The sequence below is a fragment of the Coregonus lavaretus genome (genome assembly GCF_964263955.1).
Source record: "Coregonus lavaretus genome assembly, chromosome: 15".
Taxonomy (NCBI): Eukaryota; Metazoa; Chordata; class Actinopteri; order Salmoniformes; family Salmonidae; genus Coregonus; species Coregonus lavaretus.
In genome coordinates, this window is record NC_140002.1 from 20,234,330 (window position 1) to 20,306,418 (window position 72,089).

Consider the following 72,089-nt stretch of genomic DNA (forward strand, 5'->3'; position numbering starts at 1 on the left):
TGGAGAGGGCAGGGCCCGTAGGGCTTCAGCCAGGGTCCAGGGTGCTGAGGTCACAAGAGGAGAAAGGCAAGTCTGGCCAGGCACAGGACCAGAGACTTTCCCTGGGCTCTGTAATACCAGAAACAACAAACAAACTGTCAGGACAGTGCTATGTTATACACAATCTCTAGATATACTGTATAACTAATCTATAAATACATTAGATACATGACTACACTCAATAAGTAAGAGTAACTTACAAAGCGCTGGACTTCATACTTCTTTTTTTCAAGCTTGAGGAGCCTGTTCTTGGCTATGCTGGTCTTCATTTCTGCCATGCTCTCTACCATTTCGGCCATCTCTCCAGTGCATTTCTTGAAAGCCACTTTCAACCTTTCCAAGTCATTCAGCCAACTGTCCAGGTCTACTGCCTCAAGATCTCATTTTGCTGCAGTTTCTCTTCATCACTTGGATCAGTGCCCTCAACTCCTCGCCCCTCCTCCCATTGTCTTCCCTATTCACATCTTCATCCCTCAGTCTTTCATCCTTCCTCCTCCCCATCCACTTCTCAATCCAGGCTCTGAAGCATCCCTCATTCTTCTTCTGCCTCTCTTGGTTGATGTCCAGACCGTCATTGACCGTCTTCAGGCCTTCCTCCAGGTCAAGCTCTATGGAGGCCAGGTTTTCTTTAATTCTCCTCAGGCTCTCCTCATTGGTGTTGGTCCACTGTGTCTTCTTGTCCAGCTGCTGCCTGCAGGGCCGGACAGAAGGGACCACCTCCATCTGGCGTGACACCTTCTTCAGGGCACTCACAGAGGCAGGGAGAGGGATGTTGGGTTTGGCCACAATAATATGTACAGACATCGGGTCAAACAATTGAGATGTGACACACACTAGTGATGCGCGGGTTGACTCATAACCAGAAGTCCTGCGGTTATATCCACAGGGCGGGGGATTTAGGGTCATGAAATATTGTTGAATAAACAGAAAACAATACATTAAAAAATCCATAAATGTATAATTATTGTGCAAGTTATATCTATAGGCTATTTGGCATTAGTGTGTAAGCCTAAACTTTAGGGCATAACTTGACGCGCGCCAGATAGACTACACACCAATCACCAAACGCTTTAATTCAATAAGAGAAAAGCTACGAAATGGAAAGTTGAAAATAAAGAAGGGACGGCCAGAAAAGTAATGTTTGGAAAATATTTGGTGAAGTGTTAAAAGAGGATGATGGCAGTGCCTATGTTATGTTTGATGATTGTGAGGCACTATAGAAATTCGACAGTCACAAGAGGGGGATTCAAATAGGCCTATGGCACGTCAAGGGAACAAACAGCCTACTGTTCAGATGGGTTAGATGGAAACTGAAATCTGGACACTGACTGTAGATCTTTAACCTCTCACAGTCTTAATATTAACTCCTGCAGAATTAAGCATTTCTTGCAGTAAAATGATAGGCTACACCAAATGTAGGCTTTATTTTGACTCGGGAACAGCAGTGGAGAAATATGATTTCTTTCAGCATCTTGAGGGAATGCAAATGCGCAGCTAGGGACTGCTTTATCAGCATCATAAAAGCTGATAATATTTCAACCACATAAAATGTGCATCCAAGCCAAACTGAAATCTTATCAGAAACATGTCTGGTCGTTTTCAACCCGTCAAACTGATGTCATTTGGAAATTTTGCACAGAAAATGTTTCCCTTTTGATCTTAAGTTATTGCATTTTCTTCTTGATCCCTAAAAGTTTTTGGTTTATTTAGTCTTCTATCTAATTATAGACAAGTTGACTAACAAATAGCCTACCAAAATGTTGGAAATTATAAGCAGAAACATATCCAAACTAGGCACAAAAAAATCCTGCACCCCCTGCTAAGAAATCGTTCTGACGGTGTTCTATATTTGCGGGTTAGGGTCAGGTGCGGGCCTCAGATTTTCACTTTATCACATATAGTCGGGCGGTTGCGGATGGGTTATTAGCAATTGCGGGTGGGTTCGGTTGAACAAACAGCTGACCCGCGCACCACTAACACACACACACACACACACACACACACACACACACACACACACACGTAAGAGCCTACCAGTCGAGGGTCCTTCAGTGAAGCCCCTTTTCTCAGTGGTTCCTTTGAAGGCCCTGGACTGTCCTCAGCAGAGGCATCATTGCCATTATCACACTGTGTGTCAGAGAGCTAGTTGGTCATAGTCCATTCTCCACATTCAGTCAAAGAGTTACTCAAATACATGCTGCAGAACATACCAGAAAGTCTGACTCATCGAAGGAGTGGAGAGAAAGATCGTCGTCCTCTACTATATCCCTCACTTTAAGCCTTGTCACCTTTCCATCCTCCTCATCCTTCACTTTCAGCAGTGGTGTCCTCCTTTCATGATCCTCATCATCAGACTGGGTATCAGAGTCAACTAGTCAGAGACTATTCTCCTTACAGTGATGTCACTCAACAAAGACATGGTGTACAACTGTCTTACCTCAGATTCACAGTCAGTGAAGGAGTAGATAGAGATGTCATCAGAGTTGGAGGATGAGATCACCCCATCATCATTTCTATCCATCAGCCGAGTCACCCTTCCAGACTGAGGAGACAGACAAAGGCATGTACTTAGGGCAGCCATAGAATACACTGGCATTGACTGTCAAGAAAATGTTGAATATTTAGGCAATCCAACATAGTTGTACAAGTAGTGAGTAATTTATGGGTAATTGAAAATGCAAGTGTATTGAAATGCAATAAATGCAACTCCCATAACATTAGGGATGGGGCTAAAGACTTTCCATACTGTAGGATTCTTTAGCATTTCTCTGTTCAAATATTTTTTTATTGAACACACACAAGAATGGTGTATAGGTATGAAAGACATGTGTACAGTTCTTATCTAAACATAAGAGAACAGACATGAACAACAAGACCCAGAGTTCTGGACACAAAACAAATATTACAAAACACGACATACAGAACAGGGACAGGTAGAAAGAAAAAGGGTATATGTAACCCCCCCCACTTATCCCCCCCTATTCCACCCTATTCCCCTCCCGACTGCTCGAGTGTCAGGGCCAGCACACGCTGCCCAAAGGTAGATTACAATATGACAATTGAGAGTGCGTTAAAAAGTACAAATTCACAGCACCGACTGGTCCAGGTAAGAGAGGAAAGGCTGCCAGATTTGATCAAATGTTGATAATTTATTGTTCAGAATATATCTAATTCTTTCTAAGTGTACAGTTTTTGCCACTTCGCTGAGCCATAATTTGGTAGAGGGCGCTTCCCTCCTTTTCCAAAACAACAAGATTAATTTTTTTGCCGAAATGAGACTGTAAGAGATGAGTTGTTTTTGGGAGTTGGTTAATCCGTTTAGGGAATCGGACACTCCCAGGATTATCAGAAGCGGGTCTGGGTCTATTGAAGTCTCCAGAACTTCAGAGAGGACCCCAAATATTCCACACCAATAACCATACAGACTAGAGCATAGGGCAAAGCAGTGGAGTAGTGTACCCTGCTCAGCCTGACATTTATCACACATAGGGGATGTATCAGGAAATATCCTATGCAGTTTAGTTTTGGAGTAGTGTAATCTGTGTAATACCTTAAATTGTATGAGACGATGTCTGGAGTTAATGGAGCAGGTGTGGATATACTCCAAGCTATCCTCCCAGTCTGCCACCGAAATATCAGTCCCTAGTTCTTCCTCCCATTTTGCCTTAATGGCATCTGTAGAGGGTGCGCTAACAGATTGAAAAGCGTCATATAGACGAGATATCAGTTTGTCTGAGGTGGGGCATATTTTTATGCATCCGTCAAACATGGAAGGTTTAGCATTCTCAAATGTTGGGAGGTGTTTTCTAACATAGTCTCTAATTTGTAGGTATCTGAAAAAGTTACTTCTGGGAAGGTTATAAGTTTCCCTCAGCGCTTCAAAGGAAGCAAAGGTCCCTCCTATATATAAATCCCCTATGGTACTTATCCCCAACTCTCCCCATCGCTCAAAGGTGTTATCAAGGTTAGAGGGGGCAAAGGAGGGATTCCTGGCAACAGGGAGCATGAATGATATTGGTCTAAGCTCAAAGTGGACTTTAATTTGCTTCCAGATTCGGACTGTGCTATGTATAATAGGATTGTTATGGTAAAGTGACATCTCCAGATTAACAGGTGACAAAATCACGGCACCAATAGAGAAGGGGTGACACTCCTCCCGCTCCATGCTAAGCCAGCTGGATGGCGGGGTTGCGTCATCCAGCAAAAACGTAACAGCGCGGAGGTTAGCGGCCCAATAGTAAAATATAAAATTTGGGAGAGACAATCCTCCTTCCATCTTGGATTTACATAGGTGTTTTATACCTATCCTGTGTGTTTTATAATCCCAGATGAAAGGATTAATAATAGAGTCCAGTTATTTATGAAATGATTTAGGTATGAATACTGGGATGTTCTGGTATAGGTAGAGCAGTTGTGGGAGGAAGACCATTTTAATGGCATTAATTCTTCCGAGCAGAGAAATTGGGAGAGTTCTCCAAAACTGTTTGTTTGCCTTGAGATTTTGCATCAGAGAAGGGAAATTCTCTTTAAATAGTAAGGAGTATTGTTTGGTAACTACAATTCCAAGGTAGATACATTTTTCTGAAGATAACTTAACTGGAAGATGTTCTAGCCAGGAGGTGTTTTGCAACCGTATGGGCATTAATTCCCTCTTGTTCCAATTTATTCTATATCCCGAGAAGGTACCAAACAAATTAATCACCTCAAGAATAGCTGGAATACTAGCGTGGGGTTCTGTTACATAGAGGAGAATATCATCTGCGTATAGGGAAATCTTATTTAGAGTATCTTTAGTATTATAGCCGTGTATTGCTGAATGAGATCTGATCGCTTGAGCGAGAGGTTCAATAATTAGGGCGAAGAGCATAGGCGACAGCGCACAACCCTGCCTTGTCCCTCTGTGGAGGTTAAATCGGGGCGACATTGATTGGTTAGTGAGTATTCTCGCACAGGGGTTCCTATATAAAAGCTGGATCCAATTTATGAACCCATCTCCAATATTAAATTTCTGTAGGACCTTGAATAGATAGGGCCACTCAACTTGGTCAAAGGCCTTTTCGGCGTCAAGAGATATAACGGCAAGGTCCACGTTAGGTAACCTCTGAGAATACATAATGTGAAGAGGCGCCTGAGATTGAAGAATGAGTTTCTATTAGGGATAAAGCCGGTCTGGTCCGAATGGACCAATTTGCCAATTAAAGTGCTAAGCCTGTTAGCCAGAGTTTTTGCTAAAATCTTTTGGTCTGTATTAAGGAGGGATATTGGTCTGTATGACCCTACCTCTTCCGGATCTTTACCCTTCTTATGTATAACTGTAATAAACGCCTCATCCAAAGTAGATGGGAGAGCTCCATCCTCATTGGCCCGAACCAACATTTTGTGCAGGTAGGGAGATAGCATGTTGCTGAATGTTTTATAGAATTCACCAGGGTATCCATCTGGGCCCGGGGTCTTGCCACTCTTTAGAGATTTAATTGTTTCTCTAATTTCTTCAAGAGATATTTCCTTATTCAGGAAGTTAGAGTCTTCCTGGTTCAGGGCAGGAAGATTACAGTCCTCCAAAAAGTTATGCATAATTAAGGGATTAGGATCCGCTTTAGATGTATATAGAGTCTCATAAAACTGACGGAATCTGTCATTGATGTCTTTGGGGGAGGAGAGTAATTCCCCAGATGCAGATTTAACTTTGTGAATCATTCGGTCACTCACGTTTTTTCGAAGTTGTCTGGCGAGTAATTTGTGTGGTTTGTCACCAAACTCAAAATATTTTTGCTTGGCATAGAGAAAAGATTTAGCAATTTTAGCCGAGAGGATCTGATTGTATTAAAATTTTAAAGACATAATTTGTTTATGTTTCTCCATAGATGGATGTCTAGCATTCTCCCTATCCAGTAAGTGAATTTGTCCCTCCAGTTCTACCAATTTTTTTCTGTTTTGCCTACTGGCAGTCTGAAAGGAGATGATACAGCCTCTCAAATAAGCCTTCAGCGTTTCCCACAATAATGCTGGGGAAGTCTCTGTGTTGTCGTTGGTATCAAATAAAAATGTAATTTGGTCTTTAAGATGTTCACAGAATGTTGGTTCTGTGAGGAGTTGAGGATTCAACCTCCAGACCCTCTCGTTTGGTACGATGTCACCCAATCTCAGGGAGAAGATGAGTGGACTGTGGTCAGAGATTATAATATCATGATATCTCACATTACAGGTATAGGGGAGTAGTTTAGCATCAACCAAAAAGTAGTCAATTCGAGTATATACATTGTGAACATGAGAGTAAAAGGAGTATTCCCTACCCGTAGGATTAGAGATCCTCCATATATCAAATAAGTTAGAATTTTTTATGTAGGTATTCAAGAATTCGCTTGAATAGGAGGTAGGGGTTCGCCGGGTAGAGGATCTATCCAAATATTGGTCTAGTACACAGTTAAGGTCCCCTCCAATGACCAGATTAGTATGGGAGATATCTGGAATCAGGGCAAGGACTCTTTTGAAAAAAGAGGGGTTATCAATGTTTGGCCCATAGATATTTAGTAGAGTTACAGAAGTAGAATGGATCTCTCCTATTACGATCACATAACGACCCTCTTTATCCACAATAGTGGTTTTATGTAGAAAGGGAATTCCTTTCCGTACCAGAATCGCTGTGCCTCTCGTTTTGGCAGAGAAGTTAGAGTGATACACTTGTCCCACCCACTTACATTTAAGTCTGTTATGAGATTTGTTTTTCAGATGGGTTTCTTGCAAAAATATAATATCAGACGAAAGTGCTTTCAAGTGGGCTAGGACCCTGCCTCTCTTAATTGGTTCGTTTAAACCCTTGACATTCCAGGAAGTGAATGTAAGTCCCGCCCTCCTCTCATTTGTAGTTCCTATGGTGGCCTGCATAACATGTAACTCACTAAAAAGGTAAGAAAGCGCACCAAACCATCACGATCAGCATATGTAGCACCTACACCCGAGCAGTATCCAACCCACCCCTCCCCCCCCGCAAGCACCTTTACTCTCCACCCTGTTCCCCTACTTTCCCCAACCTTTACCCCCCCCCATCAACCCACATTTAACAGGCATACACACATAGGACAGAAATAAATATGAAAATAAAAATAACAAACACATTGTCTGGCCGATGCCAAAAAAGCACGGCGCGCCCTCGAACAAGAGGTAAAACACAAATAAAATCCCAACTATGCGCTCACCTCTCGCTATCCTAGAACTTCTACTAACATATGAACTGAGGAGGCTCCCGCACTTAAAGTGTTCAATTAGCATCTAATAAACCTAAACAGAATAAGTTGCAACTTAAACATATTGCGCACTTAAGGTTAATCTTGGGTCAATCCCTGAGATAAGCAAGATGTATCATCACAAGATTCTATTGCTAAGCAATACCGGTCTAAACATAAACCATCAGTAACCGACATAGACAGCAGGACAGTTACATATTGTGGGTTAGGAGAAGGGAACAAGGATTTTGATAAATTGAACGTACCCCCCAATCAAAAAAATAACAAAGTAAATAAAAATGTAAAAAAATTAAAAAATGTAAAAATAATAATAATAATACATTATTTTCAAATAATTTAAAAAAATAGTGATTTATATATACATATGTGCACACATACACATCCACACACACACACACACACATACATACATGTGCATACCTACATACATACACACACACACATACGTATATATATATATATATATACGCACACACATATACACACGTATACACGCACACATACATACACACACCCCAAAAAATATATACATATAAAATAAATATTCTTAAATATATACAGATACATACACACGCATACACATATACATCCATACACACACATCTACATACACAAACATGCATACCCCAGAATAATAATCTATACAAATTTAAAATATACACATACATAATACTAAAATGCTAAGAGAAAATAATAATAAAGTACAAATAATTATTATTATATGTACGCACAGGAATAATGTAAGAATTGAAAAATAAATAACGAAACAAAACAAAAATGGGGGAATATAAGTATATCCATCCGAAAGTGTCAATGATCCGACCTGGAAGGCCTCCCAAACAGGCATCGCTCTAAACCCAGTCGGAATGAAAGTGAAATTAACGTTAAGTGAGAGCTCTGACCGCCCTCCATTGGTCAGCTCATCGTATTACATGTTCGGTAGCCCTTGCTGAGACCGTTTAATACGGTTTCACCCGTTATGGTATGGTATGGTATGGATTCGAGTCCGTGAGCAGACCTTAACACACAATGACAAGGCACTCTAACCTGTACGGGGGATTGGTGTATATTCCCGGACAAACTTCTCTGCGTCCAGAACCGAGGAGAGCCAGATCTTCTCCCCGGAAGGCGGGGTAATTCTTAGTCTTGCAGGGAAGAGCAAGGCTGGGTGAAGATGGAGTTTGTAGAGTTTGGTCATGACATCTCTGTAGCCAGCGCGGTGCTTTGCCACATCGGGCGCATAGTCCTCATAGACACGAAAGGGGTGCCCTTTATGTAACAGGTTGCCCCTCATTCGAGCCTCGCGCAGGATAAGATCCTTGGTCTTGAAACTGTGACAACAGATGATTACTGGGCGAGGACGCTGGCCCGGTCCAGGCACTGGGACAAGGGCGCGATGTGCACGGTCCACTAGGGGATCCGACGCCAAAACATCCGGTCCCATTGCATCCTTCAGTAGCTTGGCGAAGAAGTCGGTGGGGCGAGAGCCCGCCTCCACCCCTTCTGCCAGACCCACAACGCAAAGGTTATGCCGCCTGGATCTGCCCTCCAGGTCGACCACTTTCACAGAAAGCCTCTGCACATTATCCTGCAATGACGTGCATAGCATCTCTAACTCGTCGATCCTACCAGCGTTGAATTTAGAAGCTTTCTCAAGGTCCACAATACTCTGGCCCTGCGAAGCGACCGTTCGAATGGTGCTCTCGATTTTAGTGTCCAGTTCAGCAATAGTAGCCTTAAGATCCTCCGCTATAGCAACACGTAGTTCTCCCAAAGCCCGGGTAAGTTCTGTAAGTGTCACGTTGTTACTTGTGCCTTCCGCCATGTTTGTCTCGTTGTTTGGTGGGGTGTAGACCTCTGATGTGGATTTATTGTCCTTTGGTCGCTTATTACTAGGCATTTTCACATAGAAAGTTACAATATTGTATTAGTAAGAAAAGTTTGTTGTAACAAGTGCAATAAAGTAAGTTAGGTTAGATTATTTCGCAAAAAAGTTGCGGGAGCCTCTCACACACAGCCGTTCACTCCAACATGCTAGCTCCGCCCCATTCTTTAGCATTTCTAATGAATGATTGTCAATTCAACCAAGCCAACCAAAATGGCCATATGAATCAACTATGGAGGACTAAAAGTGCCACAATTAAATAAATAAATACACCATTAAATAATTACTTAAATGTGTCATTAATTAATTAAAATTAGAATTAAATACATAAATGTGTAATTAAATGTATCATTAATTAATTCAAATACCGATTCATTTTATGTAAAATACATATATAATAATTTCACTATTTACATTTACATTTCATGATCCTGCATTGCAGTGATTCATGAATTACTTAAAACTGTCAAACTGACCCATCAAAAGTTGGTAGGCGGAACCTAACGCCTGATTGGTTACCCTCTGCATCAAGCCAAGACAAATCAATTCCGGATAATGGATTGATGCAGAGCTACTGAACACATTCCAATACACTGGGTGGCGCTATTCACCTCTACGTTGGTTTAGTTACACGGTTAAACAGAACTTTCATTGCAACGGCTAAAAATCAAGAGAAGACTCGGTCCTGCTAGCCCCAATGTTGAGACGCTGTGTGAGGTGCAGGACAAAATGTCTAAAAGTTGCCCGGAGCTGCTGAGAGAAGCAGCGAATTTGATTGAGGAAGCTCTGAGCAGAAGTCCAACGGCTCCCGCGGCACCGGTGACTCCGGCAGCTCAGTCACAGCAGATACCGGCCGCTCAATCACGTACACCTGTCCAAGGTAAGCTAAGTAATTTCATGTTAGCCAGGTGTGCTACTATTTAATGATTCGGGACACACGTGTAGGTTAAATTAGATCGACTCGAACATGTATTTGCATGCGGTATTATGATGCTTCGTGCGTGACACGTTTATTGTTAATGGGGGGGGAAGCATAAACCTAGCTAGTTCGCTAATCGGCTAAATGGTGTTAGCTGGCTTGAGCATCCCAAGATAGAAGTAGAGGCTGTTTTAGCTGACTGGTGACCATTGAGCTGTTACGTTTTTCTGTGTTGCAGCGGAGGTAGCAAGGCTCTTTGCGCCATATAACATTGGAGGCAGAAGGAATATGACGAGACGACCAGCACAAGTCCAAGTTAGCCGAAGAAGCTACACACACACACTGTCTGTTGTTTGGCTGACCACAATGCGGATAAAATTCCAAGCGTACTGTTTAAAGCTGAACTTCTTACTTCAGGACTTGGAGAGCAAAAAGTAACATTTTCAGGTCAGTGCGAAACTAGGCATTTACCAAAAGTAAAAAAAGTTTGTACTGTCTGTGGCTTGTTGAAATTATTTGCATTTCTTTTTATAGTGACTCAAACTTAATTGGTGTTCATAGTGTCAATAATAGTTATCACAGGCTTATTTGCTTAATTTAAGGTGAGGTGAGTTATGATTTTGTTTTGTTTTTTTCTCCAGGGAATGACCACGATCCCATGGTTATAACAAATAAACTGATGGAAGTGTTTCCGAAGCTCCAACAAGGGGGAGGCTTTGAATTTCTAAAACTTGTAGGATCTACTCGCAGTCGAAATCTTGCGTTGCTTCAGTGTCCCAGCACTGGATACACCCTTGCCTATCTGAAAGATCCATCGACGATGATTGGACAGGCTACAATCTACATACGTCCACTTCAACAGGATCTACCCTTAGATTGTGTACATACATTTACAGAGACTTAGTTTAATACATAATCAAAACAAAGAGCAGGTACCAGGTACTTTTTTTCGTAATGGAAAACCAAAAAAGGCGAGGCGAGTAGGTACCATGTAATGGAAAAGCACCATTAGATTTTGAAGAAGTGTAATATCGTTACATGGTAAGTTTAGTCTTTTCCTGGTTTCAAAGGCTGCATTACAGTAAAGTGATGTCATTTTCTGAACTTACCAGACTGTTCTAGCTGTTCTATTATTTGCCTTTTACCACTTAGTCATTATATCCACAATATGATAGTTATTTATCCGAAATCTAAATGTGGAAGATATTTTGTGAATGCACCAATTGTCAACCTTACAATATCGTTGCAATATCGACATCAAGGTGTTAGGTCAAAAATGTGATATTTGATTTTCTCCATATTGCCCAGCCCTAATGTCAATGCATACACAGTTCAGATGAATTGACACAAGTTCAGTGTCTTTGAAAACATTAAAACACTGTGCAGTAGTTGACTTTTTTTTCTTCCATTTACTAAAATCAAACTGTTCTGCACCTTCAGTGCTAACAGTACAGCATTCATGTTAGTCATTCTGTGGACCATAATGAGACAGGAAGCTTCAAAGAAACAGCTTTTTTTCCTTTCTTTTAAAAGGAAAGTAAACTTTCAGTTTTTCCTTGCTTGTTCTAACACAACAAATAAAAACATGGGTTGGACATCAGTCTAAGATTCTTGATAACACTTCCACAGTCTCTACATATAGTCTAAGTGCAACAGAAACTCCTGGAGCTGGCAAAATTGCAACCTCTTCATCTGAGAGCTCACGGGCCAGCTGAACCTCGGGGACTGACACAGTGCCTCGATGAAGGCAGTGAGGTCCGTTCCAATCGATCCCATATTCTTCAGGAACCTGAATGGATGACAAGCATAATCAGTCTTGTACTTAAAACTAGTTTGACATGTCCTTACACAAGATTGTTATTTTTGGTCACCAAGGCAGTGAGAAATGAAATGTTACTTATTCAGTTTTTTAAAATAATACAGCTTTGCATAGTATGCACTGTAGAAACTACAGCTCACAGGTTGATCTTTAAAAGCTCGGGAGATTTTAAAGAGACAATAATCTATAGTAAATGTTTCATTTAAAGTATCACATTTATCACCATTTTTTTCTCCCATAATTCCTTTGGGGAAACAATTTTAAGAAAGTGTTTAAAGTTCATTGTTAACCTCAGTAGGATCCTCCTCAGGGCCTTGCTCTCTGTAACTTCTCCAGAGTTGCTGTGGTGACTGATTCCTTTCAGTTCTAAGACCGTGGAAGTTCCAAGCATCTCGAAAAGAGTCGAGGCTTTGCTGAACCAGTGGAAGGAAAATCCGGTGCAGAGCGAAAAGATGGACTTCATTGTCTGGATTCAGTGTCTCCTGATCTTCCAATGAAGTAAAGATCTGATAGAAGAGGTCCAGGGCATGTTCATAAACATCTCTCCACATCCTCTCTATTCTGTGTTTAGGATAAAATTGAGAAATTGTTAATTTATGACATATGCTAAAGTACATTCAACTAGTATGTTAGTTGTGTGAGCCTAGTTGCCAAACATATTTCTTTACTGCTGATTGTGGACACTTCTGCCTGTGATGTGTGAATTCCTGTCGGTACCTCTGCTTCTGATCATGAATTCTGCTACATCTGCATTCTCCCCCCCTTTGTCAGACCGTACCCTTGATGGCAGCCCATACTGCTCAACAGCGGCGATAAAGCTCTGTAAGACCGTATGAGCTCTATTATTGCCGGCCACAGTCAGGTAGACCACTAAACGACTGAATCCATCCACCCCACCGTGGACAACAAATCTCCACCTGTTGCAAACACATGAAAAAATATAACTTTATAACAATTGTAATGAAACATATAGAAAGATGCATTGTTTATCTGCTAATATCACTGACCTGATAAGCTTATGGTGGCCATCTATATGCCACAAAGAGTTTGGGCCAGGAACAAAATACTGCCGTCGCCTTAATACACGCAGCCTCAGACGTCTCATGTAGACTCCCTCTGCATTGACTCTGCGTAAAGACTCTTGCAGTCTTGAGACTGAGGGGAGGAATTTAAAATGAATAACCACACACTCACTGGCTACTTATTTTGAGGATATAGTGGTGTCATAATAAAATAAATAATGTGTGTAAAACAGTCAACTATTACAGAACCACCACAGCTTCAAAAATGTACTTTACTGTCAGATATTGTACATATACATACATATATATATATATATACATACACATATATATATATATATATATATATATATATATGTGTATGTATATATATATATATGTATGTATATATATATATATATATATATATATATATATATATATATACATACACATATATATACACATATATAAAAATTATATATACATATACATATATATATATATATACACACATACATACATACATACATATACATACATATATACATACATACATAATAATAATAATAATAACATATATATATTTATATATATATACATACATATACATACATATATACATACATACATATATTTATATATATATATATATTTATATATATATATATATACATACACACATATATATACATATATATACACATATACATATATATACACATATATACACACATAGATAGATAGATAGATAGATAGATAGATAGATAGATAGATAGATAGATAGATAGATAGATAGATAGATAGATAGATAGATAGATAGATAGATAGATACCACATGCTCGAACAGAGATGACCTGAGATTTTTTGCCTCCTATGATATTTTGCTTTTCTATGATTATATTATACCCTTTACAGCAGGGGCACATCCGGACAGCTGAGAATATTACTGTCAGATATTGTTCCACCTCTATTAAACAGGAGGCTAAAAATCACAGGACATGTCTATCCTGATGATACAAGTCAGCCGTCCTGAAATGTGTGTTTCTCTTCACATTTCTTCTATACATTCTACATCTCAGAGGCGATGTCTTTCCATAAGCGGGCTTCCTTCACCTTTCAAAGGGGCAGAGCTCCAAATTAAAAATACATTTAAATAATGCCCATATTATTATCTACTCACTTGGAACATGCACACCTCTTGCATTCAGGTGACCACGCATTAGCTTGTAGCCGGTGTTTGGATGACTTCTGTGAATTTCACTTACAATACGGTCTAACTCCTCATCATTCACAGCTGAATAGAGATCTGTCTTTCTGTACAAACAAGAAAAACACAACATCAAGTAATGTTACCTTAAACGTCATATTCTTTCCGAGTGTATGAGAGCAGCAATTCATAAACAGAAAACTCATGAATTTAGTGTAAATACCTTAAACTGTATTGTTGCATGCGCCTCCTGATGGTCCTCTTTGACACACCGAACATCGCTGCAATTTGAACTGCGGGAACTCCACAAAGAAGTTGATGCTCCAGAACTGCACTCGGTATGTCAAACGCCAAACGCCCCGGTCCCTGTGTGTGTTGGGCCTGAAGTGCCCTGGTACCAGAGAAGCGGTGGACAACTTCTTCTAGATTTGCAATCACTCTGTGGTCGATATCTTCGTCGGAAAGTGCGGAAATGACTCCAACAACTTCAATAAGTTCCTCTGCTTTACTAGCTACATGCTCTGGGTCAGCAGGTCCTGCTTCTACATCCTCTGCTAAGTTTAAAATGTCTCTAACCAACTCCCTGGAAAGTTCACGGAGATCCTCCATTGTCTCTATCCAGGTTGGCCTACTCTACTTCAGACCAAAGCAATGGATCAGACTAGATTCGCGTTAGCCCCGCCCACTGACTTTGATGGGTCAGTTTGACAGTTTTAAGTAATTCATGAATCACTGCAATGCAGGATCATGAAATGTAAATGTAAATAGTGAAATTATTATATATGTATTTTACATAAAATGAATCGGTATTTGAATTAATTAATGATACATTTAATTACACATTTATGTATTTAATTCTAATTTTAATTAATTAATGACACATTTAAGTAATTATTTAATGGTGTATTTATTTATTTAATTGTGGCACTTTTAGTCCTCCATAATCAACAGATTGATCTATCTGTTCTGTCTCTATGGGAACAGCAGAGATGTCTGACCTGGCTAAGAGGCTCTGGATTGATGTCCCATCCATCCCCAGATGTCTGTTCCTGCCCACAGCTCACAATGATTGGCTGTGAACAGTAAAGAAAAAATGTAACACTCTTTTGCTCATTTTGGCCTTGGAAATAACTTGGAAATAAATGATGTAGCTATCAATAAATAATTTAAGTAGCTACTGTTATGTGGTTGATTTGAATGTGACATACAGGCCTTTTGTGGATCTGAGGGGTCTGCACTGAAGTAGACTGTCAAGACAATATTCCATTTCAAATGTGGTTAGATAAGGAGGGATATCTGCACTTGCTTTTATTGTGATAACTGCAGTTTGTACATGCAGCATAACTAATGTTTATGTGTTATTGTTTTCAGGTCAGATTTGACTTACAGGCCTTGGCCTTCTGCGCACTTTGCCGGTTGGCCACATCACAGAATCAGGGGTGTTCACCCTCACTGGATTCAACTGTCAACACAACACTCCATTTAAAAGGTGATAACAAAAACAGAAGATTTTTTAAATATATATATATATATTTGATATTTAACACATAAGGGCGGCGCTTTAAAGCTCTTTTGATTCACTCATCATTACGATTCATCTTGCTTTCTGAGGGATACATTTCCATCAATTGATTGGCACAAAACATATCCTGGCACACACACGCATAAAGGGCATGTCCCAAATGGCACCCCAGTGCCCATATATTGCACTTATTTTGACCTGAGTCCAATGGGCACAGGTCAAAAGTAGTACACTACAGGGTGCCATTTGGGACCAAAGAATGTAAGAGCCTACCAGACGTTCTAAACTCCAAATCACCTTGTGCAGTGCGCACGGGTCTATCCAACCGTTTCCAATCGTAGTATTTATTCTCTGCACAGTGTCAGCTAGGGCAGACTATGCACCTGAAACAACCTGACTGAAGAAAGCGATTGTACTGATTGTATCAAAGCTGAACACAGTTTATGTAGTGAATTTATGCTTGGTTACGTCACAATAGGTCACAGTTTTATGGCCGCGCATAATACGTCACAGGAAAGGCTTGTATGGGACTGGACTGGTGGTATCTCCCCCTGGTCGTAATTCATAACTGTCAAATAAAATCTATCTAGCTATCTAACTCAAATGGCTGTTGAGGACTCTTTGATCATCACATTTGAGGCACATGTCAGCAGGTGGCAGTGTCTTCAAATGCAGCACTTGATGATCTGAGCAACAGTTGAGCAACTTTGTGGTTGTGACAAATCCAAATGCGGAAGTCCAGTACATTTGTTTTTGCTTAGCAAGCTTGCCCGCCTATTTCTACAATTCATCTTCTTAAACTCGGATTTTAAACTTAACCACACTGCTAACCTTATGCCCAACCTTAAATTAAGACCAAAAAGCCTATTTTTGTTTTCATTAATTTTTAAGATATAGCCTATTTGTAATTTGTGGCTTTGTTATCTAGTGGGAACCTCTAGCTAGCTAGCTAGCTACCTATAATCTGGCTAAAGTTTTACGCAATATTGGAGGAAAAGATTGATTATTGTACTTGATTATCCAAGTTTGACAAATATGCATTGGGCATCAAAATGATATCCGAATAGTTTTAAAACATATGGTTCAGAGGTTCAAGAGTTTTACTCCTGAGTTCAGGCTCACGAGTGGGATTGTTGCTGTCATTAGAGTATCATTTGTTTTGTTTACTGTCACTACATATTTCGGTTTATCAGAGGATGTCTTCAGTCTTGGAACGACAGTTTTTGGCAATGGGCATGGTAAGTTAGCTAGGAGGGTCTGAGTGAATCAACAGTTATATATGCTCAGTAGCTACTTTGAATGAGAGTGTTGTAACGTTAGCTAGCTTGCTAAAACGTATAGCTAATGTAACAGATGGTGCCAGTAGGCTACAGCAGCAGGCTACAGCACAACACACCAGTGCAGCTTATGTCTGTCAACCCTATCATTTATGTTTTAATCCTTTCCTCTTCCTTTGCAGTGCACAAGCTCATCACATACTCCTTCCACCACAAGACAGTGACCCAGCTACTCCTCAGTATTGGGGTTCTGGTGCCCCTCTGTGGAGGCATTGAGAAGAGTGTGGGGACTGTTCGGTTCCTCCTCATGTTTCTGCTGCTCTCTATCAGCACAGGGGTGTTGTACACCATACTGGGTCTGCTACTGTTTGGTGCATCTGCCCAGAAACAGGTGGAGGGGTTCATTCCAGTGTCCCTCTCCCTTATGGGTATGGCCACAGTGCACTCCCGTATGGTTAAGGGCTTTCTTTTCGGGGTCACTGTACCCATGTTAGCCCTGCCCTGGCTGTTTCTGTTCATCATAACACTTTTGGTCCCACACACTGTCTTCCTTTGCAATGCCATCGCCATCATCGCAGGGGGGATCTGTATCCTTACTCATTTACATTTACATTTTAGTCATTTAGCAGACGCTCTTATCCAGAGCGACTTACAGTTAGTGAGTTATTTTTAAATGTTTCATACTGGCCCCCCGTGGGAATCGAACCCACAACCCTGGCGTTGCAAACGCCATGCTCTACCAACTGAGCTACATCCCTGCCGGCCATTCCCTCCCCTACCCTGGACGACGCTGGGCCAATTGTGCGCCGCCCCATGGGTCTCCCGGTCGCGGCCGGCTATAACCTCATTGTGGTTCAAAATAACTGATACACTCCTCTGCAGTATGTCACAGCTTTATAAGTGTGCTTAGTAGTGTAGTTAAGTGGTAATAGGTTATAGGTGTTGTATATGAATCCTGCTGCTGAACATTATGGCATGTTTGTTTAGAAAAAATCTTGCATCACTGCGTCACACATTCTCCTTAACTTGCACTGGTGAAACAGACGGTAAGGGCTGGCTCTCACTTCTGGACATGTCCGATGCCAGGGCATCAGTGCTGGACAAGAAGATGCCTTTCAGGCTGCTGAGGAACATTGGTGTCCTGTATGTCCCTGCATCAACAGAGGAGAGAAGGAAGACGGTCCACCCACCGTAAGTACTGAGAAAGCACCAGACATATCATTTATCAGACAAGACAAGAGGTCATTAAATAACAATTGCTGTGTGCAAGCCAGAGCACATAATGTACTACAGTATAATGAGGTGCAGTTATAATTGATGATCCGCAGCTGTAATTGAATACTGTACAATAGGCACCTAGTGGTCCCCCATGATTAGATAGAGAATTACTGGTATAGATAGGCTCTCTGAAATCTGTCCACGTTCTCATTGATTGCAGAATCATTCCAACCCCAGGCTCCTACCCAGTCCAAGCCTACGCTCCAGTGTCCTTTACCTCCAACCTACAGGCTACCGAGACCACACCAAAGACATTTGAAGGCTGGGCCAACTCCTACTATACACAGGGGAGCCCTGTTCAGCTCTCAGGTTATAATGGACACAACCATGGATATGGCCTCAAGCATAGCTTTGGGCCAAGTCACGGACATAGTCACGAACATGGACACAGCTGCAGCCACAGCCAAGGTCATGGACATAGTCACGAACACAGCTTCGGCCATGGACTCAGTCATGGGCATGCATCTGCCTCTCAAACCAGCAGTCACTGGGCTCCAGTGGCTCAACATCCACATTCTCAACATTCCCACCTCAGTCCACTGTCTGTGTCTGTCAGTGCCCCCCAGAGTTTCACAGCAAAAATGCTGGAGTCACTGCCAGAATCTGTGATGGTTCACCCAGGAGCACCTGTGTCTTCACTGACAGATTGATGACTTCAATCCGTAACGGCAAAACTCGCTATAGCTCGATTGAAATTTAAAGGCAATGTTCGCGAAGACCGGAAATTACATTTACATTTCAAGCGTGCTATTTTCAGCAATCACAATCCTTGTAAAAACGTCAAATCTTGGTATAACTAATAACATAAAAAAAATAAAAAATGTCAGTGTGGTTATAAGCCGCTATAGCTCTGAACTACGGCAATACGGATTTAATCGAGCCCATAGTTGTCATTCAATGTGTTTTCTGTCTCATGTTATACATTGAGATGTAATATGCTTGGACAAGTGGTTTGAGGCAGTACTTGAAGGTCCACTTTTTCTTCACTGATGTTTTTGGTTTGAATATACAAGCAGGCTCTGAATGTTCAAGGTCAAATCAATGCAAGAAGGGTTTGATTGTCAGTTGATTGTAAGACCACTCCTTTTGGCTTGTGTGTTTTGTACTTTGTGTTTTTTTACACAGACGGTAGACAAATCTCTTGGTACTCTTGATTTATATAACCTAGATTAAAACAACGTTTTTCAAAACCCTTAGTAAACCAGAACAGTTTTTAGTTCAAACTAAACATTTTTATCACACTAATGTATTATCAGTTTTTCCCCCTTAACTACACTTAACAAAAATATAAATGCAACATGTAAAGTGTTGGTCCCATCACAATATATTTTACATTAGTTATCTTGTTGTTTTTAATCCCACCCTTCAGCTCCACTCAACCCCTCCCATCTATCTCTTAACACCATCCATTTTTTATTTACATTTGCCATATATTTTTCAACTGTGCTGTGATGTTTCACAAAAGTTCTGAACCTTTCTATTCTCATAGTTTCTACAGATTGTAAATTAAAGATAAACATTTTTGTTAAAAGTATTATTATATTATTGATCGATTGACTATGACTTTTCAAATCACCCAGTAGTGCTATCTGCAGAGTTAGCTCCAGGTAAATGTTGCACTTCTTCTTCCTGGACCTTTGACCAAAAACAAGCTACACATGGACAGTACCAAAACAAATGATCTAATGAATCGGTCTCTTCGCAGAAAAATCTGCAGAGCTGGGATGGTTGTATCCCCCATATATATAACATTCTATTGGTTGCAAGAATTTTGTATAATAATTTTAATTGAAAAATTTTAGGTTTTGAATCCGGCGTTGTTTTGCGTATCAGTTCATAAACCATGTGCCATGGTATCGGTACATCGAAAATCTCTTTCCAACTATTTTGCAATCTATATGGCACAGCTGTCAAATTTTTTGTCCTTAAATAAAACTGATATACTTTTTTATTTATCACAATTTTCATTAACCAATTTTGGTCTTTAATGAAGACAAGTTCCTTATTTTTTCCCCCTTCCACTTGCCTCTTCCATTTTTGCGTTAATGCTGCAATTAGTTGGTTGTAATTTTGGGTAGAGCAGACATTTCCATATATTTTTGTTAGCTGCATGTGTGACATAACTCCACTATTCCTATTTATGATATCATTTACAAAGATTATACCTTTTTTAAACATTTTTTTGAAAAAATTATAATATAAAAATTATATTTGAGTTTAACCACATTATTTGTTGTATTATTTGTTCTGTCTTTTCTGGTGGATTAAACTGAAATCGCAACCAACTTTCTATGGCTTATTTTTAAAATAGTGATATTTTGGAGATGATTTCATTTTCAGTGAGAGGTTGTAATCTGAATAAAGGGGAAAAGGCCATTCTTGAACATGGGGTGAGATATTCTTATTAATCTGCTAGAAAACCAGTTTGGATTTAAGTATAACTTTTGCATGACTGAAGCCTTTAGTGAGAGGTCTAATGCTTTAATATTTAATAATTTCTGCCCTCTGAATTCATGTTCATTATATAAATAGGCCCGTTTAATTTTGTCTGGCTTGCCGTTCCAAATAAAATTGAATCTTTTTTTTGCTCATTTAATTTTTAAAAACAGGTCCCTAGATGTAGGCAAGACCATAAGCAAATAGGTAAACTGGGATATGACTAAAGAGTTAATCAGGGTGATTTTACCACAAATAGACAGGTATTTTCCTTTCCATGGTAGAACATTTTTATATATTTTTGCTAACTTTCTATTAAAATGTATTGTAGTGAGATAATTTCTTTATTTCGGGATATGTATACCGAGTATGTCCACATCACCGTCAGACCATTTTATTGGTAAACTACACGGTAATGTAAAAGGTTAGAAAAAGTACCTAGATCCTCTATGAGGCTGTGGAGGGATCCAAATTGTGGATTTAAAAGAAAGCATGAATCATCAGCGTACAATGACATCTTTGTTTTTAAGCCCTTGATTTCTAACCCCTTGATATTATTGTTGGATCTGATTTTAATAGCTAACATTTCGATGGCCATAATAAATAGATATGCAGATAGTGGACAACCTTGTTTTACTCCTCTTGACAGTTTAAAACTTTCTGAGAAGTAGTCATTATTTACTATTTTACACCTAGGGTTACTATACATACTGTAACTTTAACCCATTTTATAAGAGATTCTCCAAAATTGAAATTTATTCCAGGCATTTATATATAAATTCCAGTCGTACTTTATCAAAAGCCTTTTCAAAGTCAGCTATGAATACCAGGCCTGGTTTCCCAGATTTTTCATAGTGTTCTATTGTTTCCAATACTTGTCTTATATTATCTCCAATGTATCATCCATGTAAACAACCTGTCTGATTAGGATAAATAATACCCGACAATACCTTTTTAATTCTATACGCTATACATTTTGCTAGAACTTTTGCATCACAACACTGAAGTTTAAGGGGCCTCCAATTTTTTTAATGGACCGGATCTTTATATTTACCACTTGGATGCTGTTTCAGTAATAATGAAATCAGACCTTCTTGTTGAGTATCTGATAATCTACCATTTTTGTAGGTGTGGTTAAAACATGCTAATAAGGGTCCTCTGAGTATATCAAATGAGGTTTGGTATACCTCGACTGGTATGCCATCCAACCCTGGAGTTTTCCCAGACTTAAAGGCTTTAATTGCATCAAGAAGTTCCTCCTCTGTAATTTGGCCTTCAGAAGAGTCTTTCTGTACAACTGTTTATTTTACATCATTAATAGAAAAAAATATATACAATTATCTTCGGTTAGTGGAGATGGAGGAGACTGAAACGAAAACATATGCTTAAAGTTATAGGCTATTTATTAAATCCGTTTGCCAGCTCCAGGTAGGCTACACAAGTGGCACAAATTGACTTGCAATGACTCCAGTGATATCTTAATTTCAACATATTTATTGTATCAAATGGTAGGCTACAGTATCCTACAATGGCATACAAATTAATAGCATACTTGATGGCCGGTGACTCAGCTGCCTGCTGTGGCTCTAAAACACACACACAAAAACACGGCCCTCCCCCTTCCTACTGCTCATTCAGTAACAACCTGCCTGCTCACTGCCTGGTAGTCAGCAGCAGGTCACAGTGAAAAATATGTTTTGTTTGAAGAAATGCCATGTTTACCCCCCGCGACATCGTTTTCAAAGTAGCCCAAATGTTAGCAAAACTGCGGACATGGCAACCCTGCACTGAAGCATCTGCTCGTTGCATGGTAACAATAGTCTCTCTGCCTGGTTGGGTTTCTGGTGAGCAAACCAACTATTTTGTGCACTACTGCCACCTACAGTGGGATCCAGTGCAGGACAGCAGAATATAAAACACCCACTGGTACATAACATGTCATGTAATGTCACTACAATAATTGTTCCCTTGCTGTAATTAATGAAGAACAAAAAAACAGTCTGACACAAATAATTGCAATTTCAAAAGCTTTATTGAAAATGCATATTTCAAACATTTTTTGTAGTTTTTTTATTTTAAAGAATAGTGCATGTCTCAAAATATTAGAACGAGACCAATATGTGTATTTTTCTAAACATAGTTCCTGTGTCTGAAATTAAGTTTCTGTGTGTATTGGAGGAGTAAGCAATACTCAAAATATCTGTGTGTGTGTGTGTTGTAGTAGTAGATGGCCATTATTTATTCAAACATCTAAGTTTGGGCAGCAGCCACTGGAGAAACCTGTCAATCAAACAGGAGAATAAATAGTAGTTTTCACTTACACATCAGATAGCTGCTCTTTCTCTGCTACCTCATTCTATTTCTATAATTCTCTACCTCATTCTATTTCTATAAATCTCAAAAATGCCCTTGTTATGTTCTACTTCTCCTTCTTCTATTTCCTCACCTCTTCCTCAGACTCTTCTTTTCCTCTTTCTTGTCCTCCTTACTTTCTCCAACATTTTCCACCTGCTTCATGTTACTAGCCTGCTCTTGCTTCACTCTCTTTTTTGCCTTGCCCTTTTTCCTTTTGACCTTCCCTTCCTGAATAATGTGGACAAGGAGATAAAGTAATATAAGCTTATGGCTATTTTCTACTCTTGAGCTACAATATCTAGAGTTATGATATACTGTAGGACATATGGCCAATATCCCCTTCCTGTTTCCTCTCACCTGTGGGTACACTCCTGCCATTTTCTGCGCCGTTTCCTGGAGCAGCTTCCTGCTGTTCTCACTCAGGTTGGTGATGGGGGCCAGGCGAGGGCTTCCTTTATTGGTGATGGGGGCCAGGCAAGGGCTTTCTGTATTTCCTCTCACCTGTGGGTACACTCCTGCCATTTTCTGCGCCGTTTCCTGGAGCAGCTTCCTGCTGTTCTCACTCAGGTTGGTGATGGGGGCCAGGCGAGGGCTTCCTGTATTGGTGATGGGGGCCAGGCAAGGGCTTTCTGTATTTCCTCTCACCTGTGGGGCCACTCCTGACATTTTCTGGAGCAGCTTCCTACCGTTCTCGCTCAGGTTGGTGATTGGGGCCAGGCGAGGGCTGTGGTGGTATGGTAAGTACTCCACAGCAGGCGGAGCAACAATGACAGGGATGTTGGGTTTGGCCACAATAATCTGTACAGACATAGGGTCAAACAATTGAGATGTGACACACACTAGTGATGCGCGGGTTGACTCATAACCAGAAGTCCCGCGGTTATATCCACAGGGCGGCGGATTTAGGGTCATGAAATATTGTTGAATAAACAGAAAACAATACATTAAAAAATCCATAAATGTATAATTATTGTGCAAGTTATATCTATAGGCTATTTGGCATTAGTGCGTAAGCCTAAACTTTAGGGCATAACTTGACGCGCGCCAGATAGACTACACACCAATCACCAAACGCTTTAATTCAATAAGAGAAAAGCTACGAAATGGAAAGTTGAAAATAAAGAAGGGACGGCCAGAAAAGTAATGTTTGGAAAATATTTGGTGAAGTGTTAAAAGAGGATGATGGCAGTGCCTATGTTATGTGTGATGATTGTGAGGCACTATAGAAATTCGACAGTCACAAGAGGGGGATTCAAATAGGCCTATGGCACGTCAAGGGAACAAACAGCCTACTGTTCAGATGGATTAAATGGAAACTGAAATCTGGACACTGACTGTAGATCTTTAACCTCTCACAGTCTTAATATTAACTCCTGCAGAATTAAGCATTTCTTGCAGTAAAATGATAGGCTACACCAAATGTAGGCTTTATTTTGACTCGGGAACAGCAGTGGAGAAATATGATTTCTTTCAGCATCTTGAGGGAATGCGAATGCGCAGCTAGGGACTGCTTTATCAGCATCATAAAAGCTGATAATATTTCAACCACATAAAATGTGCATCCAAGCCAAACTGAAATCTTATCAGAAACATGTCTGGTCGTTTTCAACCCGTCAAACTGATGTCATTTGGAAATTTTGCACAGAAAATGTTTCCCTTTTTTTCTTGAGTTATTGCATTTTCTTCTTGATCCCTAAACGTTTTTGGTTTATTTAGTCTTCTCTCTAATTATAGACAAGTTGACTAACAAATAGCCTACCAAAATGTTGGAAATTATAAGCAGAAACATATCCAAATTAGGCACAAAAAAATCCTGCACCCCCTGCTAAGAAATCGTTCTGACGGTGTTCTATATTTGCGGGTTAGGGTCAGGTGCGGGCCTCAGATTTTCACTTTATCACATATAGTCGGGCGGTTGCGGCTGGGTTATTAGCAATTGCGGGTGGGTTCGGTTGAACAAACAGCTGACCCGCGCACCACTAACACACACACACACACACACGTAAGAGCCTACCAGTCGAGGGTCCTTCAGTGAAGCCCCTTTTCTCAGTGGTTCCTTTGAAGGCCCTGGACTGTCCTCAGCAGAGGCATCATTGCCATTATCACGCTGTGTGTCATAGAGCTAGTTGGTCATAGTCCATTCTTCACATTCAGTCAAAGAGTTACTCAAATACATGCTGCAGAACATACCAGAAAGTCTGACTCATCGAAGGATTGGAGAGAAAGATCGTCGTCCTCTACCATATCCCTCACTTTAAGCCTTGTCAGCTTTCCATCCTCCTCATCCTTCACTTTCAGCGGTGGTGTCCTCCTTTCATGATCCTCATCATCAGACTGTGTATCAGAGTAAACTAGTCAGAGACTAATCTCTTTACAGTGATGTCACTCAACAAAGACATGGTGTACAACTGTCTTACCTCAGATTCACAGTCAGTGAAGGAGTAGATAGAGATGTCAGAGTTGGAGGATGAGATCACCCCATCATAATTTCTATCCATCAGCCGAGTCACCCTTCCAGACTGAGGAGACAGACAAAGGCATGTACTTAGGGCAGCCATAGAATACACTGGCATTGACTGTCAAGAAAATGTTGAATATTTAGGCAATCCAACATAGTTGTACAAGTAGTGAGTAATTTATGGGTAATTGAAAATGCAAGTGTATTGAAATGCAATAAATGCAACTCCCATAACATTAGGGATAGGGCTAAAGACTTTCCATACTGTAGGATTCTTTAGCATTTCTAATGAATGATTGTCAATTCAACCAAGCCAACCAAAATGGCCATATGAATCAACAGATTGATCTATCTGTTCTGTCTCTATGGGAACAGCAGAGATGTCTGACCTGGCTAAGAGGCTCTGGATTGATGTCCCATCCATCCCCAGATGTCTGTTCCTGCCCACAGCTCACAATGATTGGCTGTGAACAGTAAAGAAAAAATGTAACACTCTTTTGCTCATTTTGGCCTTGGAAATAACTTGGAAATAAATGATGTAGCTATCAATAAATAATTTAAGTAGCTACTGTTATGTGGTTGATTTGAATGTGACATACAGGCCTTTTGTGGATCTGAGGGGTCTGCACTGATGTAGACTGTCAAGACAATATTCCATTTCAAATGTGGTTAGATAAGGAGGGATATCTGCACTTGCTTTTACTGTGATAACTGCAGTTTGTACATGCAGCATAACTAATGTTTATGTGTTATTGTTTTCAGGTCAGATTTGACTTACAGGCCTTGGCCTTCTGCGCACTTTGCCGGTTGGCCACATCACAGAATCAGGGGTGTTCACCCTCACTGGATTCAACTGTCAACACAACACTCCATTTAAAAGGTGATAACAAAAACAGAAGATTTTTTAAATATATATATATATTTGATATTTACCACATAAGGGCGGCGCCTTAAAGCTCTTTTGATTCTCTCATCATTATGATTCATCTTGCTTTCTGAGGGATACATTTCCATCAATTGATTGGCACAAAACATATCCTGGCACATACACGCATAAAGGGCATGTCCCAAATGGCACCCCAGTGCCCATATATTGCACTTATTTTGACCTGAGCCCAATGGGCACAGGTCAAAAGTAGTACACTACAGGGTGCCATTTGGGACCAAAGAATGTAAGAGCCTACCAGACGTTCTAAACTCCAAGGACGGGTCTATCCAACCGTTTCCAATCGTAGTATTTATTCTCTGCACAGTGTCAGCTAGGGCAGACTATGCACCTGAAACAACCTTACTGAAGAAAGCGATTGTACTGATGATATCAAAGCTGAACACAGTTTATGTAGTGAATTTATGCTTGGTTACGTCACAATAGGTCACAGTTTTATGGGCGCGCATAATACGTCACAGGAAAGGCTTGTATGGGACTGGACTGGTGGTATCTCCCCCTGGTCGTAATTTATAACTGTCAAATAAAATCTATCTAGCTATCTAACTGAAATGGCTGTAGAGGACTCTTTGATCATCACATTTGAGGCACATGTCAGCAGGTGGCAGTGTCTTCAAATGCAGCACTTGATGATCTGAGCAACAGTTGAGCAACTTTGTGGTTGTGACGAATCCAAATGCGGAAGTCCAGTACATTTGTTTTTGCTTAGCAAGCTTGCCCGCCTATTTCTACAATTCATCTTCTTAAACTCTGATTTTAAACTTAACCACACTGCTAACCTTATGCCCAACCTTAAATTAAGACCAAAAAGCCTATTTTTGTTTTCATTAATTTTTACGATATAGCCTATTTGTACTTTGTGGCTGTGTTATCTAGTGGGAACCTCTAGCTAGCTAGCTACCTACAATCTGGCTAAAGTGTTGCGCAATATTGGAGGAAAAGTTGATTGATTATTGTGCTTGATTATCCAAGTACTAGTTTGACAAATATGCATTGGTCATCAAAATGATATCCCGAATAATTTTAAAACATATGGTTCAGAGGTTCAAGAGTTTTACTCCTGAGTTCAGGCTCACGAGTGGGATTGTTGCTGTCATTATAGTATCATTTGTTTTGTTTACTGTCACTACATATTTCGGTTTATCAGAGGATGTCTTCAGTCTTGGAACGACAGTTTTTGGCAATGGGCATGGTAAGTTAGCTAGGAGGGTCTGAGTGAATCAACAGTTATATATGCTCAGTAGCTACTTTGTATGAGAGTGTTGTAACGTTAGCTAGCTTGCTAGAATGGTGGTCCTCTGTAGCTCAGCTGGTAGAGCACGGCTCTTGTAACGCCAAGATAGTGGGTTCGATCGCGGGGACCACCCATACACAAAAATGTATGCACGCATGACTGTAAGTCGCTTTGGATAAAAGCGTCTGCTAAATGGCATATTATTATAATAATAATAATAATAATAATAATAATATGCCATTTAGCAGACGCTTTTATCCAAAGCGACTTACAGTCATGCGTGCATACATTTTTTTGTGTATGGGTGGTCCCGGGGATCGAACCAACTACCTTGGCGTTTCAAGCGCAGTGCTCTACCAGCTGAGCTACAGAGGACCACATTATTATTATTATTAAAACTTATAGCTAATGTAACAGATGGTGCCAGTAGGCTACAGCAGTAGGCTACAGCACAACACACCAGTGTAGCTTATGTCTGTCAACCCTATCATTTATGTTTTAATCCTTTCCTCTTCCTTTGCAGTGCACAAGCTCATCACATACTCCTTCCACCACAAGACAGTGACCCAGCTACTCCTCAGTATTGGGGTTCTGGTGCCCCTCTGTGGAGGCATTGAGAAGAGTGTGGGCACTGTTCGGTTCCTCCTCATGTTTCTGCTGCTCTCTATCAGCACAGGGGTGTTGTACACCATACTGGGTCTGCTACTGTTTGGTGCATCTGCCCAGAACCAGGTGGAGGGGTTCATTCCAGTGTCCCTCTCCCTTATGGGTATGGCCACAGTGCACTCCCGTATGGTTAAGGGCTTTCTTTTCGGGGTCACTGTACCCATGTTAGCCCTGCCCTGGCTGTTTCTGTTCATCATAACACTTTTGGTCCCACACACTGTCTTCCTTTGCAATGCCATCGCCATCATCGCAGGGGGGATCTGTATCCTTACTCCAACCTCATTGTGGTTCAAAATAACTGATACACTCCTCTGCAGTATGTCACAGCTTTATAAGTGTGCTTAGTAGTGTAGTTAAGTGGTAATAGGTTATAGGTGTTGTATATGAATCCTGCTGCTGAACATTATGGCATGTTTGTTTAGAAAAAATATTGCATCACTGCGTCACACATTCTCCTTAACTTGCACTGGTGAAACAGACGGAAAGGGCTGGCTCTCACTTCTGGACATGTCCGATGCCAGGGCATCAGTGCTGGACAAGAAGATGCCTTTCAGGCTGCTGAGGAACATTGGTGTCCTGTATGTCCCTGCATCAACAGAGGAGAGAAGGAAGACGGTCCACCCACCGTGAGTACTAAGAAAGCACCAGACATATCATTTATCAGACAAGACAAGAGGTCATTAAATAACAATTGCTGTGTGCAAGCCAGAGCACATAATGTACTACAGTATAATGAGGTGCAGTTATAATTGATGATCCTCAGCTGTAATTGAATACTGTACAATAGGCACCTAGTGGTCCCCCATGATTAGATAGAGAATTACTGGTATAGATAGGCTCTCTGAATTCTGTCCACGTTCTCATTGATTGCAGAATCATTCCAACCCCAGGCTCCTACCCAGTCCAAGCCTACGCTCCAGTGTCCTTTACCTCCAACCTACAGGCTACCGAGACCACACCAAAGACATTTGAAGGCTGGGCCCACTCCTACTATACACAGGGGAGCCCTGTTCAGCTCTCAGGTTATTACGGACACAACCATGGATATGGCCTCAAGCATAGCTTTGGGCCAAGTCACGGACATAGTCACGAACATGGACACAGCTGCAGCCACAGCCAAGGTTATGGACATAGTCACGAACACAGCTTCGGCCATGGACTCAGTCATGGGCATGCATCTGCCTCTCAAACCAGCAGTCACTGGGCTCCAGTGGCTCAACATCCACATTCTCAACATTCCCACCTCAGTCCACTGTCTGTGTCTGTCAGTGCCCCCCAGAGTTTCACAGCAAAGATGCCGGAGTCACTGCCAGAATCTGTGATGGTTCACCCAGGAGCACCTGTGTCTTCACTGACAGATTGATGACTTCAATCCGTAACGGCAAAACTCGCTATAGCTCGATTGAAATGTAAAGGCAATGTTCGCGAAGACCGGAAATTACATTTACATTTCAAGCGTGCTATTTTCAGCAATCACAATCCTTGTAAAAACGTCAACTCTTGGTATAACTAATAACATTAAAAAAATACAAATGTCAGTGTGGTTATAAGCCGCTATAGCTCTGAACTACGGCGATACGGATTTAATCGAGCCCATAGTTGTCATTCAATGTGTTTTCTGTCTCATGTTATACATTGAGATGTAATATGCTTGGACAAGTGTTTTGAGGCAGTACTTGAAGGTCCACTTTTTCTTCACTGATGTTTTTGGTTTTAATATACAAGCAGGCTCTGAATGTTCAAGGTCAAATCAATGCAATAAAGGGTTTGCTTGTCAGTTGATTGTAAGACCACTCCTTTTGGCTTGTGTGTTTTGTACTTTGTGTTTTTTTACACATACGGTAGACAAATCTCTTGGTACTCTTGATTTATACAACCTAGATTAAAACAACGTTTTTCAAAACCCTTAGTAAACCAGAACAGTTTTTAGTTCAAACTAAACATTTTTATCACACTAATGTATTATCAGTTTTTCCCCCTTAACTACACTTAACAAAATATAAATGCAACATGTAAAGTGTTGGTCCCATGTTTCATGAGCTGAAATAAAAGATCCCAGAAATTTTCCAAACGTACAAAAAGCTTCTTTCTCTAATTTTGTATACAAATTTGTTTAAATCTCTGTTAGTGAGCATTTGTCCTTTGCCAAGATAATCCATCCACCTGACAGGTGTAGCATATCAAGAAGCTGATTAAACAGCTTGATCATTACACAGGTGCTTCTTGTGCTGGGGACAATAAAAGAGCCACTCTAAAATGTGCAGTTTTGTCACACAACACAATGCTACATATGTCTCAAGTTTTGAGGAAGCGTGCAATTGGCATGCTGACTGCAGAAATGTCCACCAGAGATGTTGCGAGAGAATTTAAAATTCATTTCTGTACCATAAGCAGACTCCAACGTCGTTTTAGAGAATTTGGCAGTACGTCCAACCGGCCTCACAACCGCAGACCACGTGTAACCACGCCACCCCAGGACCAGCAGAGTGCCCAATGGTGGCGGTGGGGTTATGATATGGGCAAGCAATGAACAGCAACTTCGCACAGCTGTTGAAGAGTGACACAACATTCCACAGGCCACAATCAACAGCCTGATACACTCAATGCGAAGGATATGTGTCGTGCTGCTTGAGGGAAATGGTGGTCACACCAGATACTGTTTGGTTTTCTGATCCACGCACCTACCTTTCTTTTAAGGTATCTGTGTTCTTAGAATAAAATACAAAATAGCATCCACTCACCACTAAATTAGATCCATTACATTCAGTTTGTTTTGCAATGCATCGTTCAAAAATTTTGGAAATTCAGAAGCAGGGGACAAGTGGGTGAGGTGATCAAGAGTGTGGGCTACAAGGGCAGATTATGATGTAATCTTTGGAAAATTAACTAGTCGTGCACAGTAAAGAGAAGCCATAAATGACAACCAAGACTAAATAAAGCAAATCAATGATCTCCATTTATTATTTCTTTACAAATGCATGCTTTAAAGTTACTGTTTATATACAAATAGCTATTTTGCATATAAAACTGGATCAAGTGGTAAGAGTCATGTAACACAGGTCAATTTTAAAAAGGCACATTTCTTATTTAAATGACAACATGTACCATACCATATTTGATTCTGTATCACTACAATAGTTGAGGGTTTCTCTATTAAAAGAAACACAAAATGACGTGCTAAAATGATAGACTGCTGAACATCACCCGTATATCATCCACTTGATTCTATTTCATACGGTTACAGAACCTCAGAAAATTGAAGTAAATATTTTGTATTTAGGCTTTCAACCATCAGCATAAGAAAATAAAACTAGATAAAGTTCTTACATATACATATCCCAGAATTAGTGATTATCAGAACACACATAAATGACAGTTAATAGATGTATTCATGTTGTACTGCAAGTGCACATACAATACAACACATATTGCATTGCCTAAATGCCGTGGTAGTGTCCAGCTAAACATAACTAGTCGGTACTAAGCCTTACAGTGGGAGAGCATGAGAAAAAAACACCTGGGCATTTTTACAGTAAACCACCATTTAATCTACAACCTTTTCGTTTAATGAACCGATGAAGAACAAGGCTCAATGACTAAACAGTTACTGCAATTTAAATGTAGGAATTGTACAGTACATGGTACAATATGAATGTGCTACTAGTATGCATATTTGACTAATCTTGCACTGCTCTCTGTATTTACACAACCTTCGTGCATCTGAATAGGCAGCCATGTTGAACTTGTAAATACATTTAAAGATGCAAATATAGAATGCTTTCAATGCCGTAGACATTTCAGGAGTTAATTTACAATATATTACTTTTTTTATCGCCTTGTGGGGATCTTCACAGCATGATAAACGTCCAGAGGCAATATTTCATATCATAATCACCTCTGTTTGCGCCTAGTTTCACTTACAAAAACGATGTGAAACATTCAATGTATAATATCTCCAATTTTTCTAATCTGATGGGAAACAATGAAGGTCTGCACTCTATTTTATAAAAAAATCTATTGGTTTATTCCAAAATGTTCCATAACCTTAAAAGGAGCGCGTGGACCAAATCTACACTGAACAAAAATATAAACGCAACATGCAACTATTTCAAAGATTTTACTGAGTTACAGTTCATATAAGGAAATCAGTCAATTGAAATGAATAAATTAGGCCCTAATCTATGGATTTCACATGACTGGGAATTCAGATATGGAACACGCTGTCGTACACGTCAATCCAGAGCATCCCAAACATGCTCAATCAGTGACATGTCTGGTGAGTATGCAGGCCATGGAAGAACTGGGACATTTTCAGCTTCCAGAAATTGTGAACAGATCCTTGTGACATGGGGCCGTGCATTATTGTGCTGAAACGTGAGGTGATGGTGGCGGATGAATGGCACGACAATGGGCCTCAGGATCTCGTCACGGTATCTCTGTGCATTCAAATTGCCATCGATTTAAAATGCAATTGTGTTCATTGTCCGTAGCTTATGCCTGTCCATACCATAACCCCACCACCACGGGGCACTCTGTCCACAATGTTGACATCAGCAAACCGCTCGCCCACATGGCGCCATACACGCTGACTTCTACCTGGTACAGTTGAAACCGGGATTCATCCGTGAAGAGCACACTTCTCCAGCATGCCAGTTGCTATCGAAGGTGAGCATTTGCCCACAGAAGTCAGTTACGACGCCAAACTGCAGTCAGGTCAAGACCCTGGTGAGGACGACGAGCATGCAGATTAGCTTCCCTGAGACGGTTACTGACAGTTTGTGCAGAAATTATTCTGTTGTGCAAACCCACAGATTCATCAGCTGTCCGGGTGGTTGGTCTCAGACGATCCCACAGGTGAAGGAGCCGGATGTGGAGGTCCTGGGCTGGCGTGGTTACACGTGCACAAAATTTGAGAGAAATAAGCTTTTTGTGTGGATGGAAAATGTCTGGGATCTTTTATTTCAGCTCATGAAACATGGGACCAACACTTTACATGTTGCGTTTATATTTTGTTCAGTGTACATGAAAGGCCTGGGGGTTAGGGGTCGATTTGGAGTATGAGCCCATTCCCAACCAATCTTGAATGAATTGCACTACCTCTCAGCACGAGTCTCTACAAAATGCTGTCAGTAAGATTACACAACAAGACAATAAGTACAACAAACATTCATTCATACGTCTTTCCATTTAGTGATTATGTGCTGACACGTTACCTCCAAAAACAGTTTAAAACTGTTTTCCGTTACCACTCACCCTCCACCCGAAAGAAATAGGTTAACATATGGGGTTGTGAGGGTGTGCTGTAACGTTAACTTAATCTTCCTTAGCTCCACACGTCCTGAGAGTAGCGGCCCTTGGTCATCAGCTTCTTGATGTAAGCCACAGCCTGTGTGTGTGTGAGACCTCCCACCTCCTCAACGATGTCATAGAAGGAATTCTGCACATCCCGCGCCATGTTCCGAGCATTCCTAGGAAAAGACAAGTGGCAGCCATATTTACAGTAGGCACACAATAATGATGGATTTTCTCTTTCAAAAAACCCTCAAAGCTTGTACATGTACTGTGCCTTCAGGAAGTATTCACACCCACATTTTGTTGTGTTACAGCCTGAATTTAAAATGGAATAAATTGAGATTTTCTGTCACTGACCTACACACAACACCCCATAATGTCAAAGTGGAATTATGTTTTTAGAAATGTTTAGAAAGCTATAAAAAATGAAAAGCTGAAATGTCTTGAGTCAATATGTATTCAACCCATTTGTTATGGCAAGCCTAAATAAGTTCAGGAGTAAAAATATGCTTAACAACTCACATAATAAGTTGCAATAATAGTGTTTGACATGATTTTTGAATGAACACGGCCCTCCCCCTTCCTACTGCTCATTCAGTAACAACCTGCCTGCTCACTGCCTGGTAGTCAGCAGCAGGTCACAGTGAAAAATATGTTTTGTTTGAAGAAATGCCATGTTTACCCCCCGCGACATCGTTTTCAAAGTAGCCCAAATGTTAGCAAAACTGCGGACATGGCAACCCTGCACTGAAGCATCTGCTCGTTGCATGGTAACAATAGTCTCTCTGCCTGGTTGGGTTTCTGGTGAGCAAACCAACTATTTTGTGCACTACTGCCACCTACAGTGGGATCCAGTGCAGGACAGCAGAATATAAAACACCCACTGGTACATAACATGTCATGTAATGTCACTACAATAATTGTTCCCTTGCTGTAATTAATGAAGAACAAAAAAACAGTCTGACACAAATAATTGCAATTTCAAAAGCTTTATTGAAAATGCATATTTTAAACATTTTTTGTAGTTTTTTTATTTTAAAGAATAGTGCATGTCTCAAAATATTAGAACGAGACCAATATGTGTATTTTTCTAAACATAGTTCCTGTGTCTGAAATTAAGTTTCTGTGTGTATTGGAGGAGTAAGCAATACTCAAAATATCTGTGTGTGTGTGTGTTGTAGTAGTAGATGGCCATTATTTATTCAAACATCTAAGTTTGGGCAGCAGCCACTGGAGAAACCTGTCAATCAAACAGGACAATAAATAGTAGTTTTCACTTACACATCAGATAGCTGCTCTTTCTCTGCTACCTCATTCTATTTCTATAATTCTCTACCTCATTCTATTTCTATAAATCTCAAAAATGCCCTTGTTATGTTCTACTTCTCCTTCTTCTATTTCCTCACCTCTTCCTCAGACTCTTATTTTCCTCTTTCTTGTCCTCCTTACTTTCTCCAACATTTTCCACCTGCTTCATGTTACTAGCCTGCTCTTGCTTCACTCGCTTTTTTGCCTTGCCCTTTTTCCTTTTGACCTTCCCTTCCTGAATATTTTGGACAAGGAGATAAAGTAATATAAGCTTATGGCTATTTTCTACTCTTGAGCTACGATATCTAGAGTTATGATATACTGTAGGACATATGGCCAATATCCCCTTCCTGTTTCCTCTCACCTGTGGGTACACTCCTGTCATTTTCTGCGCCATTTCCTGGAGCAGCTTCCTGCTGTTCTCACTCAGGTTGGTGATGGGGGCCAGGCGAGGGCTTCCTGTATTGGTGATGGGGGCCAGGCAAGGGCTTTCTGTATTTCCTCTCACCTGTGGGGCCACTCCTGACATTTTCTGGAGCAGCTTCCTACCGTTCTCGCTCAGGTTGGTGATTGGGGCCAGGCGAGGGCTGTGGTGGTATGGTAAGTACTCCACAGCAGGCGGAGCAACAATGACAGGGACAGGGCTGGGAGGAGTCAGAGGCTTTGGGACATCCTCTGGAGAGGGCAGGGCCCGTAGGGCTTCAGCCAGGGTCCAGGGTGCTGAGGTCACAAGAGGAGAAAGGCAAGTCTGGCCAGGCACAGGACCAGAGACTTTCCCTGGGCTCTGTAATACCAGAAACAACAAACAAACTGTCAGGACAGTGCTATGTTATACACAATCTCTAGATATACTGTATAACTAATCTATAAATACATTAGATACATGACTACACTCAATAAGTAAGAGTAACTTACAAAGCGCTGGACTTCATACTTCTTTTTTTCAAGCTTGAGGAGCCTGTTCTTGGCTATGCTGGTCTTCATTTCTGCCATGCTCTCTACCATTTCGGCCATCTCTCCAGTGCATTTCTTGAAAGCCACTTTCAACCTTTCCAAGTCATTCAGCCAACTGTCCAGGTCTACTGCCTCAAGATCTCATTTTGCTGCAGTTTCTCTTCATCACTTGGATCAGTGCCCTCAACTCCTCGCCCCTCCTCCCATTGTCTTCCCTATTCACATCTTCATCCCTCAGTCTTTCATCCTTCCTCCTCCCCATCCACTTCTCAATCCAGGCTCTGAAGCATCCCTCATTCTTCTTCTGCCTCTCTTGGTTGATGTCCAGACCGTCATTGACCGTCTTCAGGCCTTCCTCCAGGTCAAGCTCTATGGAGGCCAGGTTTTCTTTAATTCTCCTCAGGCTCTCCTCATTGGTGTTGGTCCACTGTGTCTTCTTGTCCAGCTGCTGCCTGCAGGGCCGGACAGAAGGGACCACCTCCATCTGGCGTGACACCTTCTTCAGGGCACTCACAGAGGCAGGGAGAGGGATGTTGGGTTTGGCCACAATAATATGTACAGACATCGGGTCAAACAATTGAGATGTGACACACACTAGTGATGCGCGGGTTGACTCATAACCAGAAGTCCTGCGGTTATATCCACAGGGCGGGGGATTTAGGGTCATGAAATATTGTTGAATAAACAGAAAACAATACATTAAAAAATCCATAAATGTATAATTATTGTGCAAGTTATATCTATAGGCTATTTGGCATTAGTGTGTAAGCCTAAACTTTAGGGCATAACTTGACGCGCGCCAGATAGACTACACACCAATCACCAAACGCTTTAATTCAATAAGAGAAAAGCTACGAAATGGAAAGTTGAAAATAAAGAAGGGACGGCCAGAAAAGTAATGTTTGGAAAATATTTGGTGAAGTGTTAAAAGAGGATGATGGCAGTGCCTATGTTATGTTTGATGATTGTGAGGCACTATAGAAATTCGACAGTCACAAGAGGGGGATTCAAATAGGCCTATGGCACGTCAAGGGAACAAACAGCCTACTGTTCAGATGGGTTAGATGGAAACTGAAATCTGGACACTGACTGTAGATCTTTAACCTCTCACAGTCTTAATATTAACTCCTGCAGAATTAAGCATTTCTTGCAGTAAAATGATAGGCTACACCAAATGTAGGCTTTATTTTGACTCGGGAACAGCAGTGGAGAAATATGATTTCTTTCAGCATCTTGAGGGAATGCAAATGCGCAGCTAGGGACTGCTTTATCAGCATCATAAAAGCTGATAATATTTCAACCACATAAAATGTGCATCCAAGCCAAACTGAAATCTTATCAGAAACATGTCTGGTCGTTTTCAACCCGTCAAACTGATGTCATTTGGAAATTTTGCACAGAAAATGTTTCCCTTTTGATCTTAAGTTATTGCATTTTCTTCTTGATCCCTAAAAGTTTTTGGTTTATTTAGTCTTCTATCTAATTATAGACAAGTTGACTAACAAATAGCCTACCAAAATGTTGGAAATTATAAGCAGAAACATATCCAAACTAGGCACAAAAAAATCCTGCACCCCCTGCTAAGAAATCGTTCTGACGGTGTTCTATATTTGCGGGTTAGGGTCAGGTGCGGGCCTCAGATTTTCACTTTATCACATATAGTCGGGCGGTTGCGGATGGGTTATTAGCAATTGCGGGTGGGTTCGGTTGAACAAACAGCTGACCCGCGCACCACTAACACACACACACACACACGTAAGAGCCTACCAGTCGAGGGTCCTTCAGTGAAGCCCCTTTTCTCAGTGGTTCCTTTGAAGGCCCTGGACTGTCCTCAGCAGAGGCATCATTGCCATTATCACACTGTGTGTCAGAGAGCTAGTTGGTCATAGTCCATTCTCCACATTCAGTCAAAGAGTTACTCAAATACATGCTGCAGAACATACCAGAAAGTCTGACTCATCGAAGGAGTGGAGAGAAAGATCGTCGTCCTCTACTATATCCCTCACTTTAAGCCTTGTCACCTTTCCATCCTCCTCATCCTTCACTTTCAGCAGTGGTGTCCTCCTTTCATGATCCTCATCATCAGACTGGGTATCAGAGTCAACTAGTCAGAGACTATTCTCCTTACAGTGATGTCACTCAACAAAGACATGGTGTACAACTGTCTTACCTCAGATTCACAGTCAGTGAAGGAGTAGATAGAGATGTCATCAGAGTTGGAGGATGAGATCACCCCATCATCATTTCTATCCATCAGCCGAGTCACCCTTCCAGACTGAGGAGACAGACAAAGGCATGTACTTAGGGCAGCCATAGAATACACTGGCATTGACTGTCAAGAAAATGTTGAATATTTAGGCAATCCAACATAGTTGTACAAGTAGTGAGTAATTTATGGGTAATTGAAAATGCAAGTGTATTGAAATGCAATAAATGCAACTCCCATAACATTAGGGATGGGGCTAAAGACTTTCCATACTGTAGGATTCTTTAGCATTTCTCTGTTCAAATATTTTTTTATTGAACACACACAAGAATGGTGTATAGGTATGAAAGACATGTGTACAGTTCTTATCTAAACATAAGAGAACAGACATGAACAACAAGACCCAGAGTTCTGGACACAAAACAAATATTACAAAACACGACATACAGAACAGGGACAGGTAGAAAGAAAAAGGGTATATGTAACCCCCCCCACTTATCCCCCCCTATTCCACCCTATTCCCCTCCCGACTGCTCGAGTGTCAGGGCCAGCACACGCTGCCCAAAGGTAGATTACAATATGACAATTGAGAGTGCGTTAAAAAGTACAAATTCACAGCACCGACTGGTCCAGGTAAGAGAGGAAAGGCTGCCAGATTTGATCAAATGTTGATAATTTATTGTTCAGAATATATCTAATTCTTTCTAAGTGTACAGTTTTTGCCACTTCGCTGAGCCATAATTTGGTAGAGGGCGCTTCCCTCCTTTTCCAAAACAACAAGATTAATTTTTTTGCCGAAATGAGACTGTAAGAGATGAGTTGTTTTTGGGAGTTGGTTAATCCGTTTAGGGAATCGGACACTCCCAGGATTATCAGAAGCGGGTCTGGGTCTATTGAAGTCTCCAGAACTTCAGAGAGGACCCCAAATATTCCACACCAATAACCATACAGACTAGAGCATAGGGCAAAGCAGTGGAGTAGTGTACCCTGCTCAGCCTGACATTTATCACACATAGGGGATGTATCAGGAAATATCCTATGCAGTTTAGTTTTGGAGTAGTGTAATCTGTGTAATACCTTAAATTGTATGAGACGATGTCTGGAGTTAATGGAGCAGGTGTGGATATACTCCAAGCTATCCTCCCAGTCTGCCACCGAAATATCAGTCCCTAGTTCTTCCTCCCATTTTGCCTTAATGGCATCTGTAGAGGGTGCGCTAACAGATTGAAAAGCGTCATATAGACGAGATATCAGTTTGTCTGAGGTGGGGCATATTTTTATGCATCCGTCAAACATGGAAGGTTTAGCATTCTCAAATGTTGGGAGGTGTTTTCTAACATAGTCTCTAATTTGTAGGTATCTGAAAAAGTTACTTCTGGGAAGGTTATAAGTTTCCCTCAGCGCTTCAAAGGAAGCAAAGGTCCCTCCTATATATAAATCCCCTATGGTACTTATCCCCAACTCTCCCCATCGCTCAAAGGTGTTATCAAGGTTAGAGGGGGCAAAGGAGGGATTCCTGGCAACAGGGAGCATGAATGATATTGGTCTAAGCTCAAAGTGGACTTTAATTTGCTTCCAGATTCGGACTGTGCTATGTATAATAGGATTGTTATGGTAAAGTGACATCTCCAGATTAACAGGTGACAAAATCACGGCACCAATAGAGAAGGGATGACACTCCTCCCGCTCCATGTTAAGCCAGCTGGATGGCGGGGTTGCGTCATCCAGCAAAAACGTAACAGCGCGGAGGTTAGCGGCCCAATAGTAAAATATAAAATTTGGGAGAGACAATCCTCCTTCCATCTTGGATTTACATAGGTGTTTTATACCTATCCTGTGTGTTTTATAATCCCAGATGAAAGGATTGATAATAGAGTCCAGTTGTTTATGAAATGATTTAGGTATGAATACTGGGATGTTCTGGTATAGGTAGAGCAGTTGTGGGAGGAAGACCATTTTAATGGCATTAATTCTTCCGAGCAGAGAAATTGGGAGAGTTCTCCAAAACTGTTTGTTTGCCTTGAGATTTTGCATCAGAGAAGGGAAATTCTCTTTAAATAGTAAGGAGTATTGTTTGGTAACTACAATTCCAAGGTAGATACATTTTTCTGAAGATAACTTAACTGGAAGATGTTCTAGCCAGGAGGTGTTTTGCAACCGTATGGGCATTAATTCCCTCTTGTTCCAATTTATTCTATATCCCGAGAAGGTACCAAACAAATTAATCACCTCAAGAATAGCTGGAATACTAGCGTGGGGTTCTGTTACATAGAGGAGAATATCATCTGCGTATAGGGAAATCTTATTTAGAGTATCTTTAGTATTATAGCCGTGTATTGCTGAATGAGATCTGATCGCTTGAGCGAGAGGTTCAATAATTAGGGCGAAGAGCATAGGCGACAGCGCACAACCCTGCCTTGTCCCTCTGTGGAGGTTAAATCGGGGCGACATTGATTGGTTAGTGAGTATTCTCGCACAGGGGTTCCTATATAAAAGCTGGATCCAATTTATGAACCCATCTCCAATATTAAATTTCTGTAGGACCTTGAATAGATAGGGCCACTCAACTTGGTCAAAGGCCTTTTCGGCGTCAAGAGATATAACGGCAAGGTCCACGTTAGGTAACCTCTGAGAATACATAATGTGAAGAGGCGCCTGAGATTGAAGAATGAGTTTCTATTAGGGATAAAGCCGGTCTGGTCCGAATGGACCAATTTGCCAATTAAAGTGCTAAGCCTGTTAGCCAGAGTTTTTGCTAAAATCTTTTGGTCTGTATTAAGGAGGGATATTGGTCTGTATGACCCTACCTCTTCCGGATCTTTACCCTTCTTATGTATAACTGTAATAAACGCCTCATCCAAAGTAGATGGGAGAGCTCCATCCTCATTGGCCCGAACCAACATTTTGTGCAGGTAGGGAGATAGCATGTTGCTGAATGTTTTATAGAATTCACCAGGGTATCCATCTGGGCCCGGGGTCTTGCCACTCTTTAGAGATTTAATTGTTTCTCTAATTTCTTCAAGAGATATTTCCTTATTCAGGAAGTTAGAGTCTTCCTGGTTCAGGGCAGGAAGATTACAGTCCTCCAAAAAGTTATGCATAATTAAGGGATTAGGATCCGCTTTAGATGTATATAGAGTCTCATAAAACTGACGGAATCTGTCATTGATGTCTTTGGGGGAGGAGAGTAATTCCCCAGATGCAGATTTAACTTTGTGAATCATTCGGTCACTCACGTTTTTTCGAAGTTGTCTGGCGAGTAATTTGTGTGGTTTGTCACCAAACTCAAAATATTTTTGCTTGGCATAGAGAAAAGATTTAGCAATTTTAGCCGAGAGGATCTGATTGTATTAAAATTTTAAAGACATAATTTGTTTATGTTTCTCCATAGATGGATGTCTAGCATTCTCCCTATCCAGTAAGTGAATTTGTCCCTCCAGTTCTACCAATTTTTTTCTGTTTTGCCTACTGGCAGTCTGAAAGGAGATGATACAGCCTCTCAAATAAGCCTTCAGCGTTTCCCACAATAATGCTGGGGAAGTCTCTGTGTTGTCGTTGGTATCAAATAAAAATGTAATTTGGTCTTTAAGATGTTCACAGAATGTTGGTTCTGTGAGGAGTTGAGGATTCAACCTCCAGACCCTCTCGTTTGGTACGATGTCACCCAATCTCAGGGAGAAGATGAGTGGACTGTGGTCAGAGATTATAATATCATGATATCTCACATTACAGGTATAGGGGAGTAGTTTAGCATCAACCAAAAAGTAGTCAATTCGAGTATATACATTGTGAACATGAGAGTAAAAGGAGTATTCCCTACCCGTAGGATTAGAGATCCTCCATATATCAAATAAGTTAGAATTTTTTATGTAGGTATTCAAGAATTCGCTTGAATAGGAGGTAGGGGTTCGCCGGGTAGAGGATCTATCCAAATATTGGTCTAGTACACAGTTAAGGTCCCCTCCAATGACCAGATTAGTATGGGAGATATCTGGAATCAGGGCAAGGACTCTTTTGAAAAAAGAGGGGTTATCAATGTTTGGCCCATAGATATTTAGTAGAGTTACAGAAGTAGAATGGATCTCTCCTATTACGATCACATAACGACCCTCTTTATCCACAATAGTGGTTTTATGTAGAAAGGGAATTCCTTTCCGTACCAGAATCGCTGTGCCTCTCGTTTTGGCAGAGAAGTTAGAGTGATACACTTGTCCCACCCACTTACATTTAAGTCTGTTATGAGATTTGTTTTTCAGATGGGTTTCTTGCAAAAATATAATATCAGACGAAAGTGCTTTCAAGTGGGCTAGGACCCTGCCTCTCTTAATTGGTTCGTTTAAACCCTTGACATTCCAGGAAGTGAATGTAAGTCCCGCCCTCCTCTCATTTGTAGTTCCTATGGTGGCCTGCATAACATGTAACTCACTAAAAAGGTAAGAAAGCGCACCAAACCATCACGATCAGCATATGTAGCACCTACACCCGAGCAGTATCCAACCCACCCCTCCCCCCCCCGCAAGCACCTTTACTCTCCACCCTGTTCCCCTACTTTCCCCAACCTTTACCCCCCCCCCCATCAACCCACATTTAACAGGCATACACACATAGGACAGAAATAAATATGAAAATAAAAATAACAAACACATTGTCTGGCCGATGCCAAAAAAGCACGGCGCGCCCTCGAACAAGAGGTAAAACACAAATAAAATCCCAACTATGCGCTCACCTCTCGCTATCCTAGAACTTCTACTAACATATGAACTGAGGAGGCTCCCGCACTTAAAGTGTTCAATTAGCATCTAATAAACCTAAACAGAATAAGTTGCAACTTAAACATATTGCGCACTTAAGGTTAATCTTGGGTCAATCCCTGAGATAAGCAAGATGTATCATCACAAGATTCTATTGCTAAGCAATACCGGTCTAAACATAAACCATCAGTAACCGACATAGACAGCAGGACAGTTACATATTGTGGGTTAGGAGAAGGGAACAAGGATTTTGATAAATTGAACGTACCCCCCAATCAAAAAAATAACAAAGTAAATAAAAATGTAAAAAAATTAAAAAATGTAAAAATAATAATAATAATAATAATACATTATTTTCAAATAATTTAAAAAAAATAGTGATTTATATATACATATGTGCACACATACACATCCACACACACATACATGTGCATACCTACATACATACACACACACACATACGTATATATATATATATACGCACACACACACACACATATACACACGTATACACGCACACATACATACACACACCCCAAAAAATATATACATATAAAATAAATATTCTTAAATATATACAGATACATACACACGCATACACACATACATCCATACACACACATCTACATACACAAACATGCATACCCCAGAATAATAATCTATACAAATTTAAAATATACACATACATAATACTAAAATGCTAAGAGAAAATAATAATAAAGTACAAATAATTATTATTATATGTACGCACAGGAATAATGTAAGAATTGAAAAATAAATAACGAAACAAAACAAAAATGGGGGAATATAAGTATATCCATCCGAAAGTGTCAATGATCCGACCTGGAAGGCCTCCCAAACAGGCATCGCTCTAAACCCAGTCGGAATGAAAGTGAAATTAACGTTAAGTGAGAGCTCTGACCGCCCTCCATTGGTCAGCTCATCGTATTACATGTTCGGTAGCCCTTGCTGAGACCGTTTAATACGGTTTCACCCGTTATGGTATGGTATGGTATGGATTCGAGTCCGTGAGCAGACCTTAACACACAATGACAAGGCACTCTAACCTGTACGGGGGATTGGTGTATATTCCCGGACAAACTTCTCTGCGTCCAGAACCGAGGAGAGCCAGATCTTCTCCCCGGAAGGCGGGGTAATTCTTAGTCTTGCAGGGAAGAGCAAGGCTGGGTGAAGATGGAGTTTGTAGAGTTTGGTCATGACATCTCTGTAGCCAGCGCGGTGCTTTGCCACATCGGGCGCATAGTCCTCATAGACACGAAAGGGGTGCCCTTTATGTAACAGGTTACCCCTCATTCGAGCCTCGCGCAGGATAAGATCCTTGGTCTTGAAACTGTGACAACAGATGATTACTGGGCGAGGACGCTGGCCCGGTCCAGGCACTGGGACAAGGGCGCGATGTGCACGGTCCACTAGGGGATCCGACGCCAAAACATCCGGTCCCATTGCATCCTTCAGTAGCTTGGCGAAGAAGTCGGTGGGGCGAGAGCCCGCCTCCACCCCTTCTGCCAGACCCACAACGCAAAGGTTATGCCGCCTGGATCTGCCCTCCAGGTCGACCACTTTCACAGAAAGCCTCTGCACATTATCCTGCAATGACGTGCATAGCATCTCTAACTCGTCGATCCTACCAGCGTTGAATTCAGAAGCTTTCTCAAGGTCCACAATACTCTGGCCCTGCGAAGCGACCGTTCGAATGGTGCTCTCGATTTTAGTGTCCAGTTCAGCAATAGTAGCCTTAAGATCCTCCGCTATAGCAACACGTAGTTCTCCCAAAGCCCGGGTAAGTTCTGTAAGTGTCACGTTGTTACCTGTGCCTTCCGCCATGTTTGTCTCGTTGTTTGGTGGGGTGTAGACCTCTGATGTGGATTTATTGTCCTTTGGTCGCTTATTACTAGGCATTTTCACATAGAAAGTTACAATATTGTATTAGTAAGAAAAGTTTGCTGTAACAAGTGCAATAAAGTAAGTTAGGTTAGATTATTTCGCAAAAAAGTTGCGGGAGCCTCTCACACACAGCCGTTCACTCCAACATGCTAGCTCCGCCCCATTCTTTAGCATTTCTAATGAATGATTGTCAATTCAACCAAGCCAACCAAAATGGCCATATGAATCAACAGATTGATCTATCTGTTCTGTCTCTATGGGAACAGCAGAGATGTCTGACCTGGCTAAGAGGCTCTGGATTGATGTCCCATCCATCCCCAGATGTCTGTTCCTGCCCACAGCTCACAATGATTGGCTGTGAACAGTAAAGAAAAAATGTAACACTCTTTTGCTCATTTTGGCCTTGGAAATAACTTGGAAATAAATGATGTAGCTATCAATAAATAATTTAAGTAGCTACTGTTATGTGGTTGATTTGAATGTGACATACAGGCCTTTTGTGGATCTGAGGGGTCTGCACTGAAGTAGACTGTCAAGACAATATTCCATTTCAAATGTGGTTAGATAAGGAGGGATATCTGCACTTGCTTTTATTGTGATAACTGCAGTTTGTACATGCAGCATAACTAATGTTTATGTGTTATTGTTTTCAGGTCAGATTTGACTTACAGGCCTTGGCCTTCTGCGCACTTTGCCGGTTGGCCACATCACAGAATCAGGGGTGTTCACCCTCACTGGATTCAACTGTCAACACAACACTCCATTTAAAAGGTGATAACAAAAACAGAAGATTTTTAAAATATATATATATATATTTGATATTTAACACATAAGGGCGGCGCCTTAAAGCTCTTTTGATTCACTCATCATTACGATTCATCTTGCTTTCTGAGGGATACATTTCCATCAATTGATTGGCACAAAACATATCCTGGCACACACACGCATAAAGGGCATGTCCCAAATGGCACCCCAGTGCCCATATATTGCACTTATTTTGACCTGAGTCCAATGGGCACAGGTCAAAAGTAGTACACTACAGGGTGCCATTTGGGACCAAAGAATGTAAGAGCCTACCAGACGTTCTAAACTCCAAATCACCTTGTGCAGTGCGCACGGGTCTATCCAACCGTTTCCAATCGTAGTATTTATTCTCTGCACAGTGTCAGCTAGGGCAGACTATGCACCTGAAACAACCTGACTGAAGAAAGCGATTGTACTGATTGTATCAAAGCTGAACACAGTTTATGTAGTGAATTTATGCTTGGTTACGTCACAATAGGTCACAGTTTTATGGCCGCGCATAATACGTCACAGGAAAGGCTTGTATGGGACTGGACTGGTGGTATCTCCCCCTGGTCGTAATTCATAACTGTCAAATAAAATCTATCTAGCTATCTAACTCAAATGGCTGTTGAGGACTCTTTGATCATCACATTTGAGGCACATGTCAGCAGGTGGCAGTGTCTTCAAATGCAGCACTTGATGATCTGAGCAACAGTTGAGCAACTTTGTGGTTGTGACAAATCCAAATGCGGAAGTCCAGTACATTTGTTTTTGCTTAGCAAGCTTGCCCGCCTATTTCTACAATTCATCTTCTTAAACTCGGATTTTAAACTTAACCACACTGCTAACCTTATGCCCAACCTTAAATTAAGACCAAAAAGCCTATTTTTGTTTTCATTAATTTTTAAGATATAGCCTATTTGTAATTTGTGGCTTTGTTATCTAGTGGGAACCTCTAGCTAGCTAGCTAGCTACCTATAATCTGGCTAAAGTTTTACGCAATATTGGAGGAAAAGATTGATTATTGTACTTGATTATCCAAGTTTGACAAATATGCATTGGGCATCAAAATGATATCCGAATAGTTTTAAAACATATGGTTCAGAGGTTCAAGAGTTTTACTCCTGAGTTCAGGCTCACGAGTGGGATTGTTGCTGTCATTAGAGTATCATTTGTTTTGTTTACTGTCACTACATATTTCGGTTTATCAGAGGATGTCTTCAGTCTTGGAACGACAGTTTTTGGCAATGGGCATGGTAAGTTAGCTAGGAGGGTCTGAGTGAATCAACAGTCATATATGCTCAGTAGCTACTTTGAATGAGAGTGTTGTAACGTTAGCTAGCTTGCTAAAACGTATAGCTAATGTAACAGATGGTGCCAGTAGGCTACAGCAGCAGGCTACAGCACAACACACCAGTGCAGCTTATGTCTGTCAACCCTATCATTTATGTTTTAATCCTTTCCTCTTCCTTTGCAGTGCACAAGCTCATCACATACTCCTTCCACCACAAGACAGTGACCCAGCTACTCCTCAGTATTGGGGTTCTGGTGCCCCTCTGTGGAGGCATTGAGAAGAGTGTGGGGACTGTTCGGTTCCTCCTCATGTTTCTGCTGCTCTCTATCAGCACAGGGGTGTTGTACACCATACTGGGTCTGCTACTGTTTGGTGCATCTGCCCAGAAACAGGTGGAGGGGTTAATTCCAGTGTCCCTCTCCCTTATGGGTATGGCCACAGTGCACTCCCGTATGGTTAAGGGCTTTCTTTTCGGGGTCACTGTACCCATGTTAGCCCTGCCCTGGCTGTTTCTGTTCATCATAACACTTTTGGTCCCACACACTGTCTTCCTTTGCAATGCCATCGCCATCATCGCAGGGGGGATCTGTATCCTTACTCATTTACATTTACATTTTAGTCATTTAGCAGACGCTCTTATCCAGAGCGACTTACAGTTAGTGAGTTATTTTTTAATTTTTCATACTGGCCCCCCGTGGGAATCGAACCCACAACCCTGGCGTTGCAAACGCCATGCTCTACCAACTGAGCTACATCCCTGCCGGCCATTCCCTCCCCTACCCTGGACGACGCTGGGCCAATTGTGCGCCGCCCCATGGGTCTCCCGGTCGCGGCCGGCTATAACCTCATTGTGGTTCAAAATAACTGATACACTCCTCTGCAGTATGTCACAGCTTTATAAGTGTGCTTAGTAGTGTAGTTAAGTGGTAATAGGTTATAGGTGTTGTATATGAATCCTGCTGCTGAACATTATGGCATGTTTGTTTAGAAAAAATCTTGCATCACTGCGTCACACATTCTCCTTAACTTGCACTGGTGAAACAGACGGTAAGGGCTGGCTCTCACTTCTGGACATGTCCGATGCCAGGGCATCAGTGCTGGACAAGAAGATGCCTTTCAGGCTGCTGAGGAACATTGGTGTCCTGTATGTCCCTGCATCAACAGAGGAGAGAAGGAAGACGGTCCACCCACCGTAAGTACTGAGAAAGCACCAGACATATCATTTATCAGACAAGACAAGAGGTCATTAAATAACAATTGCTGTGTGCAAGCCAGAGCACATAATGTACTACAGTATAATGAGGTGCAGTTATAATTGATGATCCGCAGCTGTAATTGAATACTGTACAATAGGCACCTAGTGGTCCCCCATGATTAGATAGAGAATTACTGGTATAGATAGGCTCTCTGAAATCTGTCCACGTTCTCATTGATTGCAGAATCATTCCAACCCCAGGCTCCTACCCAGTCCAAGCCTACGCTCCAGTGTCCTTTACCTCCAACCTACAGGCTACCGAGACCACACCAAAGACATTTGAAGGCTGGGCCAACTCCTACTATACACAGGGGAGCCCTGTTCAGCTCTCAGGTTATAATGGACACAACCATGGATATGGCCTCAAGCATAGCTTTGGGCCAAGTCACGGACATAGTCACGAACATGGACACAGCTGCAGCCACAGCCAAGGTCATGGACATAGTCACGAACACAGCTTCGGCCATGGACTCAGTCATGGGCATGCATCTGCCTCTCAAACCAGCAGTCACTGGGCTCCAGTGGCTCAACATCCACATTCTCAACATTCCCACCTCAGTCCACTGTCTGTGTCTGTCAGTGCCCCCCAGAGTTTCACAGCAAAAATGCTGGAGTCACTGCCAGAATCTGTGATGGTTCACCCAGGAGCACCTGTGTCTTCACTGACAGATTGATGACTTCAATCCGTAACGGCAAAACTCGCTATAGCTCGATTGAAATTTAAAGGCAATGTTCGCGAAGACCGGAAATTACATTTACATTTCAAGCGTGCTATTTTCAGCAATCACAATCCTTGTAAAAACATCAAATCTTGGTATAACTAATAACATAAAAAAAATAAAAAATGTCAGTGTGGTTATAAGCCGCTATAGCTCTGAACTACGGCAATACGGATTTAATCGAGCCCATAGTTGTCATTCAATGTGTTTTCTGTCTCATGTTATACATTGAGATGTAATATGCTTGGACAAGTGGTTTGAGGCAGTACTTGAAGGTCCACTTTTTCTTCACTGATGTTTTTGGTTTGAATATACAAGCAGGCTCTGAATGTTCAAGGTCAAATCAATGCAAGAAGGGTTTGATTGTCAGTTGATTGTAAGACCACTCCTTTTGACTTGTGTGTTTTGTACTTTGTGTTTTTTTACACAGACGGTAGACAAATCTCTTGGTACTCTTGATTTATATAACCTAGATTAAAACAACGTTTTTCAAAACCCTTAGTAAACCAGAACAGTTTTTAGTTCAAACTAAACATTTTTATCACACTAATGTATTATCAGTTTTTCCCCCTTAACTACACTTAACAAAAATATAAATGCAACATGTAAAGTGTTGGTCCCATCACAATATATTTTACATTAGTTATCTTGTTGTTTTTAATCCCACCCTTCAGCTCCACTCAACCCCTCCCATCTATCTCTTAACACCATCCATTTTTTATTTACATTTGCCATATATTTTTCAACTGTGCTGTGATGTTTCACAAAAGTTCTGAACCTTTCTATTCTCATAGTTTCTACAGATTGTAAATTAAAGATAAACATTTTTGTTAAAAGTATTATTATATTATTGATCGATTGACTATGACTTTTCAAATCACCCAGTAGTGCTATCTGCAGAGTTAGCTCCAGGTAAATGTTGCACTTCTTCTTCCTGGACCTTTGACCAAAAACAAGCTACACATGGACAGTACCAAAACAAATGATCTAATGAATCGGTCTCTTCGCAGAAAAATCTGCAGAGCTGGGATGGTTGTATCCCCCATATATATAACATTCTATTGGTTGCAAGAATTTTGTATAATAATTTTAATTGAAAAATTTTAGGTTTTGAATCCGGCGTTGTTTTGCGTATCAGTTCATAAACCATGTGCCATGGTATCGGTACATCGAAAATCTCTTTCCAACTATTTTGCAATCTATATGGCACAGCTGTCAAATTTTTTGTCCTTAAATAAAACTGATATACTTTTTTATTTATCACAATTTTCATTAACCAATTTTGGTCTTTAATGAAGACAAGTTCCTTATTTTTTCCCCCTTCCACTTGCCTCTTCCATTTTTGCGTTAATGCTGCAATTAGTTGGTTGTAATTTTGGGTAGAGCAGACATTTCCATATATTTTTGTTAGCTGCATGTGTGACATACAGTGGGGAAAAAAAGTATTTAGTCAGCCACCAATTGTGCAAGTTCTCCCACTTAAAAATATGACAGAGGCCTGTAATTTTCATCATAGGTACACGTCAACTATGACAGACAAATTGAGAAAAAGAAATCCAGAAAATCACATTGTAGGATTTTTTATGAATTTATTTGCAAATTATGGTGGAAAATAAGTATTTGGTCACCTACAAACAAGCAAGATTTCTGTCTCTCACAGACCTGTAACTTCTTCTTTAAGAGGCTCCTCTGTCCTCCACTCGTTACCTGTATTAATGGCACCTGTTTGAACTTGTTATCAGTATAAAAGACACCTGTCCACAACCTCAAACAGTCACACTCCAAACTCCACTATGGCCAAGACCAAAGAGCTGTCAAAGGACACCAGAAACAAAATTGTAGACCTGCACCAGGCTGGGAAGACTGAATCTGCAATAGGTAAGCAGCTTGGTTTGAAGAAATCAACTGTGGGAGCAATTATTAGGAAATGGAAGACATACAAGACCACTGATAATCTCCCTCGATCTGGGGCTCCACGCAAGATCTCACCCCGTGGGGTCAAAATGATCACAAGAACGGTGAGCAAAAATCCCAGAACCACACGGGGGGGCCTAGTGAATGACCTGCAGAGAGCTGGGACCAAAGTAACAAAGCCTACCATCAGTAACACACTACGCCGCCAGGGACTGAAATCCTGCAGTGCAAGATGTGTCCCCCTGCTTAAGCCAGTACATGACCAGGCCCGTCTGAAGTTTGCTAGAGTGCATCCAGAAGAGGATTGGAAGAATGTCATATGGTCAGATGAAACCAAAATATAACTTTTTGGTAAAAACTCAACTCGTTGTGTTTGGAGGACAAAGAATGCTGAGTTGCATCCAAAGAACACCATACCTACTGTGAAGCATGGGGGTGAAAACATCATGCTTTGGGGCTGTTTTTCTGCAAAGGGACCAGGACGACTGATCCGTGTAAAGGAAAGAATGAATGGGGCCATGTATCGTGAGATTTTGAGTGAAAACCTCCTTCCATCAGCAAGGGCATTGAAGATGAAACGTGGCTGGGTCTTTCAGCATGACAATGTTCCCAAACACACCGCCCGGGCAACGAAGGAGTGGCTTCGTAAGAAGCATTTCAAGGTCCTGGAGTGGCCTAGCCAGTCTCCAGATCTCAACCCCATAGAAAATCTTTGGAGGGAGTTGAAAGTCCGTGTTGCCCAGCGACAGCCCCAAAACATCACTGCTCTAAAGGAGATCTGCATGGAGGAATGGGCCAAAATACCAACAACCGTGTGTGAAAACCTTGTGAAGACTTACAGAAAATGTTTGACCTGTGTCATTGCCAACAAAGGGTATATAACAAAGTATTGAGAAACTTTTGTTATTGACCAAATACTTATTTTCCACCATAATTTGCAAATAAATTCATTAAAAATCCTACAATGTGATTTTCTGGATTTTTTTTCCTCATTTTGTCTGTCATAGTTGACGTGTACCTATGATGAAAATTACAGGCCTCTCTCATCTTTTTAAGTGGGAGAACTTGCACAATTGGTGGCTGACTAAATACTTTTTTCCCCCACTGTAACTCCACTAGTCCTATTTATGATATCATTTACAAAGATTATACCTTTTTTAAACATTTTTTTGAAAAAATAATAATATAAAAATTATATTTGAGTTTAACCACATTATTTGTTGTATTATTTGTTCTGTCTTTTCTGGTGGATTAAACTGAAATCGCAACCAACTTTCTATGGCTTATTTTTAAAATAGTGATATTTTGGAGATGATTTCATTTTCAGTGAGAGGTTGTAATCTGAATAAAGGGGAAAAGGCCATTCTTGAACATGGGGTGAGATATTCTTATTAATCTGCTAGAAAACCAGTTTGGATTTAAGTATAACTTTTGCATGACTGAAGCCTTTAGTGAGAGGTCTAATGCTTTAATATTTAATAATTTCTGCCCTCTGAATTCATGTTCATTATATAAATAGGCCCGTTTAATTTTGTCTGGCTTGCCGTTCCAAATAAAATTGAATCTTTTTTTTGCTCATTTAATTTTTAAATTTTAAGGGGCCTCCAATTTAAGGGGCCTCCAATTTTTTTAATGGACCGGATCTTTATATTTACCACTTGGATGCTGTTTCAGTAATAATGAAATCAGACCTTCTTGTTGAGTATCTGATAATCTACCATTTTTGTAGGTGTGGTTAAAACATGCTAATAAGGGTCCTCTGAGTATATCAAATGAGGTTTGGTATACCTCGACTGGTATGCCATCCAACCCTGGAGTTTTCCCAGACTTAAAGGCTTTAATTGCATCAAGAAGTTCCTCCTCTGTAATTTGGCCTTCAGAAGAGTCTTTCTGTACAACTGTTTATTTTACATCATTAATAGAAAAAAATATATACAATTATCTTCGGTTAGTGGAGATGGAGGAGACTGAAACGAAAACATATGCTTAAAGTTATAGGCTATTTATTAAATCCGTTTGCCAGCTCCAGGTAGGCTACACAAGTGGCACAAATTGACTTGCAATGACTCCAGTGATATCTTAATTTCAACATATTTATTGTATCAAATGGTAGGCTACAGTATCCTACAATGGCATACAAATTAATAGCATACTTGATGGCCGGTGACTCAGCTGCCTGCTGTGGCTCTAAAACACACACACAAAAACACGGCCCTCCCCCTTCCTACTGCTCATTCAGTAACAACCTGCCTGCTCACTGCCTGGTAGTCAGCAGCAGGTCACAGTGAAAAATATGTTTTGTTTGAAGAAATGCCATGTTTACCCCCCGCGACATCGTTTTCAAAGTAGCCCAAATGTTAGCAAAACTGCGGACATGGCAACCCTGCACTGAAGCATCTGCTCGTTGCATGGTAACAATAGTCTCTCTGCCTGGTTGGGTTTCTGGTGAGCAAACCAACTATTTTGTGCACTACTGCCACCTACAGTGGGATCCAGTGCAGGACAGCAGAATATAAAACACCCACTGGTACATAACATGTCATGTAATGTCACTACAATAATTGTTCCCTTGCTGTAATTAATGAAGAACAAAAAAACAGTCTGACACAAATAATTGCAATTTCAAAAGCTTTATTGAAAATGCATATTTCAAACATTTTTTGTAGTTTTTTTATTTTAAAGAATAGTGCATGTCTCAAAATATTAGAACGAGACCAATATGTGTATTTTTCTAAACATAGTTCCTGTGTCTGAAATTAAGTTTCTGTGTGTATTGGAGGAGTAAGCAATACTCAAAATATCTGTGTGTGTGTGTGTTGTAGTAGTAGATGGACATTATTTATTCAAACATCTAAGTTTGGGCAGCAGCCACTGGAGAAACCTGTCAATCAAACAGGAGAATAAATAGTAGTTTTCACTTACACATCAGATAGCTGCTCTTTCTCTGCTACCTCATTCTATTTCTATAATTCTCTACCTAATTCTATTTCTATAAATCTCAAAAATGCCCTTGTTATGTTCTACTTCTCCTTCTTCTATTTCCTCACCTCTTCCTCAGACTCTTCTTTTCCTCTTTCTTGTCCTCCTTACTTTCTCCAACATTTTCCACCTGCTTCATGTTACTAGCCTGCTCTTGCTTCACTCTCTTTTTTGCCTTGCCCTTTTTCCTTTTGACCTTCCCTTCCTGAATAATGTGGACAAGGAGATAAAGTAATATAAGCTTATGGCTATTTTCTACTCTTGAGCTACAATATCTAGAGTTATGATATACTGTAGGACATATGGCCAATATCCCCTTCCTGTTTCCTCTCACCTGTGGGTACACTCCTGCCATTTTCTGCGCCGTTTCCTGGAGCAGCTTCCTGCTGTTCTCACTCAGGTTGGTGATGGGGGCCAGGCGAGGGCTTCCTTTATTGGTGATGGGGGCCAGGCAAGGGCTTTCTGTATTTCCTCTCACCTGTGGGTACACTCCTGCCATTTTCTGCGCCGTTTCCTGGAGCAGCTTCCTGCTGTTCTCACTCAGGTTGGTGATGGGGGCCAGGCGAGGGCTTCCTGTATTGGTGATGGGGGCCAGGCAAGGGCTTTCTGTATTTCCTCTCACCTGTGGGGCCACTCCTGACATTTTCTGGAGCAGCTTCCTACCGTTCTCGCTCAGGTTGGTGATTGGGGCCAGGCGAGGGCTGTGGTGGTATGGTAAGTACTCCACAGCATGCGGAGCAACAATGACAGGGATGTTGGGTTTGGCCACAATAATCTGTACAGACATAGGGTCAAACAATTGAGATGTGACACACACTAGTGATGCGCGGGTTGACTCATAACCAGAAGTCCCGCGGTTATATCCACAGGGCGGCGGATTTAGGGTCATGAAATATTGTTGAATAAACAGAAAACAATACATTAAAAAATCCATAAATGTATAATTATTGTGCAAGTTATATCTATAGGCTATTTGGCATTAGTGCGTAAGCCTAAACTTTAGGGCATAACTTGACGCGCGCCAGATAGACTACACACCAATCACCAAACGCTTTAATTCAATAAGAGAAAAGCTACGAAATGGAAAGTTGAAAATAAAGAAGGGACGGCCAGAAAAGTAATGTTTGGAAAATATTTGGTGAAGTGTTAAAAGAGGATGATGGCAGTGCCTATGTTATGTGTGATGATTGTGAGGCACTATAGAAATTCGACAGTCACAAGAGGGGGATTCAAATAGGCCTATGGCACGTCAAGGGAACAAACAGCCTACTGTTCAGATGGATTAAATGGAAACTGAAATCTGGACACTGACTGTAGATCTTTAACCTCTCACAGTCTTAATATTAACTCCTGCAGAATTAAGCATTTCTTGCAGTAAAATGATAGGCTACACCAAATGTAGGCTTTATTTTGACTCGGGAACAGCAGTGGAGAAATATGATTTCTTTCAGCATCTTGAGGGAATGCGAATGCGCAGCTAGGGACTGCTTTATCAGCATCATAAAAGCTGATAATATTTCAACCACATAAAATGTGCATCCAAGCCAAACTGAAATCTTATCAGAAACATGTCTGGTCGTTTTCAACCCGTCAAACTGATGTCATTTGGAAATTTTGCACAGAAAATGTTTCCCTTTTTTTCTTGAGTTATTGCATTTTCTTCTTGATCCCTAAACGTTTTTGGTTTATTTAGTCTTCTCTCTAATTATAGACAAGTTGACTAACAAATAGCCTACCAAAATGTTGGAAATTATAAGCAGAAACATATCCAAATTAGGCACAAAAAAATCCTGCACCCCCTGCTAAGAAATCGTTCTGACGGTGTTCTATATTTGCGGGTTAGGGTCAGGTGCGGGCCTCAGATTTTCACTTTATCACATATAGTCGGGCGGTTGCGGCTGGGTTATTAGCAATTGCGGGTGGGTTCGGTTGAACAAACAGCTGCCCGCGCACCACTAACACACACACACACACACACGTAAGAGCCTACCAGTCGAGGGTCCTTCAGTGAAGCCCCTTTTCTCAGTGGTTCCTTTGAAGGCCCTGGACTGTCCTCAGCAGAGGCATCATTGCCATTATCACGCTGTGTGTCATAGAGCTAGTTGGTCATAGTCCATTCTTCACATTCAGTCAAAGAGTTACTCAAATACATGCTGCAGAACATACCAGAAAGTCTGACTCATCGAAGGATTGGAGAGAAAGATCGTCGTCCTCTACCATATCCCTCACTTTAAGCCTTGTCAGCTTTCCATCCTCCTCATCCTTCACTTTCAGCGGTGGTGTCCTCCTTTCATGATCCTCATCATCAGACTGTGTATCAGAGTAAACTAGTCAGAGACTAATCTCTTTACAGTGATGTCACTCAACAAAGACATGGTGTACAACTGTCTTACCTCAGATTCACAGTCAGTGAAGGAGTAGATAGAGATGTCAGAGTTGGAGGATGAGATCACCCCATCATAATTTCTATCCATCAGCCGAGTCACCCTTCCAGACTGAGGAGACAGACAAAGGCATGTACTTAGGACAGCCATAGAATACACTGGCATTGACTGTCAAGAAAATGTTGAATATTTAGGCAATCCAACATAGTTGTACAAGTAGTGAGTAATTTATGGGTAATTGAAAATGCAAGTGTATTGAAATGCAATAAATGCAACTCCCATAACATTAGGGATAGGGCTAAAGACTTTCCATACTGTAGGATTCTTTAGCATTTCTAATGAATGATTGTCAATTCAACCAAGCCAACCAAAATGGCCATATGAATCAACAGATTGATCTATCTGTTCTGTCTCTACGGGAACAGCAGAGATGTCTGACCTGGCTAAGAGGCTCTGGATTGATGTCCCATCCATCCCCAGATGTCTGTTCCTGCCCACAGCTCACAATGATTGGCTGTGAACAGTAAAGAAAAAATGTAACACTCTTTTGCTCATTTTGGCCTTGGAAATAACTTGGAAATAAATGATGTAGCTATCAATAAATAATTTAAGTAGCTACTGTTATGTGGTTGATTTGAATGTGACATACAGGCCTTTTGTGGATCTGAGGGGTCTGCACTGATGTAGACTGTCAAGACAATATTCCATTTCAAATGTGGTTAGATAAGGAGGGATATCTGCACTTGCTTTTACTGTGATAACTGCAGTTTGTACATGCAGCATAACTAATGTTTATGTGTTATTGTTTTCAGGTCAGATTTGACTTACAGGCCTTGGCCTTCTGCGCACTTTGCCGGTTGGCCACATCACAGAATCAGGGGTGTTCACCCTCACTGGATTCAACTGTCAACACAACACTCCATTTAAAAGGTGATAACAAAAACAGAAGATTTTTTAAATATATATATATATTTGATATTTACCACATAAGGGCGGCGCCTTAAAGCTCTTTTGATTCTCTCATCATTATGATTCATCTTGCTTTCTGAGGGATACATTTCCATCAATTGATTGGCACAAAACATATCCTGGCACATACACGCATAAAGGGCATGTCCCAAATGGCACCCCAGTGCCCATATATTGCACTTATTTTGACCTGAGCCCAATGGGCACAGGTCAAAAGTAGTACACTACAGGGTGCCATTTGGGACCAAAGAATGTAAGAGCCTACCAGACGTTCTAAACTCCAAGGACGGGTCTATCCAACCGTTTCCAATCGTAGTATTTATTCTCTGCACAGTGTCAGCTAGGGCAGACTATGCACCTGAAACAACCTTACTGAAGAAAGCGATTGTACTGATGATATCAAAGCTGAACACAGTTTATGTAGTGAATTTATGCTTGGTTACGTCACAATAGGTCACAGTTTTATGGGCGCGCATAATACGTCACAGGAAAGGCTTGTATGGGACTGGACTGGTGGTATCTCCCCCTGGTCGTAATTTATAACTGTCAAATAAAATCTATCTAGCTATCTAACTGAAATGGCTGTAGAGGACTCTTTGATCATCACATTTGAGGCACATGTCAGCAGGTGGCAGTGTCTTCAAATGCAGCACTTGATGATCTGAGCAACAGTTGAGCAACTTTGTGGTTGTGACGAATCCAAATGCGGAAGTCCAGTACATTTGTTTTTGCTTAGCAAGCTTGCCCGCCTATTTCTACAATTCATCTTCTTAAACTCTGATTTTAAACTTAACCACACTGCTAACCTTATGCCCAACCTTAAATTAAGACCAAAAAGCCTATTTTTGTTTTCATTAATTTTTACGATATAGCCTATTTGTACTTTGTGGCTGTGTTATCTAGTGGGAACCTCTAGCTAGCTAGCTACCTACAATCTGGCTAAAGTGTTGCGCAATATTGGAGGAAAAGTTGATTGATTATTGTGCTTGATTATCCAAGTACTAGTTTGACAAATATGCATTGGTCATCAAAATGATATCCCGAATAATTTTAAAACATATGGTTCAGAGGTTCAAGAGTTTTACTCCTGAGTTCAGGCTCACGAGTGGGATTGTTGCTGTCATTATAGTATCATTTGTTTTGTTTACTGTCACTACATATTTCGGTTTATCAGAGGATGTCTTCAGTCTTGGAACGACAGTTTTTGGCAATGGGCATGGTAAGTTAGCTAGGAGGGTCTGAGTGAATCAACAGTTATATATGCTCAGTAGCTACTTTGTATGAGAGTGTTGTAACGTTAGCTAGCTTGCTAGAATGGTGGTCCTCTGTAGCTCAGCTGGTAGAGCACGGCTCTTGTAACGCCAAGATAGTGGGTTCGATCCCCGGGACCACCCATACACAAAAATGTATGCACGCATGACTGTAAGTCGCTTTGGATAAAAGCGTGAGTACTAAGAAAGCACCAGACATATCATTTATCAGACAAGACAAGAGGTCATTAAATAACAATTGCTGTGTGCAAGCCAGAGCACATAATGTACTACAGTATAATGAGGTGCAGTTATAATTGATGATCCTCAGCTGTAATTGAATACTGTACAATAGGCACCTAGTGGTCCCCCATGATTAGATAGAGAATTACTGGTATAGATAGGCTCTCTGAATTCTGTCCACGTTCTCATTGATTGCAGAATCATTCCAACCCCAGGCTCCTACCCAGTCCAAGCCTACGCTCCAGTGTCCTTTACCTCCAACCTACAGGCTACCGAGACCACACCAAAGACATTTGAAGGCTGGGCCCACTCCTACTATACACAGGGGAGCCCTGTTCAGCTCTCAGGTTATTACGGACACAACCATGGATATGGCCTCAAGCATAGCTTTGGGCCAAGTCACGGACATAGTCACGAACATGGACACAGCTGCAGCCACAGCCAAGGTTATGGACATAGTCACGAACACAGCTTCGGCCATGGACTCAGTCATGGGCTTGCATCTGCCTCTCAAACCAGCAGTCACTGGGCTCCAGTGGCTCAACATCCACATTCTCAACATTCCCACCTCAGTCCACTGTCTGTGTCTGTCAGTGCCCCCCAGAGTTTCACAGCAAAGATGCCGGAGTCACTGCCAGAATCTGTGATGGTTCACCCAGGAGCACCTGTGTCTTCACTGACAGATTGATGACTTCAATCCGTAACGGCAAAACTCGCTATAGCTCGATTGAAATGTAAAGGCAATGTTCGCGAAGACCGGAAATTACATTTACATTTCAAGCGTGCTATTTTCAGCAATCACAATCCTTGTAAAAACGTCAACTCTTGGTATAACTAATAACATTTAAAAAATACAAATGTCAGTGTGGTTATAAGCCGCTATAGCTCTGAACTACGGCGATACGGATTTAATCGAGCCCATAGTTGTCATTCAATGTGTTTTCTGTCTCATGTTATACATTGAGATGTAATATGCTTGGACAAGTGTTTTGAGGCAGTACTTGAAGGTCCACTTTTTCTTCACTGATGTTTTTGGTTTTAATATACAAGCAGGCTCTGAATGTTCAAGGTCAAATCAATGCAATAAAGGGTTTGCTTGTCAGTTGATTGTAAGACCACTCCTTTTGGCTTGTGTGTTTTGTACTTTGTGTTTTTTTACACATACGGTAGACAAATCTCTTGGTACTCTTGATTTATACAACCTAGATTAAAACAACGTTTTTCAAAACCCTTAGTAAACCAGAACAGTTTTTAGTTCAAACTAAACATTTTTATCACACTAATGTATTATCAGTTTTTCCCCCTTAACTACACTTAACAAAATATAAATGCAACATGTAAAGTGTTGGTCCCATGTTTCATGAGCTGAAATAAAAGATCCCAGAAATTTTCCAAACGTACAAAAAGCTTCTTTCTCTAATTTTGTATACAAATTTGTTTAAATCTCTGTTAGTGAGCATTTGTCCTTTGCCAAGATAATCCATCCACCTGACAGGTGTAGCATATCAAGAAGCTGATTAAACAGCTTGATCATTACACAGGTGCTTCTTGTGCTGGGGACAATAAAAGAGCCACTCTAAAATGTGCAGTTTTGTCACACAACACAATGCTACATATGTCTCAAGTTTTGAGGAAGCGTGCAATTGGCATGCTGACTGCAGAAATGTCCACCAGAGATGTTGCGAGAGAATTTAAAATTCATTTCTGTACCATAAGCAGACTCCAACGTCGTTTTAGAGAATTTGGCAGTACGTCCAACCGGCCTCACAACCGCAGACCACGTGTAACCACGCCACCCCAGGACCAGCAGAGTGCCCAATGGTGGCGGTGGGGTTATGATATGGGCAAGCAATGAACAGCAACTTCGCACAGCTGTTGAAGAGTGGCACAACATTCCACAGGCCACAATCAACAGCCTGATCAACTCAATGCGAAGGATATGTGTCGTGCTGCTTGAGGGAAATGGTGGTCACACCAGATACTGTTTGGTTTTCTGATCCACGCACCTACCTTTCTTTTAAGGTATCTGTGTTCTTAGAATAAAATACAAAATAGCATCCACTCACCACTAAATTAGATCCATTACATTCAGTTTGTTTTGCAATGCATCGTTCAAAAATTTTGGAAATTCAGAAGCAGGGGACAAGTGGGTGAGGTGATCAAGAGTGTGGGCTACAAGGGCAGATTATGATGTAATCTTTGGAAAATTAACTAGTCGTGCACAGTAAAGAGAAGCCATAAATGACAACCAAGACTAAATAAAGCAAATCAATGATCTCCATTTATTATTTCTTTACAAATGCATGCTTTAAAGTTACTGTTTATATACAAATAGCTATTTTGCATATAAAACTGGATCAAGTGGTAAGAGTCATGTAACACAGGTCAATTTTAAAAAGGCACATTTCTTATTTAAATGACAACATGTACCATACCATATTTGATTCTGTATCACTACAATAGTTGAGGGTTTCTCTATTAAAAGAAACACAAAATGACGTGCTAAAATGATAGACTGCTGAACATCACCCGTATATCATCCACTTGATTCTATTTCATACGGTTACAGAACCTCAGAAAATTGAAGTAAATATTTTGTATTTAGGCTTTCAACCATCAGCATAAGAAAATAAAACTAGATAAAGTTCTTACATATACATATCCCAGAATTAGTGATTATCAGAACACACATAAATGACAGTCAATAAATGACAGTTAATAGATGTATTCATGTTGTACTGCAAGTGTACATACAATACAACACATATTGCATTGCCTAAATGCCGTGGTAGTGTCCAGCTAAACATAACTAGTCGGTACTAAGCCTTACAGTGGGAGAGCATGAGAAAAAAACACCTGGGCATTTTTACAGTAAACCACCATTTAATCTACAACCTTTTCGTTTAATGAACCGATGAAGAACAAGGCTCAATGACTAAACAGTTACTGCAATTTAAATGTAGGAATTGTACAGTACATGGTACAATATGAATGTGCTACTAGTATGCATATTTGACTAATCTTGCACTGCTCTCTGTATTTACACAACCTTCGTGCATCTGAATAGGCAGCCATGTTGAACTTGTAAATACATTTAAAGATGCAAATATAGAATGCTTTCAATGCCGTAGACATTTCAGGAGTTAATTTACAATATATTACTTTTTTTATCGCCTTGTGGGGATCTTCACAGCATGATAAACGTCCAGAGGCAATATTTCATATCATAATCACCTCTGTTTGCGCCTAGTTTCACTTACAAAAACGATGTGTAACATTCAATGTATAATATCTCCAATTTTTCTAATCTGATGGGAAACAATGAAGGTCTGCACTCTATTTTATAAAAAAATCTATTGGTTTATTCCAAAATGTTCCATAACCTTAAAAGGAGCGCGTGGACCAAATCTACACTGAACAAAAATATAAACGCAACATGCAACTATTTCAAAGATTTTACTGAGTTACAGTTCATATAAGGAAATCAGTCAATTGAAATGAATAAATTAGGCCCTAATCTATGGATTTCACATGACTGGGAATTCAGATATGGAACACGCTGTCGTACACGTCAATCCAGAGCATCCCAAACATGCTCAATCAGTGACATGTCTGGTGAGTATGCAGGCCATGGAAGAACTGGGACATTTTCAGCTTCCAGAAATTGTGAACAGATCCTTGTGACATGGGGCCGTGCATTATTGTGCTGAAACGTGAGGTGATGGTGGCGGATGAATGGCACGACAATGGGCCTCAGGATCTCGTCACGGTATCTCTGTGCATTCAAATTGCCATCGATTTAAAATGCAATTGTGTTCATTGTCCGTAGCTTATGCCTGTCCATACCATAACCCCACCACCACGGGGCACTCTGTCCACAATGTTGACATCAGCAAACCGCTCGCCCACATGGCGCCATACACGCTGACTTCTACCTGGTACAGTTGAAACCGGGATTCATCCGTGAAGAGCACACTTCTCCAGCATGCCAGTTGCTATCGAAGGTGAGCATTTGCCCACAGAAGTCAGTTACGACGCCAAACTGCAGTCAGGTCAAGACCCTGGTGAGGACGACGAGCATGCAGATTAGCTTCCCTGAGACGGTTACTGACAGTTTGTGCAGAAATTATTCTGTTGTGCAAACCCACAGATTCATCAGCTGTCCGGGTGGTTGGTCTCAGACGATCCCACAGGTGAAGGAGCCGGATGTGGAGGTCCTGGGCTGGCGTGGTTACACGTGCACAAAATTTGAGAGAAATAAGCTTTTTGTGTGGATGGAAAATGTCTGGGATCTTTTATTTCAGCTCATGAAACATGGGACCAACACTTTACATGTTGCGTTTATATTTTGTTCAGTGTACATGAAAGGCCTGGGGGTTAGGGGTCGATTTGGAGTATGAGCCCATTCCCAACCAATCTTGAATGAATTGCACTACCTCACAGCACGAGTCTCTACAAAATGCTGTCAGTAAGATTACACAACAAGACAATAAGTACAACAAACATTCATTCATACGTCTTTCCATTTAGTGATTATGTGCTGACACGTTACCTCCAAAAACAGTTTAAAACTGTTTTCCGTTACCACTCACCCTCCACCCGAAAGAAATAGGTTAACATATGGGGTTGTGAGGGTGTGCTGTAACGTTAACTTAATCTTCCTTAGCTCCACACGTCCTGAGAGTAGCGGCCCTTGGTCATCAGCTTCTTGATGTAAGCCACAGCCTGTGTGTGTGTGAGACCTCCCACCTCCTCAACGATGTCATAGAAGGAATTCTGCACATCCCGCGCCATGTTCCGAGCATTCCTAGGAAAAGACAAGTGGCAGCCATATTTACAGTAGGCACACAATAATGATGGATTTTCTCTTTCAAAAAACCCTCAAAGCTTGTACATGTACTGTGCCTTCAGGAAGTATTCACACCCACATTTTGTTGTGTTACAGCCTGAATTTAAAATGGAATAAATTGAGATTTTCTGTCACTGACCTACACACAACACCCCATAATGTCAAAGTGGAATTATGTTTTTAGAAATGTTTAGAAAGCTATAAAAAATGAAAAGCTGAAATGTCTTGAGTCAATATGTATTCAACCCATTTGTTATGGCAAGCCTAAATAAGTTCAGGAGTAAAAATATGCTTAACAACTCACATAATAAGTTGCAATAATAGTGTTTGACATGATTTTTGAATGAACACGGCCCTCCCCCTTCCTACTGCTCATTCAGTAACAACCTGCCTGCTCACTGCCTGGTAGTCAGCAGCAGGTCACAGTGAAAAATATGTTTTGTTTGAAGAAATGCCATGTTTACCCCCCGCGACATCGTTTTCAAAGTAGCCCAAATGTTAGCAAAACTGCGGACATGGCAACCCTGCACTGAAGCATCTGCTCGTTGCATGGTAACAATAGTCTCTCTGCCTGGTTGGGTTTCTGGTGAGCAAACCAACTATTTTGTGCACTACTGCCACCTACAGTGGGATCCAGTGCAGGACAGCAGAATATAAAACACCCACTGGTACATAACATGTCATGTAATGTCACTACAATAATTGTTCCCTTGCTGTAATTAATGAAGAACAAAAAAACAGTCTGACACAAATAATTGCAATTTCAAAAGCTTTATTGAAAATGCATATTTCAAACATTTTTTGTAGTTTTTTTATTTTAAAGAATAGTGCATGTCTCAAAATATTAGAACGAGACCAATATGTGTATTTTTCTAAACATAGTTCCTGTGTCTGAAATTAAGTTTCTGTGTGTATTGGAGGAGTAAGCAATACTCAAAATATCTGTGTGTGTGTGTGTTGTAGTAGTAGATGGCCATTATTTATTCAAACATCTAAGTTTGGGCAGCAGCCACTGGAGAAACCTGTCAATCAAACAGGACAATAAATAGTAGTTTTCACTTACACATCAGATAGCTGCTCTTTCTCTGCTACCTCATTCTATTTCTATAATTCTCTACCTCATTCTATTTCTATAAATCTCAAAAATGCCCTTGTTATGTTCTACTTCTCCTTCTTCTATTTCCTCACCTCTTCCTCAGACTCTTATTTTCCTCTTTCTTGTCCTCCTTACTTTCTCCAACATTTTCCACCTGCTTCATGTTACTAGCCTGCTCTTGCTTCACTCGCTTTTTTGCCTTGCCCTTTTTCCTTTTGACCTTCCCTTCCTGAATATTTTGGACAAGGAGATAAAGTAATATAAGCTTATGGCTATTTTCTACTCTTGAGCTACGATATCTAGAGTTATGATATACTGTAGGACATATGGCCAATATCCCCTTCCTGTTTCCTCTCACCTGTGGGTACACTCCTGTCATTTTCTGCGCCATTTCCTGGAGCAGCTTCCTGCTGTTCTCACTCAGGTTGGTGATGGGGGCCAGGCGAGGGCTTCCTGTATTGGTGATGGGGGCCAGGCAAGGGCTTTCTGTATTTCCTCTCACCTGTGGGGCCACTCCTGACATTTTCTGGAGCAGCTTCCTACCGTTCTCGCTCAGGTTGGTGATTGGGGCCAGGCGAGGGCTGTGGTGGTATGGTAAGTACTCCACAGCAGGCGGAGCAACAATGACAGGGACAGGGCTGGGAGGAGTCAGAGGCTTTGGGACATCCTCTGGAGAGGGCAGGGCCCGTAGGGCTTCAGCCAGGGTCCGGGGTGCTGAGGTCACAAGAGGAGAAAGGCAAGTCTGGCCAGGCACAGGACCAGAGACTTTCCCTGGGCTCTGTAATACCAGAAACAACAAACAAACTGTCAGGACAGTGCTATGTTATACACAATCTCTAGATATACTGTATAACTAATCTATAAATACATTAGATACATGACTACACTCAATAAGTAAGAGTAACTTACAAAGCGCTGGACTTCATACTTCTTTTTTTCAAGCTTGAGGAGCCTGTTCTTGGCTATGCTGGTCTTCATTTCTGCCATGCTCTCTACCATTTCGGCCATCTCTCCAGTGCATTTCTTGAAAGCCACTTTCAACCTTTCCAAGTCATTCAGCCAACTGTCCAGGTCTACTGCCTCAAGATCTCATTTTGCTGCAGTTTCTCTTCATCACTTGGATCAGTGCCCTCAACTCCTCGCCCCTCCTCCCATTGTCTTCCCTATTCACATCTTCATCCCTCAGTCTTTCATCCTTCCTCCTCCCCATCCACTTCTCAATCCAGGCTCTGAAGCATCCCTCATTCTTCTTCTGCCTCTCTTGGTTGATGTCCAGACCGTCATTGACCGTCTTCAGGCCTTCCTCCAGGTCAAGCTCTATGGAGGCCAGGTTTTCTTTAATTCTCCTCAGGCTCTCCTCATTGGTGTTGGTCCACTGTGTCTTCTTGTCCAGCTGCTGCCTGCAGGGCCGGACAGAAGGGACCACCTCCATCTGGCGTGACACCTTCTTCAGGGCACTCACAGAGGCAGGGAGAGGGATGTTGGGTTTGGCCACAATAATATGTACAGACATCGGGTCAAACAATTGAGATGTGACACACACTAGTGATGCGCGGGTTGACTCATAACCAGAAGTCCTGCGGTTATATCCACAGGGCGGGGGATTTAGGGTCATGAAATATTGTTGAATAAACAGAAAACAATACATTAAAAAATCCATAAATGTATAATTATTGTGCAAGTTATATCTATAGGCTATTTGGCATTAGTGTGTAAGCCTAAACTTTAGGGCATAACTTGACGCGCGCCAGATAGACTACACACCAATCACCAAACGCTTTAATTCAATAAGAGAAAAGCTACGAAATGGAAAGTTGAAAATAAAGAAGGGACGGCCAGAAAAGTAATGTTTGGAAAATATTTGGTGAAGTGTTAAAAGAGGATGATGGCAGTGCCTATGTTATGTTTGATGATTGTGAGGCACTATAGAAATTCGACAGTCACAAGAGGGGGATTCAAATAGGCCTATGGCACGTCAAGGGAACAAACAGCCTACTGTTCAGATGGGTTAGATGGAAACTGAAATCTGGACACTGACTGTAGATCTTTAACCTCTCACAGTCTTAATATTAACTCCTGCAGAATTAAGCATTTCTTGCAGTAAAATGATAGGCTACACCAAATGTAGGCTTTATTTTGACTCGGGAACAGCAGTGGAGAAATATGATTTCTTTCAGCATCTTGAGGGAATGCAAATGCGCAGCTAGGGACTGCTTTATCAGCATCATAAAAGCTGATAATATTTCAACCACATAAAATGTGCATCCAAGCCAAACTGAAATCTTATCAGAAACATGTCTGGTCGTTTTCAACCCGTCAAACTGATGTCATTTGGAAATTTTGCACAGAAAATGTTTCCCTTTTGATCTTAAGTTATTGCATTTTCTTCTTGATCCCTAAAAGTTTTTGGTTTATTTAGTCTTCTATCTAATTATAGACAAGTTGACTAACAAATAGCCTACCAAAATGTTGGAAATTATAAGCAGAAACATATCCAAACTAGGCACAAAAAAATCCTGCACCCCCTGCTAAGAAATCGTTCTGACGGTGTTCTATATTTGCGGGTTAGGGTCAGGTGCGGGCCTCAGATTTTCACTTTATCACATATAGTCGGGCGGTTGCGGATGGGTTATTAGCAATTGCGGGTGGGTTCGGTTGAACAAACAGCTGACCCGCGCACCACTAACACACACACACACACACACACACACACACACACGTAAGAGCCTACCAGTCGAGGGTCCTTCAGTGAAGCCCCTTTTCTCAGTGGTTCCTTTGAAGGCCCTGGACTGTCCTCAGCAGAGGCATCATTGCCATTATCACACTGTGTGTCAGAGAGCTAGTTGGTCATAGTCCATTCTCCACATTCAGTCAAAGAGTTACTCAAATACATGCTGCAGAACATACCAGAAAGTCTGACTCATCGAAGGAGTGGAGAGAAAGATCGTCGTCCTCTACTATATCCCTCACTTTAAGCCTTGTCACCTTTCCATCCTCCTCATCCTTCACTTTCAGCAGTGGTGTCCTCCTTTCATGATCCTCATCATCAGACTGGGTATCAGAGTCAACTAGTCAGAGACTATTCTCCTTACAGTGATGTCACTCAACAAAGACATGGTGTACAACTGTCTTACCTCAGATTCACAGTCAGTGAAGGAGTAGATAGAGATGTCATCAGAGTTGGAGAATGAGATCACCCCATCATCATTTCTATCCATCAGCCGAGTCACCCTTCCAGACTGAGGAGACAGACAAAGGCATGTACTTAGGGCAGCCATAGAATACACTGGCATTGACTGTCAAGAAAATGTTGAATATTTAGGCAATCCAACACAGTTGTACAAGTAGTGAGTAATTTATGGGTAATTGAAAATGCAAGTGTATTGAAATGCAATAAATGCAACTCCCATAACATTAGGGATGGGGCTAAAGACTTTCCATACTGTAGGATTCTTTAGCATTTCTCTGTTCAAATATTTTTTTATTGAACACACACAAGAATGGTGTATAGGTATGAAAGACATGTGTACAGTTCTTATCTAAACATAAGAGAACAGACATGAACAACAAGACCCAGAGTTCTGGACACAAAACAAATATTACAAAACACGACATACAGAACAGGGACAGGTAGAAAGAAAAAGGGTATATGTAACCCCCCCCCTATTCCACCCTATTCCCCTCCCGACTGCTCGAGTGTCAGGGCCAGCACACGCTGCCCAAAGGTAGATTACAATATGACAATTGAGAGTGCGTTAAAAAGTACAAATTCACAGCACCGACTGGTCCAGGTAAGAGAGGAAAGGCTGCCAGATTTGATCAAATGTTGATAATTTATTGTTCAGAATATATCTAATTCTTTCTAAGTGTACAGTTTTTGCCACTTCGCTGAGCCATAATTTGGTAGAGGGCGCTTCCCTCCTTTTCCAAAACAACAAGATTAATTTTTTTGCCGAAATGAGACTGTAAGAGATGAGTTGTTTTTGGGAGTTGGTTAATCCGTTTAGGGAATCGGACACTCCCAGGATTATCAGAAGCGGGTCTGGGTCTATTGAAGTCTCCAGAACTTCAGAGAGGACCCCAAATATTCCACACCAATAACCATACAGACTAGAGCATAGGGCAAAGCAGTGGAGTAGTGTACCCTGCTCAGCCTGACATTTATCACACATAGGGGATGTATCAGGAAATATCCTATGCAGTTTAGTTTTGGAGTAGTGTAATCTGTGTAATACCTTAAATTGTATGAGACGATGTCTGGAGTTAATGGAGCAGGTGTGGATATACTCCAAGCTATCCTCCCAGTCTGCCACCGAAATATCAGTCCCTAGTTCTTCCTCCCATTTTGCCTTAATGGCATCTGTAGAGGGTGCGCTAACAGATTGAAAAGCGTCATATAGACGAGATATCAGTTTGTCTGAGGTGGGGCATATTTTTATGCATCCGTCAAACATGGAAGGTTTAGCATTCTCAAATGTTGGGAGGTGTTTTCTAACATAGTCTCTAATTTGTAGGTATCTGAAAAAGTTACTTCTGGGAAGGTTATAAGTTTCCCTCAGCGCTTCAAAGGAAGCAAAGGTCCCTCCTATATATAAATCCCCTATGGTACTTATCCCCAACTCTCCCCATCGCTCAAAGGTGTTATCAAGGTTAGAGGGGGCAAAGGAGGGATTCCTGGCAACAGGGAGCATGAATGATATTGGTCTAAGCTCAAAGTGGACTTTAATTTGCTTCCAGATTCGGACTGTGCTATGTATAATAGGATTGTTATGGTAAAGTGACATCTCCAGATTAACAGGTGACAAAATCACGGCACCAATAGAGAAGGGATGACACTCCTCCCGCTCCATGTTAAGCCAGCTGGATGGCGGGGTTGCGTCATCCAGCAAAAACGTAACAGCGCGGAGGTTAGCGGCCCAATAGTAAAATATAAAATTTGGGAGAGACAATCCTCCTTCCATCTTGGATTTACATAGGTGTTTTATACCTATCCTGTGTGTTTTATAATCCCAGATGAAAGGATTGATAATAGAGTCCAGTTGTTTATGAAATGATTTAGGTATGAATACTGGGATGTTCTGGTATAGGTAGAGCAGTTGTGGGAGGAATACCATTTTAATGGCATTAATTCTACCGAGCAGAGAAATTGGGAGAGTTCTCCAAAACTGTTTGTTTGCCTTGAGATTTTGCATCAGAGAAGGGAAATTCTCTTTAAATAGTAAGGAGTATTGTTTGGTAACTACAATTCCAAGGTAGATACATTTTTCTGAAGATAACTTAACTGGAAGATGTTCTAGCCAGGAGGTGTTTTGCAACCGTATGGGCATTAATTCCCTCTTGTTCCAATTTATTCTATATCCCGAGAAGGTACCAAACAAATTAATCACCTCAAGAATAGCTGGAATACTAGCGTGGGGTTCTGTTACATAGAGGAGAATATCATCTGCGTATAGGGAAATCTTATTTAGAGTATCTTTAGTATTATAGCCGTGTATTGCTGAATGAGATCTGATCGCTTGAGCGAGAGGTTCAATAATTAGGGCGAAGAGCATAGGCGACAGCGCACAACCCTACCTTGTCCCTCTGTGGAGGTTAAATCGGGGCGACATTGATTGGTTAGTGAGTATTCTCGCACAGGGGTTCCTATATAAAAGCTGGATCCAATTTATGAACCCATCTCCAATATTAAATTTCTGTAGGACCTTGAATAGATAGGGCCACTCAACTTGGTCAAAGGCCTTTTCGGCGTCAAGAGATATAACGGCAAGGTCCACGTTAGGTAACCTCTGAGAATACATAATGTGAAGAGGCGCCTGAGATTGAAGAATGAGTTTCTATTAGGGATAAAGCCGGTCTGGTCCGAATGGACCAATTTGCCAATTAAAGTGCTAAGCCTGTTAGCCAGAGTTTTTGCTAAAATCTTTTGGTCTGTATTAAGGAGGGATATTGGTCTGTATGACCCTACCTCTTCCGGATCTTTACCCTTCTTATGTATAACTGTAATAAACGCCTCATCCAAAGTAGATGGGAGAGCTCCATCCTCATTGGCCCGAACCAACATTTTGTGCAGGTAGGGAGATAGCATGTTGCTGAATGTTTTATAGATTTCACCAGGGTATCCATCTGGGCCCGGGGTCTTGCCACTCTTTAGAGATTTAATTGTTTCTCTAATTTCTTCAAGAGATATTTCCTTATTCAGGAAGTTAGAGTCTTCCTGGTTCAGGGCAGGAAGATTACAGTCCTCCAAAAAGTTATGCATAATTAAGGGATTAGGATCCGCTTTAGATGTATATAGAGTCTCATAAAACTGACGGAATCTGTCATTGATGTCTTTGGGGGAGGAGAGTAATTCCCCAGATGCAGATTTAACTTTGTGAATCATTCGGTCACTCACGTTTTTTCGAAGTTGTCTGGCGAGTAATTTGTGTGGTTTGTCACCAAACTCAAAATATTTTTGCTTGGCATAGAGAAAAGATTTAGCAATTTTAGCCGAGAGGATCTGATTGTATTAAAATTTTAAAGACATAATTTGTTTATGTTTCTCCATAGATGGATGTCTAGCATTCTCCCTATCCAGTAAGTGAATTTGTCCCTCCAGTTCTACCAATTTTTTTCTGTTTTGCCTACTGGCAGTCTGAAAGGAGATGATACAGCCTCTCAAATAAGCCTTCAGCGTTTCCCACAATAATGCTGGGGAAGTCTCTGTGTTGTCGTTGGTATCAAAGAAAAATGTAATTTGGTCTTTAAGATGTTCACAGAATGTTGGTTCTGTGAGGAGCTGAGGATTCAACCTCCAGACCCTCTCGTTTGGTACGATGTCACCCAATCTCAGGGAGAAGATGAGTGGACTGTGGTCAGAGATTATAATATCATGATATCTCACATTACAGGTATAGGGGAGTAGTTTAGCATCAACCAAAAAGTAGTCAATTCGAGTATATACATTGTGAACATGAGAGTAAAAGGAGTATTCCCTACCCGTAGGATTAGAGATCCTCCATATATCAAATAAGTTAGAATTTTTTATGTAGGTATTCAAGAATTCGCTTGAATAGGAGGTAGGGGTTCGCCGGGTAGAGGATCTATCCAAATATTGGTCTAGTACACAGTTAAGGTCCCCTCCAATGACCAGATTAGTATGGGAGATATCTGGAATCAGGGCAAGGACTCTTTTGAAAAAAGAGGGGTTATCAATGTTTGGCCCATAGATATTTAGTAGAGTTACAGAAGTAGAATGGATCTCTCCTATTACGATCACATAACGACCCTCTTTATCCACAATAGTGGTTTTATGTAGAAAGGGAATTCCTTTCCGTACCAGAATCGCTGTGCCTCTCGTTTTGGCAGAGAAGTTAGAGTGATACACTTGTCCCACCCACTTACATTTAAGTCTGTTATGAGATTTGTTTTTCAGATGGGTTTCTTGCAAAAATATAATATCAGACGAAAGTGCTTTCAAGTGGGCTAGGACCCTGCCTCTCTTAATTGGTTCGTTTAAACCCTTGACATTCCAGGAAGTGAATGTAAGTCCCGCCCTCCTCTCATTTGTAGTTCCTATGGTGGCCTGCATAACATGTAACTCACTAAAAAGGTAAGAAAGCGCACCAAACCATCACGATCAGCATATGTAGCACCTACACCCGAGC

At 41.1% G+C, this 72,089-nt stretch overlaps 2 protein-coding genes across 2 annotated transcripts; both read left to right on the top strand.

Annotated features, from left to right (window-relative positions):
• The first annotated feature begins 16,356 nt into the window (after positions 1-16,356).
• LOC311142558 (rhomboid domain-containing protein 2-like) lies at positions 16,357-19,721 on the top strand. The gene is made up of 4 exons (XM_084178236.1): positions 16,357-16,877; positions 17,099-17,503; positions 17,960-18,107; positions 18,355-19,721. The coding sequence occupies exons 1-4, from the start codon at positions 16,718-16,720 to the stop codon at positions 18,842-18,844; spliced, it is 1,203 nt and encodes a 400-aa protein (XP_084034362.1). The 5' UTR covers positions 16,357-16,717; the 3' UTR covers positions 18,845-19,721.
• Positions 19,722-27,048: 7,327 nt separating this feature from the next.
• Positions 27,049-30,066, top strand: LOC311142167 (rhomboid domain-containing protein 2-like). Its single transcript, XM_084177759.1, has 4 exons — positions 27,049-27,581; positions 28,147-28,551; positions 28,768-28,915; positions 29,163-30,066. Exons 1-4 carry the CDS (start codon positions 27,395-27,397, stop codon positions 29,650-29,652), a joined length of 1,230 nt encoding a protein of 409 aa, XP_084033885.1. The 5' UTR covers positions 27,049-27,394; the 3' UTR covers positions 29,653-30,066.
• Positions 30,067-72,089: the final 42,023 nt, after the last annotated feature.

Excerpts from the sequence above, each read along its gene's own strand:
- LOC311142167 (XM_084177759.1), top strand. The coding sequence starts at position 27,395 with ATGATATCCCGAATAATTTTAAAACATATGGTTCAGAGGTTCAAGAGT. Across the intron at positions 27,582-28,146 it reads AGTTTTTGGCAATGGGCATG|TGCACAAGCTCATCACATAC; the intron begins GTAAGTTAGCTA and ends CTTCCTTTGCAG. Across the intron at positions 28,552-28,767 it reads CATCATCGCAGGGGGGATCT|ACGGAAAGGGCTGGCTCTCA; the intron begins GTATCCTTACTC and ends CTGGTGAAACAG.
- LOC311142558 (XM_084178236.1), top strand. The coding sequence starts at position 16,718 with ATGGTTCAGAGGTTCAAGAGTTTTACTCCTGAGTTCAGGCTCACGAGT. Across the intron at positions 16,878-17,098 it reads AGTTTTTGGCAATGGGCATG|TGCACAAGCTCATCACATAC; the intron begins GTAAGTTAGCTA and ends CTTCCTTTGCAG. Across the intron at positions 17,504-17,959 it reads CATCATCGCAGGGGGGATCT|ACGGTAAGGGCTGGCTCTCA; the intron begins GTATCCTTACTC and ends CTGGTGAAACAG.